This window comes from Anolis carolinensis, chromosome 4 (genome assembly GCF_035594765.1).
Source record: "Anolis carolinensis isolate JA03-04 chromosome 4, rAnoCar3.1.pri, whole genome shotgun sequence".
Classification (NCBI taxonomy): Eukaryota; Metazoa; Chordata; class Lepidosauria; order Squamata; family Dactyloidae; genus Anolis; species Anolis carolinensis.
In genome coordinates this window covers 91,608,102-91,680,190 of record NC_085844.1, presented here as the reverse complement: position 1 = coordinate 91,680,190, position 72,089 = coordinate 91,608,102, and the positions used below count along the sequence as shown (strand labels likewise).

The 72,089-nt window shown below is 39.5% G+C and overlaps 1 long non-coding RNA gene and 1 pseudogene across 1 annotated transcript; one reads left to right on the top strand and one right to left on the bottom strand.

The window, feature by feature from the left end:
• Positions 1-28,303: 28,303 nt before the first annotated feature.
• LOC134299008 (uncharacterized) lies at positions 28,304-46,127 on the top strand. Its single transcript, XR_010006169.1, has 3 exons — positions 28,304-28,444; positions 37,366-37,444; positions 45,350-46,127. It is a non-coding gene; the product is annotated as an uncharacterized LOC134299008 (long non-coding RNA).
• A 15,312-nt stretch (positions 46,128-61,439) lies between these two features.
• On the bottom strand, positions 61,440-71,766 carry LOC134298699 (apoptosis regulator BAX-like; annotated as a pseudogene).
• Between the last annotated feature and the right edge of the window lie 323 nt (positions 71,767-72,089).

Below are 72,089 nucleotides of genomic sequence, written 5' to 3'. Positions count from 1 at the left end.
GGGCCAAATTCGGAAATACCATCAGAAACGAAAAGCTGCCCCCCTCTAGTTTTGAAACGAGTTTAGAATCAAATTTTTCGTGGATCGATCAAGCCTATTAATTACATCATTATTGAGCTCCCTGTGACATACTTTGTGAGGCTGCCTGAGATTTTGTTGCTGAAATATCAAGGACAGTATGGTCCAGACAATCTTAATCCTCACCATTTGCATGCCAAATCTACCTTCAACCATGATTTGAGAGGTAAGACCTAAATTGAATTGCTTGCTAAATGTGCTCATTCTCTTATTTCCATTTTTAACTTTTATATTAATTGCATATTTTTGTTCTGAGTTCATAATCTGGGATTCCAAATCACAAATTATTGACTGCACCAATAATTTGAAATTTTGTGGGACAGAAAAGTTAGCCTACTAACTGTACAGTTTCCTGTATTTTCCCTGTGGAGCTGTGAGGTTTGTCAGAGTTTTCTTTCCAAGCAGAAGAAATCAGATGTGATGATGAGAAAATTAAGAAAGCAGTCAACCTTCAGAATTCTCAGGGAAATCAGAGGAAGTACAGGAAATAATATATATCAAGAAATCTCACAGAACTATGTTCTGTACCATGAAGTATAATTTGTCCACTGTTTTCTTTTTAAAAGTTGGTCTTTTCACATCTGTTTTTCAGATTGCACTTTATAAACATATAGTATGAATCTAGAATGCACAATATGTGGGCATCTAGTTATTTCTGAACTCCCATCAGCTTTAGCCTGTATAGTTATTGTAATTTCCTGTATCACAATACAGTAGAGTCTCACATATCCAACACTCGCTTATCCAACGTTCCGGATTATCCAACCCATTTTTGTAGTCAATGTTTTCAGTACATCATGATATTTTGGTGCTAAATTCATAAATACAGTAATTACTACATAGCATTACTGCATTACTTTTTCTGTCAAATTTGTTGTATAATATGATGTTTTGGTGCTTAATTTGTAAAATCATAACCTAATTTGATGTTTAATAGGCTTTTTCTTAATCCCTCCTTATTATCCAACATATTCGCTTATCCAACATTCTGCCAGCCCATTTATGTTGGATAATTGAGACTCTACTGTATATAGAAAATCATAGCTTAAAGGCTGGTGCCAGCTATCACAGGATATAGATCAGTGGTTCTCAACCTGAGGTCCCCAAATATTTTTGGTCTTCAACTCCCAGAAATCCTAACAGCTGGCAAACTGGCTGGGATTTCTGGAAATTGTAGGCCAAAAACATCTGGGAACCCCAGGTTGAGAATCTCTGACATGGTTATACTGCCTGTGAAAGCTGCATTCTATCACATGCACCCCCCCCCCCCCAATATGCCCTAGTAATACTTCTCTAAGTTTTGATACAATTGTTAGGACATTCAATCAATCGGTATTTGATTAGTTAGGACTTATGTATGTCTGAACAGCTAGAGTTAAATGTTATATTTAGGCTACAGTGTTACTGTTAGGAATTCTTCTTCTTCAGAAGAGGAAGGGGAACAGGAAAGTGTTAATGAGCCAGAGGGGCAGTTGGAATCTGAGGAGGAGATTTTGCAAGTACCCACATTTCAGAAAAGGCGAAAGGATACAGGGCAGAGACGTCGTTCAGCTAGAATAGCTGGCAGAAATGCAGCTGAGTAATTGGGAACCACCCTAGCAGTTGTGGAGGAATTCAGGGCTATAAATCAGAAGCAGGTGCAGTCAGTTTTTGTTGGTAACAAACTGACTCTAATGCCTAAGCCTTTGCTCCCCTTGTGCCTGCTTTGAGTCTGCATTTGGGAAACTGCTCCTAAGTATTTATTGCTGTTTCTTTGTTTGAAGTAAGACTGCTACTTGATTTGGGAATTTATCAGAGACTTAAGAACTGTGTTTGCCCTAAGACTTCCTTGTTTCATTTTGCATTATACCACTGAGTGTGCTGTTCTTTATGTTTTGCTGAAGTAAAGCAGTTTTCATTTTCTTACCACATTGTTTTAAGACTGTTCTTGAAAGACAAAACAGGACAGTTACTGACTTATTTACTACTATGAATAGCAGTTAATGAGCTCAGCAATGAATGTTCTTTATGCAAATATTATACATCCTGGTTTTAAAAAATGTAACAAAGGTGGATCCAAACATGCTATTACCTGGAACAAAGACCAAAATAGCAACCTTTCAGTGGTGTCTCTTGGTTTCATTATTAGTCAAATTTACCCATGGATTTTAGTGTGAATCTAAAAATAAAAGCTATTCAAGGTAATAAAACTGTTTTGAAGATAAATTTCAGTGTCTTAGATAGCTCTTTAAAATTTGGGCTACAACAAGGAGGGGCTTTATGACCACACTGGCAGCCACGAGGTTTCTCTGCCTTCTACATCAACATGCAGAAGCAACATGGAATATCAATTTAATTTTATTTCACTAATAGTGATGAGTTAAGATCTTCTACCCATCTGAGTTAACCGGCTATTTTTACAAATTGTAAGATAGTCACAGCTCTGTCTTGCCACAGAAAACCATTCTGTGGGGTTTAGCAGAATGGTCAGGGTTGTTATGGCCCAAGCATCTGGCCCTTAAGGCAGTTTTTCTTCATGTCTAATGGTCGATATATTTTTTCTAGATGTACATTTATTCTATTGTATTTGAAATCTGAAGAATGTACCACTACTACCACCAATTGATGTTGTCTACAATATGATTGTATACAAGACATCTCTTATGGTGCTCTATTGCTATAGCACTTTTTTATCTCTAGCTTTATATTAACTCTTCTTTCAGTCTTTCCATGGCCTTATTTTATGCATCCCTCACAGATACAGCTGAAAAATATATTATTGGAGACTATCATGTAATGAGAGAAGGGATAATACACAGAACTAATTTGGAGAAACTACCATGGTAACAAGGAGACTGGGTAAATAGCTTTACAGTTCACAGGTCGTCTCTCCAAGTTAAGCACATATTCTATTATTCTCACATACATTTCATTTGAAATGGAATGCAAGACGTCACCCCAAGGCAAAATGATTAAATGTTGCTTCAGACATTTCAGCATTTTTTGTTGGAGTTCAGCTCCACACAAGAAAATTCTACTATATTACTGACAGTGTAAAATGATTGTTTTTCATGCTGTTAGTAGATAGACTGGAGAGGATCACTGTGTACATTAGTAGCCCAATAGGTTTATGATGTGAACAGCACTTTTGTCACACCTACATGTTATTCTCAGTAGGAAAATTATTTCAGATAGGTCAATTATAGCATGGGAAATAAACTTGAAATACTAAGGAATGAATTGTTCTTACAACAAATACGCGTATACACACACATATAGAGAAAAAAAAGATATTTGACACTATCAGTGTCTGAAAGGTTTTTCCTATTTATAATGTGTTACGGCTGTAGTTCCAAGACATCAGAAGTCATTAATGAAAGTTCTATGTCCAGTTGTATAGAAACCTATCTTTACATTCTCATTTTTCAAAAATAATGTGCACAACTTAATATTAATAATAATAATAATAATAGTAATAATAACAACAATAATAATTCATTTCTAACCTGCCCTCTCTCCCTGAAGGGTCTCAGGGCAGCTTCCAATAGCAATGAGTACTATTTAAGTATAGAATCTAGTAATAAAATATAAGTGTAAAAGTGGTTCTATGAATGTGTAAACCCTTGGCAGGACATTGGTCGGGTGGAGGGGGGTTTCATTACTCATCAACCTCTCTATAAGTTATGGAACATAAATTAGTTTTTAGGTGTTTTTTAAAGGGGAGAGGGGGCTGTTCTAATGTTGATGGGGAGGGCATTGAAGAGAGATGGAGTGACCACGTAGAAGGCCCCTTCTCTCTTGCTCACCAGCCATGCTTGGGACAGGGGTTGGACTGAGAGGAGGTCCCCCTCCAATGACTGCAGTGGCCGAATGGGATTATAAACAGGGATGCAGGTTCTCAGATAGTCTCAGCCCACTGTTAAGGGCTTTGTAGGTGATATAACCAGCACTTTGTATTTAGCCCAGAAGCAGACCAGCAGCCAATGGAGCTGCTGTAACAGGGGAGTTGTCCGCTCCCTGAACAACGTTCCAGTTAGCAATCTGGCTGCTTGATAATTTTTAACAAAGAATAGTGACTAGGTGAATAATGGAATAGGAAGTTAATGTAGGGATATGCGGACCAATATTATTTGGAAACAATTCTTTCCCAAAACTTTTTTTGCACTTAGAATAAGCCACAACAATTGGCACAGTATAAAAATCCAGTTCATGCAATTTTTTAAAATAAAAAAACTAGGATATTCAGAAACAAGTATGAGTCAGGATCCTATTAACCGGGACAGTGATTGAAGGGAGGGATGGCAGAGACATGGCTGCAGTTGTCATGGGTGCTTTAACAGTAATATCCATGCCCATGAAAATCTAAAATTGTCTGATTGGTCCTGCTGATGCACCACTGGCCTGCCTCTCTTGCAGATCTTTCATTGCTTTGATGCTGCTTCATCACCAATCAAAGTGTCTGCTGGCTTTTCATTCCACTGCCATTGTTTCTGTCTCCTCTGATGTTGTTGTCATGAAGCTCTAAACTGAGGCAACTATGACACATTGAAGATCTGACTTCTATGGTGCCATGCCAAACTTGGGGGGAAAACGTCCTGCTTTTTCCCCAATCCCATCAATTAATCAACACCTCGATTCTCATTGGTTAGTGGTTCCCATTATTCCTAGAACCTGATCAAAGGTATCTGGATTTCCAGGGTGAAAATGAACTTGGTAACATCCAATCCACCATGTCCTCCCCAATTGCAAACTTCTCTCTGACTGATTTGGGAAGCACACTTCTGTTGTTTTCTTTACTTATTGGGCTTTGTTCTCACCCTTCATTTTCCATTCACTTTATCAAAAATAGATTATCAAGGAAGGGATATGTTTAGGTGGTTTTTCAGAAATCATTGTTTTACTCTAAGTTGAAACATGGAAATTGATGTGTTACATAAATCATCATGATCTCTTTCATTGTATCCTGTTGAGAAACTTTACATGTTCTCAGAGGAAATACATTCCATTTTAAACCAGTGACTAAATCTGTGCCCTTCTGTTCACCTCCAGCAGCTAAATACTGTTTTGATATATGTTTCTTCTTCTTCTTTAGCACTACAGTTTATTTTAACTTACATGGGGCCATGCTTTAGTTTATTTGTTTTATTAAAAGTTGAAACTAAAACTATCTTCAACAGCAGGCTTGCTGCTTGTCCAAATAATATTCCACAACTCCTCAGGAAAAGGGCTACAAAATGAATTCAGCAATAGAAGAGAACCCTGAAATAGTGAAACATCATGAAATGTGATTAATAACACCAAGGGAAATATAAAACAACACGTTTCCAAGGGAATGGGCTGTAAGTGCACAATGTCGGAACAATATTGTACATCTTCAGTTCTTTGCCCAGCCACCTAATAGCCAAATTGTGTGCCAATGTAAACACAGCTGCTAAATGTTTTCTACAACCGAAAAAAGGGAATTTATACTCTCCCAACCCAAATGAAGTCAGCTTCCACAGAGGCAAATTTATTCCCAATTGATAGGGAGAAAGAAAGGGGGAAATTTCAGTATTCAGCAGTTTTGTCTTATTAGCACATTTTCAAGTTAGAGTATTATGCAGTACATTCATTTTGGGGTTGGGTTCTGACTGTTATGGTTTGTGAAATCTGGAAAAGCTGCATTAAGAGAGTCAGTTCCCCTGCAACCCCAAAAGTGAAATTTCCAAACTCTGTTTCTGTATAATCTGCCTAGCAAGATAGTTGCAGTTATGTAATTGGGGTGGACCATAAGAGGAGTGTCTGTTGAAACAACTTTATTGCATTTTTTCACTCTTATAGTTTAATGTTATTTCATACCATTTTATAGATGTTGTAAGGCATACTAGCAATACACGGGCACTACATGGTTGGGATAAGAAATCCTTATTAAAATCAGCAGTAAAACAAATGTAGGCAGAAATGCCAAAAACCATGAAATAATACATTGAACAAAAAAGATAATTACCAAAATATAATTAAATGGTTTATAGCAATGTTTTGTATTCGTGTATTCAGGAGTAAGCATTCAATGAGATTTATCCCTAGCAGTTTAAGACGCAACTGGGCTCTGCTTCCTATCTCTCTGAAGGGAGTAGTATCCCAACCCCATGTGAGGACCCAAGGTCAAAAAAGACAGAAGAGAATAGCATAGCCAGTGGATAATTTTCAATATGAAATAGTCATACAGTAGAGTCTCACTTATCCAACACTCGCTTATCCAATGTTCTGGATTATCCAACGCATTTTTGTAGTCAATGTTTTCAATATATCATGATATTTTGATGCTAAATTCATAAATACAATAATTACTACATAGCATTACTGTGTATTGAACTACTTTTTCTGCCAAATTTGTTGTCTAACATGATGTTTTGGTGCTTCATTTGTAAAATCATAACCTAATTTGATGTTTAATAGGCTTTTCCTTAATGCCTCCTTATTATCCAACATATTCTCTTATCCAACATTCTGCCGGCCCGTTTATGTTGGATAAGTGAGACTCTACTGTATTTTCAAATTCACAGATAAGAAGCTGCCATCTTGAAGCTCAAACTGGGCCAGCCAGTTGGGATAGTTTGCTTGGTTTTGCTTTCTTGAAAATGTGCATACTGTTTTCATCTCATTTATGAAGAAATGTGCCTATTTAGTAGATTTTTCTCATTTATTTATTTTTACAAAAAAACATACTAAACAAACCATCTGCATCAGCCAAATTCAATAATTACAGACACTGCCAACTTGAAGGGCATCATGCACTACCTGCCTGCCATGTTGATTTTAAAGGTGAAGAGCCTGCCAGAGAAAAAGTTAGCAATCCAAACTCAACACTCCAAAAGTGATTAGATTCACAGGGATTCGGACACAGACTTTGAAAAGCAAGCACTCTAAACCCTTTGCCGGGGTGGAAAAATCTACCCATTTCACTTTTTCCTCATCAGCTTTGTTTTAAATTATACTTACTTCACCTTCTAATTATTAAGAAATATATGGGCAATACAGAAATTAACTAAGCAAAATTATTTCTCATCTCCCACAGACAAACAAATCAATGGTTTAAAAACTTCTCATTTGTCCTAAAAACACTAACCTGGTATTAAACACTGTTTATAAAGAAAGAAAAGATGGATATTTGACATTCTCTTCAGGTGTAACTTTTAGACTTCCACAGTTCACAGGGGTACATGAATTTGTAACAAATTTTACTCCCCATGGCACTAGTATTCTATAGTAGTGGGGCTGTGCGCTCCTATGAAGAAAGTGGCAATGCTGCTGGTGGCATTGCTTGCATGTCTGACAAGCTTTGGCTGAGGAGCCAGAAGAAATGTGCCAAACAGGTACTAGACAACAGAACTAGTGTGATATAGCACTGGTGGAAGATCTCTCAGAGACAATGACAGTGTGAGTGACACAATAGCTAAGACTTGTTAGTACTGAAGGAGGCACTGGTAAAACACTTCTGAAAGCCTTTCACCATGAAAATCTTATAATCAAACAATTCAAAATAAGAGATAGTACCAGAAGATTAGACTCCCAGGTCAGAAAACACTCAAGCAGTGGCCAAAAGAAAGGACAATCTGTATGTCATTGGACTCCAGACAAAAGAACTTTCAGCTGTTGATATGCTCAGATATGAAAAGAATGTCCTGAACTGCACAATGTACATTATAGGAACATTTCTTATAGAGAAGGGTAGGAAGAAACTAAAAGATTCTACACTGGAGTCCAGGATGAAATTGAATGCCTCGCACCCTCTCTTCTTCTCCCATCAGACAGGAGAAGGGTGGCATATCAGGTCAAGGTGCATTGGTGCCATCCCTTCCTTCATCGGGGGAAAGTGTGGCAAGGTGGATTGGCACATTGCCATTTTTCCCATCAGATAGCGGAAAAGTCTAAATACCGCAGGTAGCTCTGTCGGAGCTACACAAAAGATGGAATGCTCACTGTGGTTGGCAAGAAAGTTTCTTGCAATGTTTCCTCACAACTTCAGCCATTGATGGGGCAGGGGCACGACTTGCGTCATATGATGGCATTTCTCAGGATCTGTGGCCGAAAAGGAGCAAGGGGTCAACCCCCCCCCAGCCCGTGATGAGGATATAATCAAAGTGAAAGTATGTTTGTATCTGTGTATCTATCAATCTTTCTCTCTGTGTATACACTATGTATGTTTGTATGTTTTTTCCAAGATGGTTCCCACATCCAGAGAGCATTGTGAACTCTATCAGTGATGGATCTGGACCAAACCTGGAGCTGGATGGTTAACGACAGGAGGATGATAAAAGTTGTAGTTCACCCACATCCTGCAATCACTGTGAAGTCCACCTATGGTGGATCTAGACCAAATTTGGCACACATACCCAACATGACCAATTTTATAAGTACTGGTGCAGTTTGAGGGCAATGACAGATGATGGTGGGGGTTGTAATTTACCTATATTTTTATGCATTTTCTAATGGGACATTCATAAAATCAAAAAACAAACAATGAATATTTTCCTAATATTTATCATTCCAAAGAACTAAGCCAGGTATCATTGAGTACCTAAGCTTCTATATAATAAACAAGAGTAATTACCACAGATGATTTACATGCCAAAATGAATGATGAAAACATTGTGGTAGTTAAAAGGCTTTCTATACCTTGGTTCAGTCACCAATGCAATCAAGAAATCAGAAGAACAGCATTGGAATGGCAGTTATGAAGCAAACAATATAAGATAATATATGCAAATTATACCAAATTTAGGATCTTCCATGTTATTATATTTCCAATTTCTATTTATGGTTGTGAAAACTGGACAGTGGGGAAAGCTGTCAGGATGAGAATGAACTTATCTGAAATGTGGTGCTGGAGGAGAGTTCAGTGAGCTGCCAAAATGACCAATAAATTGGGTCTTGGAACAAATCAAGCCTGAACTCTCTGCAGAAGCCAAAATGATCAAACTGAGGAAAATGTACTTGATCTTTTAAAGCAGAAATAGCTTGCTTTCTGACCTCAAATCCCCTTCCTCAAATCCAAAGATATAATTTGCATATTGTACAAATCATTCCAATTATGGGAATTGCTCTAACTTGAATTCTAGTTATACAAATTCACTATATTAATTTTACCTTTTTTCCTGCACTATGACTAAACCTTCCCATAAAATTTTATAGTTATAAATATTTGGGAGAATCTATAGAGAGTAATGTCTAAAGTGTTGGACTCGAATAAAGACTGACCCAAGTTCAAATTTCTGTTCGATTATGAAATTTATCATGTGACCTTGCACCGTCACTACTTCACAGAAAACTAAATTTATAGGCTCCTTAATTTCTAAACTCTGTCACTCACCCCATTCATGTGGTCCTTTTTCTCCTGCTGCTTCCCTTGCTTCACCTTGTGTCCTCACAATACAACCCTTGTTTCCTTCTTGCACTCACATTGCTCACTTAGGCATGGGCGAATAAATCGGAGTTGTCACTAATCGTAATAAATTTGTTAATCATAATACATTTGAACGGGGTTCCAAGGTGGTTTGGTACTTCTGAATTAACCTTCCAATTCGAAGCGTTGGAGTCCATCCTCGGAATACCTTCGGAATACCTTTGGATATATGAGAAAGCATTTTCAACCAATCTCCTTCATCAGGCTTAATGGCCTCATAGAAGCCTGGAGTGTTTTTACTCCTGGACATAGCATCAAAAAAGAGGAGGAAGAGAATGGGCCTTTTTGCAAGAGTGTGCCAAAGTTACTATGCACAAAACATGGAGCGAAGAATGGGTGGAAGGAAAAGAGGGAGGAAAGAGTACTCTGTTTGCTACTGCTGCTCCAACCAACCTGGGGCCAACTACCTGCTCACTCTGCAGCCTCTCTGCCCGGGCTTCAGAGGTGTAGGCTTGCTCCTGAAGGCTCAGGGTCTTGCGGCGCACTGCCTCCAAGGATATCAGCCCCACTGCCATTGAGGAGGTAAGGAAGTAAGGAGGGAAGGAAGGAGGGAAGGAAGGAAGGAGGAGGAGGAGAAAAAGGAGAGGAAGGAAGCCACAGAAGTTTCCCTTGGCTTCCCTTTCTCTTTCCCTCTTTTGCACAAAGTTCTTCAAAGCATTGCAAAAAAACCCCTGCAGCTCCCAATCCGGATTCTCCTCCTCCTCCTCACTCCCGAAGCAGCTCGATCTAAATCAAACACCAGCTTTCCCTCATTCTCCTTTGCCTTCCTTGGTGGCTACGGCTCCCTCTTCCTCAGCCCCCATTTCACTCCTGGAACATTGAGGCATTAACCCCCATTTCACTCCTGGATATAGAATGGGGCATAAGAGCCCATTTCACTCCTGGAGCATTGGGGCATTAGCCCCCATTTCAGTCCTGGATATAGAATGGGGCATAAGAGCCCATTTCACTCCTGGAGCATTGGGTCATTAGCCCCCATTTCACTTCTGGAGCAACAGGGCATTAGCCCCCATTTCACTCCTGGACATACAATGGGGCATAAGAGCCCGTTTTGAGACAGCATGGTGTAATGTACTGGTTTGAAAGTTGGACTATGATTGTGGCTTTATTCCCTGCTCAGCCTGCAAGTCATGCACTCTCAGTCCCAGAAAACCCAAGGAAACAGGAAATAACACTTTCAAACCAGGAACAGATTTTTGTTATTATTTAAAAATGTTTTTTTAATAAAACCTTTAAAAATTTGCCAAAAATCTGAGGATAGGTCAAAAGTTCTTTGATTTGGTGAACTAACAGTGGTGTGTTCTACCACTGTAGCAAATTTCACTAGGATAACTCAAAAAATGAGGGAGAGAGAAACCCCTCAATTTTCCCCACTGATGTTAATGTTTTCCTTCATGCGCATGCGCATCCACCATTAACAAGGTACATATGAAGAATCGGAAGTTTCGGAAAGTTTTGAATTTTTTGCCTTCAAAATTCAGAAACAGACTTAGAAACGAAGCGCCAGCGCCTCCTACTTTCAAACCGAGTTTTGAACCATTTTTTTCATGGATCGCACATGCCTATGCTCACTCTCTCGTCTTTCTCTTTCTCTCATTTCACTACACAAACTCACTGCATCCTTTCTTTCACTCTTGTACTATGATACGTCTCACCCTCCTTTCTCTTCTTTACTCTCCTCCCAAGCCACACTTTCCTTTTCCTCCTGCCCCTTTTGTTGCCTCAATCTGTGCATTCTTCTTTCCCACTTTGCTTGGATTTCTTTCTTTCAGAACAATTTCATAGAGGAGTATCTCAATTTTTTTACTCATAGCTCGACAGCTGTGTAAGACTTACCTCTTGCAAAGAAGAATAAGGAGAAGACATGAGGGGAAGGCAACAAGCTAGTTTGGAATCCACTCCAGATGATACTCCAAACACTTATTAGGTGGCATATTCGAAAAAAGACAAACTGGAGACATGGCAACCCTGTTGAAATCCCTTTTGTTGTTGAGCTATGACACCCCGTCCCTATTTGTTTGTGGACAATTAAGGAGACTCCAGGCAAGATATATAATTTCCCCTATGTTTTCCAAACATTTTTCATTCTTTTGAAGTTTCACAATATCCAAACTACTGAAGACTCCAGAAGAGACCTAGCATCAACTGTACCCCAAGCTATATTAAACCAAAACCCTTTAATAAATGTATAAAAGGATATTTATTGTGTTACTTTTATTGATTTTGTGCTGTATCAATTCCTAAATGTATAACATTGTATCAAATATATTATGAAGGCATCCATGTTCCCCAGTGCCCCCTACTTACATAAGCTTCTGGGAACGGAGATGGCTAACCAGTTAAGGAGGCCTCTCCAGCAGTCTCACAGATCAGGTAAAATCAGTTCCTTTGTATATAGTTGTGTGACAGATAATCCCTTTATCACCAGGGCTGTGTCCACATTGTTAATCTGTTTAAATATGACTGGAGGCTCATAGCCCTCACAGAAGAAGCTAAACAAATATGAATACATTAGCTGTCTGAAAGGGCAGCCAAGCCTCTGATCACCTAGGATTACCACCTTTAGTTTTTCAGGTCTGGACACTCAAATGCATCAAGTAATCCTCTGCATACGCATGTCGCCTCCTCCTCCTCCTCCTCCTCCTCCTCCTCCTCCTCCTTCTTCTTCTTCTTCTTCTTCTTCTTCTTCTTCTTCTTCACTTTTGCACCCTCCACGGGAGCATCTCTGCAACAGACTGGACCTTTAAATTTAACAATAATCTGCGGTTCTTCTTCCCACCATGGGGATCCCCTCCTCCTGGATGTGATGTCAGAGAAACCTTTGGCCAATCCCTGACTGGATCCTAGTCAGCTCGTTTCTCAGCCAATCAGGAGGAGACATGGGAAGTCTAAATAGCTGTTAAAATGTCTTGTATTTTTCTTTGGAGTTATGCTCATACATTTTGAACATTGGCTGGTACTTGCATTCCTTTTGGCCAAATGTAATGAACCTCTGTACTTTGCCTTCAACAAAGAGTGCTTTGTTCTCTGTCCTAGCTGATCTGGTTTAGCGGAAGCTCACCAGGCACGGACCTTCTTATCCATGGTCCTAACTAAAATCACTTCGCTCTGACTCTTCTTAAGTTGTTTTAGATATTAGTTATAATTCCTTTCTGGGATCAGTTTAGAATGGGAGTGGAGAACTTTTAGGATTTTGTGTCTGAGATTCTATTAAGATAATTAGAAGTCACAGCCTCAGCTAAACTCAGTGTTGCTAGTGTAGGCATAGCATATATCCATGCCATTTCCTATTGGTTAGTTATACTCTCCTCCTGTGTCAGTTTGTGTGCAGTTAGTCTGTGTTTGTTCATCTTTCATTTTGCAAGCTGTGATTATCTTGTTTTCATCCACGCTGAAGGGCAAATGCTACGTAGCCTTTCACATGAAATATTCTGAAAATGTATTTATAGGTAAATATATTTTTATGTTTTTAAAAAGAAAAACCAGTCTGCCATATATGTGGATTGATGGTGTGGAACTAGTTTTTCACTTTTTTCTCGTATATAGTATTTACTCTGCTGGTAGGATACACTACTATCACTTACATTCAACAACAGAGATCAGGTGTAATGAAACTCCATAAAATCGTGCAGAAAATGAAACATTCAGACTGGTGAGTGGAGGAGGAACTGCATATTTTGGGTTGCACTGTGGACTATAGTTACAGTGGGTAAAAACTATAATGTTTATGCTAGTCAAGTCAGTAAAAAGTCCAACTCCTTGCATAACTGGTGTTTGTTCAAATACAATTTGCAAACAATATTCTAGCCTACATGTTCCAGATTACAGTATGGCAATGGTAAATGATTTTGTTAAAACAGATTGATGGATCTCCATTTATCTAGAGGTAACTGCTGGTCTATATTTCAAGACAGGGCTGTGCCATTATTCTTTAAGACATTCCTAGTTGGGGATTAATGTAACAAGGCTGCCATATTTAACTGTGCTTCTGCTGTTATGAACTAGCCTTCCACAGTTTAAGCATTGTAGTCTACTCCTGCATCAGCCTGCAGACAAAAATCTTTCCCAACTTGGGCTACAGGAAGCTCCAAGTAACAATTTTCATGTTATTCCAGCTACTTGCCAAAGCTTCACACAGCAATTTGATGTAATTTGTCATGTTACATTTACTGTCACAATTATTTCCCTCTCCTGCAAAAAAGAAAGCCAACAAACTCCCCCCAAGAATACATAGATAATGATAGGACTTTCAGTTATTCTTCTTGGGAGAGCATGGAGGGATGTGGAGACAGGCAAAAGCTCATAACATTTTGTAAGGATGTCAGTCTATTTATACACTTCCTGAAATCCTTTGGGCATTTCTAGTGTTGCAGTCAAGAGAAACCACTTTTGCTATGCAGACAGTTTCACTTGTTAGCTAAAGTCAACATCTTTTAATGGATCAATGGAAAAAGCAACAAATTATGGTGCCATCTTGGGAACTATATCCTGCAACTCTATTATTTTGTTAGGTTCAGTCTTACTCAGCTATATATAGGGTTGCTCATTTTTGTAGGTGAATCTACAACGTATCACAGATAGCTCAGAATGGTTTCCCGTGAATCCATTTTCCATTTCAAACAGTGAGTGACTCTTCTACACCAGGAGTTCACAGTCTTTGTCTTCTGAACTGTTTTGAATGTCAACTCACAATACTTCCAGACAATACAAAGAATAACCAAGGATTTGAGAAACGAGTCCAAAATAGCTGGAGGGCCAAAGATTAAGAACTTGTACTGGATATGTAATTTGGCAATATGTCTCAATGAACCCAATTTGGCTTACTTTTGAGAAGATGTGTAGAGGATTGTGCTTTGACCACTGATAGAAGAAAGAGACAACTAAATGTGATATACTCTTAGTATAATCATTAGCTTTCTGTCTAATTTTCTCAGGCCCTTCAAGTTCATTCCAACTATCTTCTTCCTAATTCCCCAATGATTAAAAAAGGCTGACTCATTCTCTGTGTGATGACAACGGTGCCCAGGATCTCTGATTTGTTAAGTTTGTTATACTTATTGTCTTTCTAATTTCTTTTGTATATTTGTTGGCTTTTTGTTCTGTCCCCATAAGTGCAATTCTCTGGGTGATGTAGTGTCCTAATAAATCAGAATAATTGAAAAACAAAAAATCAAACAAATCAATCAAACACAACAGTGAGAACACATCATTAACATTCTGGGGAAAAATAAAAAAATGACACCCTCAACAGAGAATCACAACATGGCCAAATCCATCAAAATATGTAGCTTAAGGTGCATTTGCATTGTACAGTTAATACCATTTGACACTACTTTAACTACTTTAATGCCATGGCTCATTGCTGTGGAATGCTGGGATTGGTAGTGTTGCAGGAATGCTAGTGTCTCATTGAACTACAAGTTCAAGATTCCATAGCATTGCGTTATGACAGTTTAATTGGTGTGAAATGGCATTAATTCTACAGTATAGGTGCACTCATAGTTGAAGTCCTATGGACTTAAGTATGCAACATGTGCTAGATTTGGCTACTTGTTGTGTTCATCTGCTAAAATAGTTGTCATTGAAAACAAAGCGTGGCATGGAGCTCTGGCACAAAACACACACCCTTTATACAATTAACTTATTAACGGAGATGGTTTTCTAAAAAACAAAAAATTGGAGGTAGTCTATTAAGTCTCACAGAAAGACAAATGTTACACATTATTTTACAGCAGTGTCTCCTTAATTCCTATGCATAGGATCTGAGGACAATTTTAACTCTTTTCTCCTTTCCCCAAAGGAGAGTGTTTAGAGAATTGTGAGCTTTAATCCTGGATGGAAAGCTTTAATCTTGATTGCTTCTGGGTGACAGTAACTTAATACAGTGAGTAACACTAATACGGGAGCAATTCACTTAAAAATATACATCATATTGTTTCCACATTCATTTCAACCTAGCTTCAGAAGTCAGAAAAGTCAGAGAGGCATTGCAGTTTGCCTGTAGTTTTGTTTTGTGACCTTTGGATATCTGCAGACGACATTGAATGGGTGCCTGAAAGACTGGGAAAAGAAGGTTGCAAAGAAAGTAAAGCACAAGAGAGAAACTGTGGCACAAGGCTGAGAGAGAGAGAGGGAGGGAGGGAGGGAGGGAGGGAGGGAGGGAGGGAGAGAGAGAGAGAGAGAGAGAGAGAGAGAGAGAGATACTGAGCAGGGGAGAGGGGAATGTGTTCGGGTTGTGTTAGCTATGGAAGCAGACAAAGACTCTGGAAATGGGGCAACAAGCCCCCCTGTTGCGGAACAGCTGGCTCCTGCCAGTCAGAAGACATGGCTCTGCAGGCTCAGCCTTCCCGGCATACAATCCCTTCCAATTCTATAATTCTTGGATTCAATGAATCCGCCCGCCCTCCCCTCTACATCCTGCTCTGAAGAGTTAAGCACCTCCATGTTCTTCCAGGCAGAAGTCCTATTACTGGGATTAAGTTCCAGAGCGCATCTCTACCCAGGAACAGCAATGTCAGCTTGCTATATTGCTTCTTTGTGGATTTCATCCTGTCTTCTGACAAGCAAAGGAAATAGTGAGATGGCTCATGGGTTAGACATTTTCGTGCAACCCGTTTACCACATATGAGTATTTTCAGGCGCTGCTGCTTTACTTCTTCCCTCGATGCTTTCCTATTTGCCTTGATCTCATCCGCAGTTCTTTTAATAAGCCTCCTAAGACTTCAAAGTGGCAAGTTGGAGTCTGGGCCATGATTCATAACAACAAATCTAACAGACAGTACTTTTTGTGAATTTAGGTCAATGCATCACTCTTAGAGCACATTATAAATTCATCACAATCACAGCCTGGAGAAATTTTTTATTCCCTGACAAGAGTGCTTCCTTAGACATGCTGCAAATATCTAGTGAAATTTGAACTCCAGATTAAGTATTGATTAAGTTTAATAAATTATAATGTGCTGCTGATGGGTAAGTGGGTTTTCAGTGATACGGATGAACTCTGTTTTCCCTAGCTTCCCTCTCTCTCTCTCTCTCTCTCTCTCTCTCTCTCTCTCCCTCCCTCCCTCCCTCCCTCCCTCCCTCCTTCCCTCTCTCTCCCTCTCCCTCTTTCTTTCGTTTCCTTTCCTTCCTCTCCCATCTCTTTTCTTTTGATCAAAGTGAACACATATGAATATACAAACGCTGCAGTCCTTATTACAAAGCAAATTTCATATGATCTGGTGGGACATTCTTGGTATAAATAAGTATTTGGATTCTGTCTATCCTATGGAATTTGTCGTTCCATGCTTAAAATCCACAGTTCTAAACTGGCCCCTTCCCTGATATTCTTTTGCCAGTAGGCAAAGGTATTTTTGTATAAGCATGTTGTTAACTGGGGCCATCTATACTAGGAGGTCTTGGGTCCTGCTCCTTACCAAACTATAAATCATAGGATTCCATAGGATGCGGTTGTGGCACATATAGAGGCATCAAACTGTGAATAACCTCTATGCCCCAGCTCTGAATACCTCAGTGGAATTCCATGAAAAAAATTAAAACAGGTTAGGATATGTCTCATTCCAAAGTGGCCCCACCTATTACATGAACAGATTAAATCATGAGTTTTAATCTCATCTTTCATTTCTCAACCAGTTCTCACTGAGGAAGTTTTTTGTCTTGCCTAGGATAAAACAGGTGCCTTCCAGTTGTGCGGTATTGTAACATTTTGTTTCGCCTGCACTATTATGGGGAAGATTAAACAGACTTGAGGACATTTGTCATGTTTCATTCCCCAACCTCCGAAGACTGTAAAAGAAAATTCCTTTCTAGTCATATCATGGTTTACAAATTGTTTTTCTCATATTTTACTATCACACAGTTCTGTCATACTTAGCATGTTGATTTGTGTTTAGCTTACTTGAAGACTTTTGTATTGTGAACTCTGTTATGGCCTGTGAGTAAAACAAATAAAGTGAATTGAACCAAACTATTTCCAGTAGTGTCCAAGCCAGATGGTTTCCAATCACAGCAAAAACACAGTGGCCTTCTGTTGTGGTTTGCCAGCAGTTACACTATTTTGGTATTTTAAAAAAACCTTTCTCTTTGCTGATTTCTTTCTTTTGGAACCCTCTTTCCAAGGAACATATTACTAATATGTTATATTTATAACCTAATACACTTGTCTGTCACAAACAGTAGCATTGCACAGCATCAACATTAAATATTGGTTGCTGAATAAGATTTCATGAAAAAGGGCCCATTTTTTCAAGTGAGCTCCACAAGACCCAAATGCTGCATTAATTCAGAAAGGTACCACAAGGTTATTTGTTTTTATTCCTCCTTACAGAAATTCCTTAAGTAACCTGGGCCTCTGAAGTCTGACAAAGTTAGACAAGAAGCCTCAATCTACAAAGTGTGTATGTCATGCACTGAGAAATCAAGAACAAGGTGACTCCAAACTCGTTCTGGATTTGTTTTCAATAGGAGCAGTGAACTTGGTTTAATAGCTTTTTTCTTTCTTTTTTCTTTGCTCAAAAGTTTGCTCTGTTAGCCCAGTGTTCTTCATTTCATCGCTTATATAAAGAGGATGCTTTTGTTGCTGCTGCTGAGAGTCAGGAATTCTTTCTGATTTATGGTAGATAGCCTGTCAAACACCCAATAAATCCATCTCAACTATATACATCCAACAGATAACTGGATCTTATTTGCAATATAGTGGAAGCAGCATCTTTCAAATTAGCTTAGGGCACAAAGCTAGCATCAGAGGGGGTAATAGAGCAAGCAATGGAGCACAATGCTCTTTGTCCTCCAGCATCTCATCACCTTTCTGAGCTCTTCAGCATCAGCTTCCTGAGAAAACCACCTCGCCCTGCCTATCAGAAGGTCAGCCTTGCTGAGAATATTTACAAGTACAAGAGGATTAGGTTTTTGCAGGCAGGGTGGCAGGAATGAACTAAGTTGTTTCTCATATTTTTCTGCATTCAGTGTATTCTTATCAGTATTAAAATGTTGTTTTGATTGTGTACTGGGGGAGCTTGTTATTTGGCTCACTATATGAATTTTGTGTGGCCTAAACATGATATGATAAAAGTATCAAAAATTACATCGGATTGTTCTATTTACCCATTGCTCCAAAATATCAAGATCTTGTGGAGGGTGATTATTAAATCTACAGCAGAGAGTTGGGAAAGTTAGGGCGTTGGAACATGACTAGAAGGCAATCTTCCTGCAATGAAAAACCATAGCTCCTGATTAGGCAACCTTATATGCTATCTACAGGAGCCCCGGTGGCAAAGTGTGTTAAAGCACTGAGCTGCTGAACTTGCAGACCGAAAGGTCTCAGGTTCAAACCCCGGGAGTGGTGTAAGCAGCCGCTGTTAGCTCCAGCTTCTGCCAACCTAACAGTTCGAAAACATGCCAATGTGAGTAGATCAATAGGTACCGCTCCGGCGGGAAGGTAACAGATCTCCATGCAGTCATGCTGGCCACATGACCTTGCAGGTGTCTACGGACAATGCCAGTTCTTCGGCTTAGAAATGGAGATGAGCACCAACCCCCAGAGTCAGACATGACTGGACTTAATGTCAAGGGAAACCTTTACCTTTACCTATATGCTATCTATTGCTTGATAATCCTAGCTCATTCGTTTGAAAGGACCAAGGACAAGCCAAAGAAGGTCTTCCTCTTTCTAGTATCAGGTAAGTTGAGAACATTATTTCCCAAACTCTCTCTCTACCTGGAACAATGACACTGCATAGTACATCTGCTCCATACAGGGACCATCAGAAAGATTTTGTGTGTAGTAGAAATAAAGTTTCATTCATGCATTAAGACAAAGATTATCCTTTTCCCATAGCACAGAGGAACTTCTGCTCAATACCTGAAAGTGCAGTTCCATTGGTCAGATTGTTTACCTTTTGGTTGCCTAACCATTTCCTTTCTCTCTATTCTATGGGGCTCAAATAAATTCCATTACTACCAAATAACAGCAGTTTAGATGAATTAAATAGTTAAATTGGTAAACTCTATCTTTTTTAGAGTTGCTTTTCTGTGTTGAAGCCCAACATCCACCAGCTATCAATGAAATGCATGGAGACATTAAGAATAGGGTATTTCATTTTTGGTTTGTTTTTCATAGGCATACTGAACTCTGCTCAATAGTGTTTTCATGGAGAAATCCACTCTCTATTAGCTCCAGCTTTATTCACTCTACCAGCATCATGTAGAATATTGTTTTCATGGAATCAGAGACACATAGAGTTGGAAGAGACCACAAGGGCCATCCAGTCCAACTGTCTGCCATGCAGGAATACACAATTAAAAGAATCCTAGGAGATGGCCTTTCAATCTCTATTTAAAAACCTCCAAAGAATGAGACTCTGCCACACTCTGAGCAGAGGCGGTCAAACCACCAGGAAATCTAGACATTTGCCTGTGGTGCTATTGTCCCAGGGGCACCATCGAGGCCCCCGGGAGGATGGCACCCCCCCTGTCTCCTTCACCTTTGGGGTGGGCTTTCCCGCCGCGGCCTGGGCCTTGCCGCCATGTGGCCCGCATGGTCTGCCCCCACCATGCGGCCTGTGCGGCACTGGCCATGCCCCTGGCCCACGTGGCCTGGCCACACCTCCCGCACGGTCTGGCCCCTCTCGCTGCGGTCTGACCCTTCCTGCCAAGGCCTGGCCCTTTCCGCCATGGCCTGGGTCTTGCTGCCACAGCCTGAGCCTTGCTACCATGCGGCCCGCGTGGCCTGGCCTTGCCATGCGCCCCGCACCGCATGGCCCCGCCCCCCGCGCTGTGTGGCCCCGCATCACATGGCCCCGCCCCCTACACCGCATGGCCCTGCCCCCTACACCGCATGGCCCCCCTGCACCACGTGACCCCCCGTGCTGTGCATCCTTGTGCCACACAGCCCCACCTCCCCGCGCTGTGGTGGGGCATAAAGATTATCTTTGCCTACTATATTAAAATACCTAAGGACGGCTCTGACTCTGAGGCAGTGTATTCCATTGTCAAACAGTTTTTAAAATCTGTAAGTCCTTCCAAATGTTTAGGTGGAATCTCTTTCCCTGTTTCATTCTTGATGGTGCTGTGAAACAATGAGGAATGAGGAACTCTTGCTGATTTTCTGCACATTTCCCACCAGTCAACCAGCAGAGCTCAGCTCTACCTTCTGTACAAAATAATTGACTCTCTCCTATCCATTTTCTTTTATGATGTGTACCACCAGCAGTTCTAACATTTACAAGATATACTGCAGTAAAACAATCAGATCTGTGTTTGAAATACATCAAAGGTTCATGGCTCTAAAAGAAAGGACAATTGGAAGAATATAAACGCTTTTTATGCAGAAATTTAATTTCTAATTAAAAGGATCAGATAACAGATGATGGTAAGGACCCCTGTTTTACTCCTGGATGGATCCCACCAATCTGGGTAGACCATGCTGGGCAAGTCTCCGTCTAAGCCACTTTCCAATATATAACCTTTGTTCAACCTTTCCTGCATCTCTCAGTCACACTTCCTAGTTCATGTTTTTGGATTACTGGAAGCCCACAAATCCATTCGTCAAACCTGGTAATTAACACCAAAGGAAAAAAAAATGCCACAGAATGCACACAAGACAGGAGCAGACCAAGGCAATCGAAGAAACCAAAGTGGTTTTTAAAAGTTTGGGCAAAAGTATGCACTGTGTTGCCAAAAGAGGACAAGAGGACACATGAGGACATATAGTTCCGGGTTTGACCTATTTTGCTTGATTTCATTTTCAGACTTCGTAAGCCAAGCTCCACTGAGTTCCTGAGGAAAATATTCTAACTGGCATTTTTGCTGTGAGTCAGTCCTTGCACAAAAAAGTGCTTTGTGCATCCAGATAACATTAGTAGCTGTCTAGCTGCACGTACCAGAGAACTGAGCGAGCAAAGTAAAATCAGACGGCAGAAGATTTGGTAATAACAACTGCGCACAGTACAGTTTGACAGCGTCTTCTGTCAGACAGCCCCCTGAAAGCCTATACAAAAGATCACACAGTGGAGATTATTTAGTCTAAGAAGAACTGCCACCACCCTAGTTCTGTGTTCTCAGTTGTTAACACAAATGAGAAAGAATCAGTCATAGCTGAAGAGATATGGAACCATAACTCGAAATAAAGTTGTTTCCATTAATTCAAAAATGTTTTAGAAATTCTGTCAGAAGTATTTGAAATTGAATAAGCACATTTGCAGAGTAGGAGATATCCATATGACAATGAATTTTGGATTGCAGATAGGTTTCTGATGTGTAGGTCAGAAATATTTTGGAATTCACCACATCAAGTGAAGAACAAAGATTGTTTAAATGTTTTCTGATACAAAATTGCATTAATATATATACATAATAGTTTTTAATGATGTACCCATGTTAATCTCTTACAAAAAGAAGAGAAGAGGAAAAAGAAATGTATCCACGTCTTTAAGACTGATTAGTTTTATTTCAATATGAGCTTTCATGGATATAAACCCACAACTTCAGATGCAGCACACAATGGTATTAGGCAAATATAGCAAATTTATACAGTTGTGGGAGTGGAACAGACGTTCATGCTACAATAAAACCACTTAGGACCTTATCGTTTTAGAAAACAGTTTCTGAGATTGTTTGAGAATGATTTTGAATGGGTCCCATAACATGATGTTTGCCTCATCCCGTCAGTATTCCATTGGAATTCATCTGCAAAGCATCACAGAAATAGATTATTTGCAGATGGAATTTTAATTGTGTTTTTTTAAAAAATACTACATATTCTTCTGTTTCTGAAGCGCTGTTTTTGTGTTTGATAGGATAATCTGTATACATCCCATCAGCAACTATACTTTTTAAAAGGTCATAGAGTGATGCAGGGTTTTTTTTAATGGATTGGGAGGAGGCAGCCTTCTGTGGTGTGATGAGCCAAAGCACAGTATTTTCAAATCAAAAGAATCGTAAGAATCAGGTGTAATGAGGAGGATATGCATTCCATCTCAATACAGTATGCACCGGGTCCTAAAAAAATATGGGATGCATAATATAAATGGCTTATATCCCTATATGATAAGGTCCTTAGTCTTAAATGTGCTTCCACATTCCTTTATTTCTCCTCTTCTTCCTTTCTACCTCTTAAAGTTACAACAGTTAATGGAAGACACAAGGATTGTCAAAAAGATAAAAATATAATATAACCCAAGTTTAAGATTTAGAAAGTTGATGTAATCATGAGTGTTACATATATTTAGAGTGCAATATTATGTATATTTACTTGAAAGTAGAGAGCCTTTACTCAAAAAAAATATTATAGGATTGCTATCTTAAAATGGCTGAGACTTTTCCACCCCAGATGTGGTTTTCCATCCTTAAAGAGGCTCATTCAGCTTCCTTCCTCTTGTTACAGACAATGTCCTAAGACGTTCTATTTCTAGTGTAAATTAAAGTCCTACCTTTTTTTAAAAATGCTCAATTGTTTTATGGCTGAGGATGTCCCCATAATCTATTCCATGCCTAGCATAACCCCTAGAGATCATTTTCCTCCATTTCTGAATGCCTTCAAATTTCTTTCTCGACTGCCATTTTAGTGTGAAAGTCTAGTGAAAGTGGGATTTTTACGCTGACACCACTAAATTACTTCCCTGAATCAGAAAGCTGACTATCTGATTAGCTTAAGCTTCTCTCCCTTTGAAATGCAATGAGGTTTTACATGCTTACCTTTGCCTAGATTGTGACCATAACCCAAGAAACCAATCCCACATAAAAATGAGAGCAAATTTATTTCCTGCAGACACAAGGCAATCGCAGCCTTGCTTCCCTGTTTTCAAATAGTACTACATCGGGATATTGAAGAGATTCATGACACCCGTAGGTTGTTAAAATGGCATAAATATATTGCTAGGTCTTCTTATATCAGAAATATGTTCAACATTTTATATCTTTGTCCTTTTTCAACATGTGTTATTTAGTGTGCCTTCAACAATTTTTAATATAAAACAGAAAAGCTAAGCAAATATAATAATAATAATAAAACATTCTCTGTGAAGGAGTAGGTTTTTTTCATCTGAAAAATTTCTAGCTACAGTTGAACTGAGGCAAAGTGTTAAAGCAACTTGACAGAAATCCCCTAAAGGAAAGGAGGTTGGGCGATGGGGAGGGAGGAAGCCATGAAACAAGGTCAGTGCACTAAAAGGTCTCTGAAAGAAACATTTTTAAAAAATTATAAAAGAAAATCAGAGGTAATTTTTCAAACGTAGTGTGTTTTAAGCCAAGAAATAAATATAGCATTAGAGTGTTTACGATTTGTTGTCAATGGCATCTGTCAATCCAAGAAATAAGTGGATTGTGTAAATATATCTCTTTCTCGCCCTGCTCTCTCTTTATCTCTCTCTCTTCCTATCTTATGTATGAGGGACCACATCTGGCATACTCCTGGCATGACGGCATATAAACATAGTCAGGCTGGAAGGAATGGGAAATGGCCATGCCAAGATGTGGCGTATTCAGTATATACATAGATCGTTAAAACACGGTGAAGACAAAATAGAAGACGGATAGCATTTGGGAATGAGAGAAGGAATGCCTAAGAGGACACAGTCAATCTTTTCATCTAAGCATAACAGGAGAGAGAATGAGCAATTCACTCACACATCTCCCTAGATGTGCTATAAATCACTTGATAGACTGACCTACAAAGTCCCTGTTATCTCCCCTGTGTGACCAAGCAGGTTTTTCGAGGCAACTAGCATTTACACCAGTGATGGAGAGGCTTTGTGTACAGATAACCAGGTACATAGGCTGTGCCTGGTTTGGAAAAGTGGCATTTTGAACTACAGCTCCTAGAATGTCCCAGCTTAGCTTCACCACTAGCCTTGCTAGTTGTGAGAGTTGAAGTCCAAAGAAAATGTTTTGGGCACTGTTTCAAATCCCTTTAGCTTGATGGTGTCAGGAGCATCCTGAGTTGCTTCTGGAGTGAGAGAATTGACTGTCTGCAAGGACGTTGCCCAGGGGATGCCCGGATGTTTTGATGTTTTTACCATCCTTGTGGGAGGCTTTTCTCATGTTCCCGCATGGAGCTGGAGCTGATAGAGGGAGCTCATCCTCATTCATCCGAACCTGGCAGCCTTCAAGTCAGCAGCCCAACCTTCAATCCTCCGATGGCCTAGGGGATAAAAGCCTCGTGACTTGAAGGTTGGGTTGCCGACCTGAAAGCTGCCAGGTTCGAATCCCATCCGGGGTGACCGTGGATGAGCTCCCTCTATCAGCTCCAGCTCCATGCGGGGACATGAGAGAAGCCTCCCACAAGGATGGTAAAACTTCAAAACATCTGCGCGTCCCCTGGGCAATGTCCTTGCAGATGGCCAATTCTCTCACCCCAAAAGCAACTCCGGTTGCTCCTGACACGAAAAAAAAAAACTTGATGGTTGTGTCTGTGAGCAAAACAATGGGTGCACTGTAGAATTAATGCACTTGAATTGCCATGGCTCAATGCTATGGAATCATGGGAATTATCGTTTTGGAAGGTTTTTAGCCAATAGTGCTGATTCTTCACCAAACTACAACTCCCATGATTTCATAGCATCGAAGCATGGCAGTTCAGGTGGTGTCAAACTTCATTCACTCTACAGTGAAGATGTGCCCCTAGACAGAGAAATGGGGGGAGGAGGAGGAAAATTCTCATTATCTTGACCAGGCAAGAAACAGAAACGAGAGCTTAGTTCTAAACAAAATTGAATTTATGGCACATTTGGGTATGCTCAGCAACCAGTACTTCAGATGAGATCCTGGAAACAGTATGCAGCATAAAAAAACCAGTAATGTAGAATTAGCTGCCTCTTCATAATACTACAATATAGGTTTCCCAGAATTAACTGGATAATTCATTAGACAAAAGCATGACAATAAAGCTTTGTCTTTCAACTTTCATATATAATGTTAGGGGCTTTCCATGATCCTTTTAGCTGCAAAATTCTGGAAACATATTGATGTTAAGTACCAGACCCTTGACAAATACATTATTTAGGTAAGATGGAGATAGAATGCCATCATACATATTGTGTAGTTTCAGCTTCACCAGCCTTTTGAACTTGGATGGTTGTCAAAGGTGAAATGGTGGACTGCAGTCCTGTCTATTTGCTGGAAGAGGTCCATGGAGTCTATATATCTGAGGAGTTGCCATTTACTATCTTTTTCTGTTCCAATCCAGATAGGTATCTTTATCTTAACTAGCAACTGTGGACACTGATCGTTTAATGCAGTATGAAACTAGCTATGAACTGTATTAAATGGTCAATGTAGATGGGCTTCTTCTGCTGCTGGAAGCTGCTCACAGACCCATCCTGGAGGACCTTGAGATTCCTAGTGAAGTGCAGATCTTTAATGCCCCATCTACACTGGTATAAAATGCAGTTTGAAATTGCATTGTATGGCAGTGTAGATGTGGGCTAAATCCTCAAAGGCAATTCTGTGGTCAGCCTATGCTAGAAGTAGACTATACATTGATCAAATATATAAATAAACAAATTCACCAAAGTTAAATCTGCAAATGTAGAGGGCAAAGTGTACTATGCATTATGGGAACAGACCTTTTAAAGTCAGTAGGATACGACTGGATAAAAAAATAGCATACTACAAACTACAAACTACAAACCCAGAGTCGGTCACGACTGGACTTAACGTCAGGGGAAATCTTTACCTTTTATCTACAAACTTTACTATTAGGACACAGCACGTCCCTGAACTAAAATAAGTAATATGTATATATCCATTAATTTTCTCTAAAAGACACTGTCCATAGAGAAAATTGACAGCAATATCTAATCCCATCAAAGTTTGCATGGGGAAGCCAGACAATACCTGCCAAATGTCTGCCTGTCACTGGCTAGTCTTTGAAGTAAAAAAAAAAAAGAAAAAGGAAAAAGACAAGAAATGCTTATTATCCTCTCCAGGCCAATACAAGGAAGAAGGCATCCTTAAAGTAACTTCTGCTACAATGCCAAGTTTCAGATGAAACCATCAAGCTGTTTTCTGAGGATAAGCAGTGGATACTAGATCATTTCTAATTATAACAGCGGAATGTGTTTCATCGAATGCCACTCTAACATACAGCCATGACTATGGCCCTGTAATATACAGTGTATTTCTAACATAACATTTATCTTTTAAATAGCTACTTAACCTTCAGCATAGGAAGTCAAGTTGCTTTACACTGAAAGGAATGAAGCCAGGAATGTTTATATGCTAAGCATACATTCCATCACTGGGCTGTGGTTCTTTTCCTCCCTATTCTATGTTGTTTTTATACAGTTTGTGGGAAACATGCAGAGAAATTCTCTGTCCTGAAAAATCTCACAATGAAGTTCATGTATCCAACATGAATGAAGTGTATCTTACTTGAAATCCTGAGGAATTATTTTCTGTTATCAATAGGGGGGAGGGCAGTTTGGGATCACCAGCAATTGAGACAGAAAATACAACCACTTCTACTCATGAATTCTGAGAATGTAGGCAACATTCCTCAAGGCTCTGATTCTGGTGCCATTCCACTCATATTAGTTCAACAGCCTTTGGTCTAAACTAAAGGTTATGCCTTCAAAGTAATGCTATAAAGTTCATAACTGCTCATCCATATTGCTCACATCAAGGCTTGTCTGTCCAAACTAACAGAACATATACATATACTCCGATATTGATGACTTAAGGGTATAGACTGCAGACAGATCGCCAATACTGGTTAGCAAGACTCTGCGGGAATATGAAATAAAGACTCCATATTGTGAGGAGTTCACTGGAAAGGGTTGCTATGGCAACAGCTGCTTGGCTGAGCCAGCCAGCATTCTGATTGGTTGCTGCCTCTGGCTTGGCAGAGGCAGACCAACGGGTTTTCTAACTGACATTATAATTCATATTTTTCCTCTTCTGGAGAGTGGAAGAAAGAAGTTGACAGGAATTTTTGGTCAGGAATGTAATGGTTGTCATGCTCTCCAAAGTTTGACTATTTAAAGAAGAGATGAGGCATATTTAAAAGGACTGTTACATATTGTTGCCCTATATACCCTGTTTCTCCTAAAATAAGACATCCCCAGAAAATAAGACCTAGTAGCGGTTTTGCTGAATTACTAAATATAAGACCTCCCCCGAAAGTAAAACCTAGCAAAGTTTTTATTTGGAAGCATGCCCGCTGAACAGAACACCAGAGCATGCAGGATCGGTAAATGTACGTACCATAGAGTGTTGTACATGGAAATAATGGTAGTAACAAGAAATTCTTGATGGGACTCACAGTTTTTCTGGTTATGCTGGTTTGTGATGACAACTACTGTACAGTATATAAAACATATTTATTTTTTTGTTCAACAATAAATGTGAATTCTTCTTCATGGAAAAATAACACATCCCCTGAAAATAAGACCTAGCGCATCTTTGGGAGAAAAAATTAATATAAGACACTGTCTTATTTTCGGGGAAACACGGTATGTGTTTGAACTCTTGAACCTGAATAAAGATACCGTTATTGTTTTATCCAAGCCTACGTGACAGCCTTATTACACAGCAGAGTTTATTTTGATTTAAAGAAGGTGATAAAGCTTCAATTTACCTATTTATTTTTATTTTACACAACCATGCAACAGACTTCATGCCACTCCCCACAAGACTCAAAACAGCCTAAGATGATCTGTTTTGGAATGCATAAGGCAATGTCCTCTGTTTGATATGCTTCACCTATGACTTTATCACACATACCCCCCCCCCCCCGATGCCGTTTCGCAAGCAAGCATGGCAAAATGGCAGGCATACAATGACACTTTCTCCATCACATAGGGAAGCATCACTCAACTGGGGCAGAAGTGTGCTGGCTCCAATGTTGAAGAGGAAGCATCCTAGGACACTTCCACACCAGTTGGGGGCAGAACCTCTACCAGAAGTTGAGTGTGCTGGGTTGCATGCCATATGATCTTCAACTGGCTGGTAAGTGTCCTAGAACTTTTAAATTGGTACATGTGATGAGGTCCCTAGATTATTTCTTAGTATTTAGCCATTTTGAGGTAACTTCACTTTGATGTGACTTTTGTAATTGCCCCTTCTGGAACAACTATTTGGAAGTACAGGTGCTCCTTATGAACAAACAAGTATGTATGAATTTTACATAGACAAAGTCCTCAACTATAAAAATTCTTAGTCAAAGATCTTTCTCATCAGGGCCTTGACACTCACAAAGCATTTTTGCAACAAATTTCCAAATATTTTTTCCAACTTTACTTTCTAGTACTGTCTCAGAAGTATAGCTAAGGTCAGAAGATGCAGGGAACCATGCAGTTGGAGAGAAAGGAAAAGGAAGAGGATTTTCTGACATAATCAGAAAGACTTGGGATTAGAGATGTGTCAAGCAGTTCTGAATGAGGTTACACTCTCCCTGAAAGACTTTGTTCCCAGCTTCGGAGTGCTACTGGATCTGTATCACCAATGTCAGCCCATATAGATATGACTGTCAGAATTGCTTATTACCAATTTCAGCTAATACACCAGCTGCAGTCTAGAATTGGAAGACCTAAAATTGTAGTACACACACTGGTCACTTAGGGGTTGGACTTCTGCAATGCTTTTTGCACTGGACTGCCTCTGAAATAACTTCAGTTACTTCAAAACATGGCATCCAGATTGGCCACAGATACATGTGGGCGTGAGCATATCATCTCTATACTAAAATAATTTCACTGGCTGATAATTAGTTTCCAGGAAAAGGCCAAAGTCTTGGTATGACCTTTAAAGCCTTACATGGTTTGGGTCCAAGCTACCTACAGAATCCACCTTAGGTCCTCTGCAGGATGGCTACTCCAACCAGTCAGAATCCGATTGAGAACTATCATTCAGCGGAACTTTTAAATTGCTTCCCCAAATCTGTGGAATGACCAGCTAGAAAAAATCTGACAGTTAAAGAAATGATCAAAATTTAAGATACAAATTTAAGACAAATCTCTGAGTGTTTTTAAATGGATAAAAACTTATTTGGATTTATAATAGTTAAACCTGAATTTGAAAAGTTGTTATATTCTGGGAGTTATCATTTGATTGCAGAAATACTAGACTCAAATACATAGGGTATTGGACAACATTGTTAAGATCAAAATCTGGATGAAACGAGAATTTGGATGTGGCAGATTACTACAATATATGCATCAGGAATCTGCCGCAAGAATCATCTATGTGCAGAGATGGAAAGAACCAGTCAAGTCAAGGTACTCTCCTGCAGCTGAGCGCCTCTCCTCTAGAGTAGATTCACGTAAGAAGCCTCCTTAAAGCATGCGAACCTGGCTGCAGCTGAGTGCCTCTCCTCTAGAGTAGAAACAAACATCTTAAATGCCTAAAATGACGAGAAGGGGAGCCTGGGATGCCCCCCATAATAGGCCAATAGAAAATTGATCTTTTGGCACTCCCAGAGCAAAAAAGGATATCTGCCCTCCTGTATTTGGGAGGCTCCTAAAAAATGGACCAAGCCCCCCCCCCCCCCCAAAAAATCTGGGACACTAAACAGTTCGCGGCTTAACTTGGATTGTACAGATCTAGTTTTTATGGTATTATTGATTTTTTTTGTTATATATTATTACTAGCTGTGCCCGGCCACGCGTTGCTGTGGCGAAGTCTGGTGGTATGGGAAATAAAGTCTTGAGTAATTGGTGGTAGTTAAGGTCAAGGGTAAAGGTTTTCCCCAGACATTAAGTCCAGTCGTGTCTTACTCTGGAGGTTTGTGCTCATCTCCATTTCTATGCCGAAGAGCCGGCGTTGTCCGTAGACTCCTCCAAGGTCATGTGGGATGACTACATGGAGCGGCGTTACCTTCCCGCCGGAGCAGTACCTATTGATGCACTCACATTTGCATGTTTTCGAACTTCTGGGTTGGCAGAAGCTGGAGCTAACAGTGGGGGCTCGCTCCACTCCCCCAATTCAAACCTGTGGCCTTTCGGTCCAGAAGTTCAGCAGCTCAGCGCTTTAACACGCTGCGCCATCAGGGGATATTATTTCCTAAAGGTTGTGAATATACAATATTTCTGATTGGGTTTTTTTGTTTGTTGGAGGCAAGTATGAATGCTGAAATTAGGAAAAATGATTAGGATGTAATGGCCTTGCAGCTTTAAAGCCTGGCTGTTTCCTCCCTGAGTGAATTTTTTGTTGGGAGGTGTTAGCTGGCCCTGATTGTTTCCTGTCTGGAATTCCCTTGTTTTCAGAGTGGTGTTGTTTGCGATATTTTATGTGCTTCTACTGTCTGTGGCCCTGAGAAAACAGAGGATTTTCCAGACTTTGATGATGGGAATATTTTGTTGGGAGGTGTTAGCTGGCCCTGATTGTTTCCTGTCTGGAATTCCCTTGTTTTCAGAGTGGTGTTGTTTGCGATATTTTATGTGCTTCTACTGTCTGTGGCCCTGAGAAAACAGAGGATTTTCCAGACCTTGATGATGGGAATATTTTGTTGGGAGGTGTTAGCTGGCCCTGATTGTTTCCTGTCTGGAATTCCCTTGTTTTCAGAGTGGTGTTGTTTGCGATATTTTATGTGCTTCTACTGTCTGTGGCCCTGAGAAAACATAGGATTTGCCAGACTTTGATGATGGGAATACTTGGTTGGGAGGTGTTAGCTGGCCCTGATTGTTTCCTGTCTGGAATTCCCCTGTTTATTTCCTGTCCTGGTTTTAGAGATTATATTGTTCTGCATTATTCTATCCCAGTAATTATTTCATATTAAAGTACAATCTCACTTATCCAACATTCGCTTATACAATGTTCTGGATTATCCAATGCAGCCTGCCTTTTCATAATCAATGTTTTTGTACTCAGTGTTTTAAATTCATTGTGATATTTTAGTGGTAAATTTGTAAATACAGTACAGTAGAGTCTCACTTATCCAACATAAACGGGCCGGCAGAACGTTGGATAAGCGAATATGTTGGATAATGAGGAATTAAGGATAACCCTATTAAACATCAAATTAAGTTATGATTTTACAAATTAAGCACCAAAACATCATGTTAGACAACAAATTTGACAGAAAAAGTAGTTCAGTACACAGTAATGTTATATAGTAATTACTGTATTTATGAATTTAGCACCAAAATATCACGATATATTGAAAGCATTGACTACAAAAATGCGTTGGATAATCCAGAACGTTGGATAATCGAGTGTTGGATAAGTGAGACTCTACTGTAAATACTACATAGCATTACTGTGCATGGAACTACTTTTTCTGTCAAATTTGTTGTATAATATGATGTTTTGGTGCTTAATTTGTATAACGATTACCTAATTTGATGTTTAATTGGCTTTTCCTGAATCCCTTCTTATTATCCAACATATTCACTTATCCTGCCGGCCTGTTTACATTGGATAAGTGAGACTCTACTGTATATTTCTAATCTTATATTATCTGCTCAGAACTGGATTATATGAGGCCCCTTCTTCACAGCTGTATAAAATGCACACTGAAGTGGATTATATGGCAGTGTGGAGTCAAGATAATCCAGTGCAAAGCAGATAATATAAGATTATAAATGGGTTATATAGCTGTGTTGAAGGGCCTTGAGTCTACACTGCCATATAATCCAGTGCAAATCTGATAATCTGTGGAAGAAGCCTAAGTGAGGCCTAAATCTGCCTGTCCCCTAACTGAAACCTGGCTGTCCCTTGGTTGCTAGGCAACCAAGTGGGCAGAGATTAGCCCTCTAAACTGGCAGCAATTGGATAAAAAAATTATTGCTCTCCCTCTAATTAGGACTTTATTTTTCTTTTCTTTTTGTTGTATCAACCTTGAGGCGTGGATGATGGGTTGTGTTGTCAAATTTTGAGGTTGGGGGGCCTGTACTTTTGTTGTTTTGTGAATTGCCGTGATGCCATCACTCTTTTATATATATAGATTGTGTTTATTATTATGTTTATGTTTATTTATACCCCATTTTTATCTTCTCATAGGAGACTCAGAGCGAGGTATATTATATGCAAATTGTGCAAATGATATTAAGTTGCATTAAGTTAAACTAGAATAATAAAGCTTTTTGAGAAAAGTAAGTATATGTTGGCATATAATCTTTGAGAATTACTTCATTCTTCAAATCAGGAGGACAAATTAGGTTAGAAGAGTGCTTTGTGCAAATGATGTCAAGTCCAGCTAGCCAAGTGAAGTCTGCCTCTCCTTTGCAGAAACAAAACAGCAATCATATTTAAAACCAGTCTATCACGTCTACAAGACATAACACTAAACCTTCTAAACATAGTGTCACAAAATCCCATTTGGATTTTTCAAGCCAAAGTTGTATTATAATGGAAAGGTTAACTATTATCAGTTTCAAATAAAGGCAGACAAAATTATCTATTTAGGTCAAGTTGGAACTTGCACAGGCACATACAATCACAACTTAATTATATTTTTGAGCAGTATTAAAGTCCATATATATCTATACGGGCTTTAATGCTGCTGAAAAAGAAATGTATATATATGTTGCAGCTTATAGTCTGACAAATTGACTTCATATCACAGCTGCCTATAGAATCTGTCAGCTGCCACTTCTGCCTTAGAAGTTTCTACCTCTTTACAAGGGATTATACTTTGAAAATGTAGTCAAGGAATCTCCAGGTTCTAATTCAGCTTTCAGAGGGAAAGAGAAAAAAAGAGAGTATATGCATTATTAATAGGTGGCTGATGCCTTCTGTTCTTTTGAATGACTGCATAATACATCCAAGATCATTAGTTTCCAAATAAAATCATTATGAATCAGCCCTGCATTTGTAGCGAAAGAAAATAAGGCCATTTTTTATCCTTGTGAATTGGCTGATATGTTGACAATTTGCACGGAATGAGGTTTTCTTTTTGTGCTTTGCAAAAAACAACAAGTCAAAAACAGAAACAAAATAGGCTTTCCTCAGAGTACTCAAACAATGAATAGGAAATGGGCATAATGTAAATGTAATGATCTGACATGCTCCCTCCCATACACAATTATGAATTACATGCCATGCATCAACAAGTAAAGCACCCAGATGTAAGCTGCCATAAACATGTGGGAGTCTAAGAGAAAGAGTGGTAGTTATAGTTAAGAGCACAATCTACTTCAAGGATGGAGAATGGATGTCCCCTCTAATCTTGTTTAACTACCATTCTCAGAGTGGCTCATCATTCATTGGTCAGGTTGACTAAGGATGATAAGAACTGTGATCCAGAAAGATTTCAAGGGCCACGTGTTCCCTATTCTGATCGATCAGACATTCCTCTGTAATAATCATTGTTGAAGTGAATGGGCACTGTAGAAAAGTGCTACTATGTTCTTACAAGTCTCGGTTCATTTCATTTGGGATCAGGCTATTGAAATTTTCTCCTACTGTGCCCTTGGAATACTAACTGCATTTGAAAATGAACTTTTCGCTTTATTGCTACACTGCTGGTTTATGTGCCTTTCATCCATTTGTTCAATAAAAATGAATCTAGGTGGGAAATATCATTAGGCTTGTAATTACAGAATATAAATTGACTGAAGGCTGTTGCAAGTGTAAACACAGTATATTATTGTTTTCTGCATTCAGTTAACTAAAAACAAATCAACAAGAAAGCCTTTCCATTTAACCTCTTGTATTAAGGGCTTGCAGTGTTCACCCAGGCTTCAAAATGCGAAAATATTGCAACAGTTAGAAGCAGGCTATGGGGCAATGGCTTTGCATCATATGTTATGGTTAGTTCCAGATTCAATGCTAGCTAGAACTGTATGGCAGCTAGCGGTAGTGTGGGAACCTAAGCCCCTAATATATCTCTTCATTGGACAAGACTCATGAATAGGATCTGAAACTATTATGAAATAGACTTGTGCGTGGATTCAGTTTGATCGGTTCTCTTTGGCCGTCCGGCTTGTTTGGCTGATTGTAACTGCCACATTTTTTTTTTGTCTGAAACATGCCACGTGGCAGCCACGTGCTGCTTGCATAGGGTTTCCCTGTGTGCACTGCCTGTTGGGTCAATCAGAATAGAATAATGCCATGACATGTCTTATGAAACTGTCAGTGCCTCCATTGCTCTCAGTTATATTCTGGCTCTAGAGAAGTGCTTCAGTCGGATTGCCTTGCCACTCGCTCTCAGCTTTATTATTATTATTATTATTATTATTATTATTATTATTATTATTATTATTATTATTATTTTGCTTGGCTTGGCCTCTCTCTAGCATTGAATCATTTTGATTTTTCGTTATTTTCCTTTATTTTCTTGATTTTTTTATTTTGTGGGACTGGGAATTGGGAAAGTGTGGGATGGGTGGGTGGGGTGCACACACGTATTTGGGGGCCTGCTCTGAACTGCTAAGACTTAAAATATAATGCTCCAAAACATATCCCCCCCAAAAATGGCTAGATTTCCCACAATACATTTTGAAAATGTTTTTCCCCCCAGTGGATCATACATGAGTGTTTTTTCTAATAAGGGGACAATGCTTGCTTGCTTGATGCTGCTTCTGCTGGCCTCATTCCAGTTTGTTTTGTGAGAACAAGAAATGCAAAAACTTTGGGGAAAGTTGTTGGGTTTGTTTTTTATTAATAATGTGTAATAGTGGGCACTGGGCTGTGTGATGTGGAAGTGCATCTTTGACATTTGGCAGGAAGGAATGGTGCCCTGCTGCTGCTCCTGGAGAAGTTACAGGGCAGGGCCAGCGGGGATACCTTTTCGGGAGTTTTTAAAATATTTTATTTCTAAAAAGAATAGAACTTCCTAAAAATAAGGGTCTGAAAATGCCAATTCAGCTACTCTCCCGTATTCAGGAGGCATGGAAAAACAGATCCGGGGGGTCTCCTGAAATTTGGCCAGTAGAAACAGATCAAGGTTCAGCCAAAATGCACGAGCCCATTATGAAAGTTAAGCTACCATTTTAAAATATAACTATCCATTTGATAATCAATATCATCCACTGAGTATTACAGGTTCAATATCCTGTCTCCTTATGGAGGAAAAAGTGGGATATAAATAAACATAATAATAAACATAATGATGATGATTATGATGATAATAATCCCTTATCCAGGATTCTGAAATATCCCAAACCCCAAACTGTTCACATGAGCAACATATAGTGACACTTGTTTTCTGATGACTTGGTATATACCAACTTTGTTTTCACATGTGTGAAAAGCATTGTGTATGAAATTACTTCCACATTATGCATATAAACTATAGATGAAACATAAATGAATGTTATGTTTTGTCTTCGGTGCCATTGCCAAGACAAACCAATTCTCCATCACGTGAGCCTTTTTCTCTATTTCAATTAAAATGGCTGCTCTATTCAAGAACATTTTAAAAAATCAAAGTAGAGAGAGAACACAGCCAGTTAATTCTTTTGTTGCCGTTAAGGGGCAGGACTTGCTCTTTTCAAATGTCTTGTGACATCAAGTTATGCACTTTATGTAATATCAAGCCAGTAAGAAAACAAAAAAAACCCTTAAAGCTTAAAGGCCGTGGTGTGTTATTTCTATGGATTTGTGAATCCAGACATACAAGATTTCAATGCCTCCCATTCTATTAGTCTGCCCCAAATCATCATTGAATGCTGTCCTATCCAACACTCTTTAGACATTTTGGGACACTAATTGTGGCAGTGTAATTTTAGCAATGCAGCATCTGGAAAGCTAATGGTATGAAAATGAAAATATAGGGGGAAAATAGATTTTCCAAAAATAAGCTGCCTATTTTGGACTCTCAACAGTATGATTTGGAGTATGCTTCGAGGGTGGATATACAGTGAAAATAATGATGGGCTCACTGGAATAAAGTGATGTGCTGAGGTCAGCAGCTCACTGTGAAAAGAACTGAAATTGAAGCTGCAATCTGAGTCTGCCCAACATAGATTGAACCTTCTCTAAGTTGTCTGGAAAGCTTAGTTCATTGTTGTGTCTGATAGGATTGGTCTTGGAAATTTTATATGTTTGGTGCATTTTATGAATTATTTAAAAAGGGTTAATTAATCGCTGGCAGCTGTTGCTAACTTGTTACAGACATGCACGCAAGGCTGAGTGAAGTGACTGGTGCTTGGTGGATTAAAGTTACAGTGCCCAAGGATAATTGTTCAAAGAACCCCAACAAAAGATGCCCTGTTCAGTGCTGACAGCCCCGATCATCCCTCTTGTAAGCTACTTCTGAAATGAAGCTTTGATTTGACAGTTCAAGGGGCAAGTGTCTCTGACATAGAGGGGTGTGTATGTTAGTGTTCCTGATGAAAATATTGGATGTTTACATCTTTTTTTGTTGCTCTCACGAGAGACTGTCACTGGATGTTAGTGGCTCTTCATAGGATGGTGGATATGTTCTAGGTTTCTCTCTAGATTTTAAAGGAGATATCTATAGTGCTGTAATCCATCCCAAAATAAATTCAGCACCTTGGAAAGCTCATTTAAATTTCAAACTAGTGCCCTGAGGGGATTCATCACCCCAGCTTTGTCTGAGTATCCAGCTACTACTGAGTCCTATGGGTTCAGCCATTGTATACTGTTAAGAGTGAAAGTAGATAACATGCAGCTGATGCATAAATGGCACTGAATTTTTTTCACGCTAAAATGCCTAGTAGAATTTGTCTTATGTGATATAGTGATATTTTTCATTTCCCTCTCCCGGTTCTACATCACTTAATGCTAATATTACAAGTAGCTGCATGAAGATATAGAATATTATGATCTCAGTACAGAAAGTAAAGTATAGTTAGCCTCACATACCCATGGATTTTGTATCCGTAGATGCAAACATATACAGTTTGAATTTTTTTTAAAAAAAAAATCTAAAAAGCAAATCTTGATCATTTTATTTTATATAAGGGACACTGTGTTACTATGCCATATCATGGAACTTAAGCAATCAAATGTTTTGGTATCCACAGGAGTCCTGGAAAGAAACTCCAGCAGATACCAAAGGCCCACTGCATACCAGGCATTTGGAAAGGAGGAGTTGAGCTAAATGTATGTTTGTCATTTCAAGAGACATCTATTCTTTTTCTACTTAAGTATGTCTTTAGACATAAGAAATTTGCTATAATGTCCATTTTCCTCTAAGTATTATGCTGCCTGAGCTTTACTCCATCTCCCCCTTTATGGAAAGCTGTGATAAAAAAATTCCTCTCTTTGAAAAGAAAAAAGTTGTTAAGCTGTGCAGCTGCACAGATAAATATCTAAGACAAAACAATGCCCTGAAAATGGAAAGATGGCAAGAATATGTGTATGGTAGGAATCTCATCACTTACATACTTTAGCAATATCACAGAGATGCCTGAATACTCTACTGCATCCACACATATTTATTTGTTATATAGAAGTCCTCTCGCAATTTCTAACTACAAGTATACATCAGTTAACAGAACAGATATGTTCCTGAATATTACTTCTTTAATAGAAAATGTAATAGCAGAGGTAGACTAATGTAGCAGGAATAGGGATCGGCTCCCATTGCACTAAAAATAAATAAATAGTAGGTCAATATATTTTAGCAAACTTTTTATCCAAAACTAACAATATGGGCTTATGAAATTAAATGACCAGGTCACATGAGGCTCATAAAACCAAAACACAACAAACGTTCTAGAGACCACTTCTTCCAAAATGAATGAATATAATTTTTCTTACAATTTTCACTTTTCAGCATTTGCTTCCTTGTTCAGCTAAAATAATAACCTGCATCATCTCCATCTATGATCTGAGCCATGGAAATTAAGCCCTGTTCATGTGTACTATTTGTGTGCACAGAATAAATCTTTTTTGGGTCACTTTTACCCTTTAATCATTTGTTACCTTGGCTTTCCAATGTCTTGTCTGGTTTGGGTTTTGCAGAATGACTCCCTGGCAGGATATGAGCACGTTAATCTAAATGTGACCTGACCAGTGTTATATAACTCAGACCAAAATTGCATTTTGGAGATGTTAACAGTAGAATGGAGTGGAAGAAGAGAGCTTGAAACTGACTGCAGAGGGTGAAATGTGACATCCTTCGGTTAAGCATAATAGGGTGAATTGGGGTTCACAAGAAAGGCAAATTTCTTGTCAGAGGACAAATGGACTCCTGCCATGCAGAATATTTGCCTGGTTAACTTATGGTCTTTCCTCTCATTCTCTATATTTATCCAATTATTTGAATGAATTTGTGGTGTTTTTATCTTGCTTAGAATTGGATAGGCATTTAAACATGTTTGTGGCATTGCAGAAAGTATTTTGACAGTCTAAAGCAAGGCCACGTGAAATGTGAAAGACTTGGTGTTTTTTTTAAGGACTTTGTTTTTTGTAGAAACAATAAAGCAGCAGCGACTGGCATCATTGCAAAGCTAGGAAGGGTTGAACACAGCTTCAGTTCTCAGTGCAAAGGAAGAACTGTAATAGTTTGTGACAGCACAGTGAAGTTTTTTGGCACTGCAAAATGCCTTTCCATGCTTCAATGACATTAATTTGATTATGATTATTATCTTGCTTTTTTCTTTAAAAACCCCAAATCCTCTTAGGATTTAGTGCCCCCCACCCAAAAAAAAACCCCTTCTCTACCATTAGATAGAGTGTGGCAGCAGTCTCAAGCAGTGGATGCTATGAGCTGGAGATCAACAATGAAGTGCTCTTTGTGCCTACTAGGCTTGTGCAATCTGGGTAAACCATGATCCATTTTGTTGTCCCGGATTTTGGTGGGGGCTCTGATCTGTTTTTCAGGAGCCTCTCAAATTTGGGAGGATATAAATCCATTTTCAATCCAGGAAGCTGAAAGATTCATTTTCAATCTGGCCCATTGGCGACAATGGGGGAGGGAGCTTCCCAGTTTAAGGCAAGGGCTTAAGAAACCCCTCTTCCTGTGATCCTTTCCCTTTTCTCTTTAGAGGAGACCCAAGTTTGTAGTAAGGGCTTAAGAAACTCCCCTTCCTATGATCCTTTCCCTTCTGTATTTAGAGGAGACCTGGTTGTAAGGAAAGGGCTGTGGCGCAGGCTGTTGAGCAGCTGCAATAAATCACTCTGACCATGATGTCATGAGTTCGAGGCCAGCCCGTGGCAGGGTGAGTACCCGTCAATTAAAAATTAAAAATAGCCCCTGCTCGTTGCTGACCTGGCAACCTGAAAGATAGTTGCATCTATCAAGTAGGAAATAAGGTACCACTTATATAAAAAAGTGGGGAGGCAAGTTTAACTAATTTACAACCTGGAATGAGGAAGTGCCGTCAGAGTGGATGATGAAGCAGCTGCTCCCCCCTGTGGCCAGAATCGAACATCACCTCAGGAGAAGGTTAAATTGCCTCTGCGTCTGTCTGTCTCGGTCTCTGTTTGATGTGTTTATGGGCATTGAATGTTTGCCCTATGTGTGTATAATGTGATCTGCCCTGAGTCCCCTTCGGGGTGAGAAGGGCGGAATATAAATACTGTAAATAAATAATTAAGAAACCCCCCTTCTTGTGATCCTTTCCCTTCTGTATTTAAAGGAGACCTTGGTTTAAGGCAAGGGTTTAAGAAAACACCCTTTCTGGCATCCTTTCCCTTCTAGTGGTTGCCTCCCTCCCCACAATCCACATGTAACTGAAAGAAACTGAAAGCAGACGTGTTTTGTCAGCCGTTATTCTGTTGCAGCTGAAACAAAAAATTATGGAGGAGCCCATGCTGTTACAGGAGTCCAAACCAACCTAACCAACCAAACCAGCAGAATACATTTTTTGAAAACGGATCCATGCACAACCATGGTGTCTACAACCTCACTCATTTGAAATGAAAGATAGTCTGCCACCCCCAATGACTGCTGTAGTCATTTGATTATTCTACTTTTTCTGGAGTAGTTTTCCAGTCATCTGTTTTTTTATTTAACATTCTATTTCTAATATTAGCTTTTTGACCTGTCATTTTTATCATGGTGCCTTACTGTTGATATCTCTTAATTGGTTACCCCTACCTTTCAGGATCAGAACAAAAACAATCTTCTGGTTTTAATGTTCAAAACCTTACATAACCTTTACTTGCCTTATTTTTCAGCCTTTATCTCTTTTTATGGATCTATTTTAAATTTATGTTGTAGGAAGGAACACTAGGCTTCTCACCCAGACAAAAAATTCCTCTTCCTTGGCCTGGCTTCATTCATTTTCATTCGCTGCTCCATACTCTTGAAGACTCCTGACCACTGAGATAATCTCTGGAAGCTCTTCTGTGGTGCCCTCCACCATCTAACAAATAGTCGGTAATAGTTACCAAAACGAGGTAAATCTCAATTATGATTCTGATCACAGAAAGAGAGGATCACCTTGTACTTGTCCTGGCATTATTTACTTCCTATACCTTTTAATTCAATTTTATTTGTTTACATCTTGGCTGGGTTTGCTAATCTTGTCCTCCTTCTAGAGATTTTGTGTTTGGGACATGGTTGTCTTTGTATGTGTTTCTGTCTGTCTACTATTAATGAGTCTTTTATGTCTTCTGAAATTCTGCAAGCTGCCTCAAGGAAGGTTTTGAAGGGTGGAATATAAATCCCTGCAGTGAAATAAATTCATAAATTCAATGAAGATATGTGATAAAGTTAATTGTCCCTGGCAAAGTCTGTTAGGAAAGAATCAAAGCTACTTCAGTAGATTTGTACTGAGGAGCAGCAGACCACCTCAGCTCAGAGATTTAATTTGTTCATTTTTCATACACAGAAACAGTTTTCTCTGGAGCTTGGGAAAGTTATCTGTCTGAACCATAAATCCCATTTTATTTATTTATATATTTGCTTTATTTATATCCAAACTTTCCCCCCATGGGGATTCAACTATACAATCTGGATATAGTTTAAAACAAAGCAAATACAAAAGAATTAAAAATACAAGTGGTACTGTGTGGATATAAAGTTAACATATAACTAAAATACAATAAAAATACAATAAATGCAATTAAAATTACAAAATACAAAATCCCACCCACAACCTTCCCACCAGCATGCCCCTTATCCTCTCCCAAATGTCTGCTAACACAACAATATCTTCAACTGCTTGCAGAAGGTAAGCAGGGATGAATCCATCCTGGTCTCTCTTGGGAGGGGGTTCCATGGTCTAGGAACAGCAGAGGGTTGGGCTAGATGATCCATGGTCTCTTCTAACTATTTGGATCTATGACCCCATCTAACAGGCTGAATCCCTATTTCCAGATCTGTCTTTTGACTGGCAAGAAGTACCTCTATCTTATCGAGATTAAGCTTCAATTTATTTGCCCTCATCTAGTCCATTACAGCAGCCATGCAGCAGTTTAGCACAGCAGCCACTTCCTTGCAATTAGGTGGGAAGGAGTAATAGAGTCACGTATCATCTGTGTATAGATGGCACCACACTCCAAAAACTCTGGATTACCTTTCCTAGCAGTTTCATGCATATCTTGAACAGCATAGGGAACAAAACAAAACACTTAGCCTTTGGCCAAGGAGTTTGTTTGTTTATTTATTTATTTACAGTATTTATATTCCATCCTTCTCACCCCGAAGGGGACTCAGGGCGGATCACATTATGTACAGTAGAGTCTCACTTATCCAACACTCGCTTATCCAACGTTCTGGATTATCCAACGCATTTTTGTAGTCAATGTATCTTGATATTTTGGTGCTAAATTCGTAAATACAGTAATTACTACATGGCATTACTGCGTTGTGAACTATTTTTTCTGTCAAGTTTGTTATATAACATGATGTTTTGGTGCTTAATTTGTAAAATCATAATCTAATTTGATTTTTAATAGGCTTTTCCTTAATCCCTCCTTATTATCCAACATATTCACTTATCCAACGTTCTGCTGGCCCGTTTATGTTGGATAAGTGAGACTCTACTGTACATATAGGGCAAACATTCAATGCCCATAAACACATCGAACCGAGACAGAGACAACAGACAGACAGACGCAGAGGCAATTTAACCTTCTCCTGAGGGGATGTTTGATTCTGGCCACAGGGAGGAGCAGCTACTTCATCATCCACTCTGATGGCACTTCCGCACTCCCTCATTGCAACTTTGTAAATTAGTTAAACTTGCCTCCCCACTTTTATAAGTGGTACCTTATTTCCTACTTGATAGATGCAACTATCTTTCGGGTTGCTAGGTCAGCAACGGCCCAGCCCGGCCCCTTGTTCAACATGGAGTTGAACATGAGTCTCCTAGCATCAACTTTTGAAACCATCCCTCCAGGAAGTAACAGAGCCACTGAACCACTGTACCTCAAAACCCCATCCCAGAAAGGTGACTCAGAAGGATACCATGGTCAATGGTATTGAAAGCCGTTGAAATGTCAAGGAGAACCAACAGAACACACTCCTGTCCATTTCTTTGCATAGGTCATCCACCAAAATGATCAAATCTGTCTCTGTCTCATAACTAGGCCTGAAACCAGACTGAAATAGATCTAGATAATCTGCTTCATCCAAGAACCCTTAGAGTTTAAGGGTTAGATGCTCCAATACCTTGCTCAGAGATAGGAGATAGGAGATAGATCTGTAGTTGTCAAGAACAGTGGGGGTTTAAGGAAGATTTCTTTGAATGAGATTTTATCACAGCCTCCTTGAGGCCTGAAGGGACCTAGCTCTTATGCAAGAAGCATTAATCATTTCTCTTACCCACCCCACCAGTCCCCTCTCTGGCCTGTTTAATGAGCCAGGAAGGGCAGAGGTCTAAAGCACATGTGGTGGCTCTCACATCTTCAAGAGTCCTGTCCATATCCTCAGGCTGCACAAACTGAAAAGTATTCATTAACATTGGACAAGCAGGAGACATGTGGTGTCGATATCAACTGTGGCATCTAAGTAAGGGGTTGGTTTAACTCCATGAGAAGGGACATTGCAGGGCAATCTTGTCTACCATCCTTGTCATTTCCTCATTCCAGAGATTGACCCGGGCTTCGACAGGATCACTTGCCTAGGTAATTCCACAAGAGTCATCAGGAATAGGTGTGTGCAACTCAGTAAAGCTGCATGCCATCTTTTGTTCTGGTTTTGGCTCTCCCACCCCCATCCCATTTACTGTGAAATTCCCAAAATTGGGAGGGATGTCCATGGTAGAGTATTCATTGGCCACGGGGAGCCCTCTCAACCCAGTAATAGCAAATTTCTACATGGAACACTTTGAAAAGCAGGCCCTAGAAACAGCACCAAAACAGCACCAAAAAAAGCCAACTACAGTAGAGTCTCACTTATCCAACATTCGCTTATCCAACGTTCTGGATTATCCAATGCATTTTTGTAGTCAATGTTTTCAATACATCATGATATTTTGGTGCTAAATTCATAAATACAGTAATTACTATGTAGCATTACTGCATATTGAACTACTTTTTCTGCCAAATTTGTTGTACAATATGATGTTTTGGTGCTAAATTTGTAAAATCATAACCTAATTTGATGTTTAATAGGCTTCTTCTTAATCTCTCCTTACTATCCAACATATTCGCTTATCCAATGTTCTGCCGGCCCGTTTATGTTCGATAAGTGAGACTCTACTGTATATGGTTCAGATATGTTGATGACACCACCATTTGGAGCCATGGAGAAGAACTCAGCAAGTTCCTGGACCACCTCAACAGCATCCACCCAAACATCCAATTCACCATGGAAAAAGAAAAGGAAGGGAAACTGCCATTTCTAGATGTTCTAGTCACCCGCAAAACCAATCAACAATTGGCCTGCACAGTATACAGAAAACCTACACACACTGATAGATACTCTAACCATCACCCAAGTCAAAAAAGAAGCACAATAAAAGCCCTGATAGACCATGCATAAAGAATCTGCGAACCTCTCCTCCTCCAAGGTGAACTAAACCACCTAAACTGGGCTCCAGGTCAATGGATACTCCACACAAACATCAGAAGAGCTGTAAGGCCAAGAACAAGCCATGAGAGTAAAGACAAAAATCCACCCAGAGGAAGTGTTCTTACCAGAACAGTAAATAAGGAACAACACTCTGAAAACTGAACAATTCCAGACATGAATTAATCAGAAGCAGCTAATGACTCTGAACAAAGTATTTCCCCAGGTCAGGATATGAAGCTTGGAAGGCCATTTAATGCTAATCTAGGTGATTAATTACAACATTCACACTGGCTTCCAACAGACAAGAGTTTTTTTCCCCACCTTGGACCTTCCACAGATATAGTTGTCTAGTTTCTCCATATAGCTCACAACCTATGAGAATGCCTGCCATGTGGGTGAAACGACAGGAGAGAATACTTCTGGAACATGGCCATACAGCCTAGAAAACACACAACCCCAGTTCTTGGGAATTTTCCCACTACCTGAGTGAGTGATTCTGTCAAAGCCCTGGTCGATCTCTGGAATGGGGAAATGAATTTAAAATCTAAGATTCCAGCAGGATTCTGGACTTGTAGGCAGAATAACAACAAGAAAGCCCCCAATAACATCTGTAAGGTCCAGTTTTCTCATACCGCATCAATATGCCCTGACATATTAATAGCAATGTGCTTTTCACAAAATGATCCCAGTGATCTATTAATTGTCATAAGTGTGTGTGTGTGTGTGTGTGTGTGTGTGTGTGTGTGTTGGGGGGTTAATTTTAGTAGTCAATATTACATAAAAATTGGTGTCACCATTAAATGCCATGGTTTCTAGAGAAATTGTGCCCCTTGAGATAATGGGGTTTTTTGCCAAGAGATCTCCACACTGGCTCTTCATTTTATTGGATTTTTCAGTATAATATCGCATGAATAGAGTGGAATAATGGCCAAATGCTAAAGCAGAACTTTCACTCAATTATATCACACCACAGTGGGAAAATTAAGAAATGTTAATCCCAGAACATCTGCCAGGATCCTTAACCCACAGGAAAGTGAAAACTGAAGTGGCATTAAATTGCTCTATAGCTCTCTCTTCTTTTTTTTTTTTTTGCACAGATACTTGCCTCAACCAAAGGAGTAAGAAATACAAGAACCTAACTCAGATACAGGCATTGGATGTGATTCTTCTCTTACTTTATCCTTACATCCAAGAACAAAGAATGCAAAAGATTTTCTCATGGGTGACATTATAAGAGCTTCTCCACTTGCAATAATTTTTGTTTTGCATTATTTCATTTTTTTATGCAAACAACATTATTTTAGACAAGGTCTCCACAGCAAACAATAACATTTCCACAAAAGACATTATGCAAGATAACTATGGATTTGTGTGGGTGTCCACACACATACAGATGCACACACTTTTTATTTATTTATTGTTTTAATTAATGTATTTTTATTAAGGATATATGGGTAGATAAAGGGGAAAGGGTTTTGGTAAAAAGGGGAAAGAGGGAATTTTTTTTACAAGTAATGTGGGAGAACAATATTGTGAAAAGTAGGAAATTTATGCAAGAATTGTGAGAGAGAAAAAGAAAAAAGAAAAAAGTCCTAGTAAGACTTCCTTCTAGACTTTTGTGATTTTGTCTTTGTCTCTCTATATAAAATCCATTTTGAGGGTAAAGAAAGAAATTCTTAAAAACCAAATACAGAGGTGGAACAACTGTTCATAATTCTTAATTTGAGAAAGGAAACTTGTCCATTTTAATGTTTCGTTCATTTTCCCTTTTTTTTCCCCGTAGTCCTCTATTTTGAACCAGTCTGTGTGCTTAATTGGATTTCCCGAGTTTTTCTTTAATAAAAATGTTAATTTGTCCATGTCTTTAATCTCTCTCAGTTTAATCTCTCTCAGTTCTCTGTCTCCATTCATCTATGTTTGGTGTTTTTTTTCTGCCTCCAATATTTCACATAACTGATTCTGGCATAACTGATTCTGGTCATGTATATAAGCAAGATATCACCGTTTAAATTTAACTGGATGTCCGAATCTGTAATGCCTAATAAATAGTATTCTGGCTTAATGTGGAATTTTAATTTAAGAATATGCTGGCATTCTACATGGATTTTCTCCCAGAACATTTTTGCTTCTTTACAAGTCCACCACATGTGGAAAAAAACTCCCTCTTGATCCTTGCATTCCCAACAGCTTTTTTTGTGTGAATTTTTATACATTAAACTTAATTTCTTCAGTGTGATGTACCAGCGGTGGAACATTTTTAGCCAGTTCACCTTCAAATCCATTGCATATGTATATTTTAATTTTTTTATTCCAAATTGTTTCCTATTCTGAGAGAGTTATTGTTCTTCTCAGATTTTCTGCCCATTTAATCATACAATCTTTTACTATTTCCCCTTCTGTTGGCCACTCAAGTAATTTATTGTAAACTTTTGTAATTGTCTTGTTTTCACTTTCTAAAATTTTATCCCAGAATTGTTCAGTCTGATTGAAACCAATTGTTGTATCTTTGTGGTAAAATTCTTTAATTTGCAAATAGTGAAGCCAAGAGATATTTGTAAATCTTTGTTTGATTTCCTCATGGGATTTCAAGGTGGTTGAGCCTTTTATTAATAAGTCTTTATAGGTTGGCCACTTAGACCAACCTAGTAACCTTCTTTGATTGGCCTCCATAGTGGATAGACATAGTGGCATCCTGGAGTAAAAATTATTTTTATATTTCTGCCATGTCCAGATGCACACATTTTTATAGGGCTTACAGCACAGCATTGTGGCTGTCCTATAGGCTATAACTCATACTTCTTGGTAATTGGATCGTCTCTTTGTATTGATGAGAAAAATCTGCCAATGAATACATTATCACTGTTGTTCCACCACACTTCATGCACGATTATTTCCTTCCCCGGCAGTCTCAATATTACGAAGCAGAGGAAGACCTCATGAGAATACCAAAACTATGCCAATGCGCAATTGTAGAAAAACTGAGTGGGGGGAAAATGTCAAAAAAACCCATAGTGCACATGCAGAGAGTAGGGCAAACACAGGTAGAAAGCAAAGTTGTGCAGAAGACTGATAATGGGAATTCATGTCAATAACGTCTCAGCAGTTTGCACAGAGGTGTGAAAAAGATTGTTCCAATAACTGTAAGTTTCCATTTTTATTCAACCATGTGACTACAATGAAAAAACAGACTGGCATGACAGTTTTCAGTTCCTCCCTAGTCTAACTCAAACTATTCTCAAATCTTTTTCTAACTGCACTCATCCGTAATCTTAATCTTACTGACCTCTTCACTCAAACTGATCATCAGCCTGTCACTCATCAATAGTTGTTCACAAACCTTATGCAATTTTTTCCACCAATCCACCAATCATCATTTACTACAAGATTCCACTCACTCACTCCTACTAAACATTCCTTATTTCAGATACTTTTATACGATCTATCAAGCAACAATTGCAAACATCACAACAGTGCCCTGTACTTCACTATTCCTATTTTGACAATACCTAGCAAAATAAATCTAACAAAGTGTACAAGAGAACTTCTTATGTATTTATTTTTGAGTTTCCAAATTCTCCACAATTTGTATGGTGCATGAAAAGTCCTTACAGAACTGGGCATCTTTTCACATATTTTTTTCTGAGTGCATGAGAGAGAATGAGAACGATGGCCAGCCAGAAAAGAAGCAGAATGAGAATGCTATTGTTAGAGATTTCTTTTGGAGAGAGGATTTACCTTTTTGAAACAGAAGCTCCAAAAATATAATAAAATGTTTTTTCAAAGCTAAATCTTACAAGGGCCTATCCACTGAGAAAAACAGAAAGTAAACATCTATTATTTTTTTAAAACCCAATTTTTCTCTCCCACTCTCTGAGATTACTCTCCATTTAAGAAACAAAACAGTATACTAAAAAGAAAACAAATCTAGTATAAATCCTTTCTGTGGTGTTAATTGCTTAATTCAGTGCAAGTACGTAGTTGAGATTAAGGGGATCTGTTGCTGAAAGAACTACTGCACCCTGAAGCCAAGACATTTTGCTAAGCCTGTCTTTTGGGATTAGCCATCATATGCTTCAGATGTCATTTTGTGCAGCCTTAATGCAAATTATCTACCCCCGTCTCTTGCCTCCCCACTTATATTGATATTTATAGGAAACATTATTTCTTTCTTTCTCCTTCTTTCTTACTTCCTCCATGATAATTTTTATATAAAAAGCTTGTGTAGCTTCTCAATAGTCATTTGCTCTGACATGTGAAAATGGTTGCTTTGGTATAGGATTTGCAGAATGCAATGCAGAAAACCAAACCTATAACTGGTGATTTTTATAATCCTAATAAACTGCATTCAGAGGATGTTTAATGGCCTGATTTACAAGTAATCAAGGAAAGGATGATAATTTCCCCACTTCTGTTCATCCTCTTTCATGCAGATTTCACGTGCCACATCTGGAGCATGAGATTTAGCAGGGGTTTAAAGATGTCTGCAATCTTTCTAGCGAATGTTGATGCAAAGAGGGAAAAAATGTAGGTTTCAAACATGACTACTGTTGGGTATTCTTCAGTCCTATCCAGCCTAGAATCACAATATGAATATTTAGATTTGAAGGTTGCCAAAAATCAGGGCTCAAAAGTTGTTTCTCTGTGTTCTGGCTCTAGAATCCAGCAGTGAGCATGACAAGGGCTTTGAGATTCCAGCCCAAACCAAAGTAGAGCAAACTTCTTGTGTCCATTGTTTAGGTCCATTGTATTTGTTTTCAAGTTGTTTCTGGCTTATGATGACCCTAAGATCCTATCATGGGGTTTTCTTGACAAGATTTGTATGGGGTGGGTGTTCATCTAAAGCTCTGGGAGTATGACTTGTCCAAAGTCACCCAGTAGGTTGCCATGGCTGAATGGAGATTTGGGTCCTAATCTACTACAGCCTTACTCCAACACTCAAACTATTACACTCATCTTAGGTCCCTAACAACCCATATTTATAGAACAAGAGCCATATTTAAATTTCCATCAAACTGACCCATATTACCCAGCAATATTCTCTGACTTTGGAGGAAGAAAGAGGAATAAGGTAAAGGTAAAGGTTTGCCCTGACGTTAAGTCCAATCATGTCTGACTCTGGGGGTTGGTGCTCATCCCCATTTCTAAGCTGAAGAGCCAGCGTTGTCCGTAGACACCTCCAAGGTCATGTGGCCGGCATGACTGCATGGAGCACCGTTACCTTCCCGCCAGAACGGTACCTATTGATCTACTCACATTTGCATGTTTTTGAACTGCTAGGTTGGCAGAAGCTTGAGCAACAGCGGGCGCTCACTCCGCTCCCGGGATTTGAACCTGGGACTTTCGGTCTGCAAGTTCAGCAGCTCAGCGCTTTAACACACTTCGCCACCGGGCCTCCAGAAAGAGGAATAGTACCAGTCAAATATAATTTCTGTCATGACCAAATAATAAAATGCCATTCCCTCCAATTTTATGTACAAGACCCAAATGGAGTGGCAGGATTTTTTTTTCTAAGGGTGATGCAATTCTGAAATTAGCTGATTAGCTCATGGGCAAAAGAGGAAAGTTGCACAGATCTCATTTCTTGACTCCCCTATCTGCTACCGGAGGCAGTCTCCACCTTAGACCTAAAGACAAAATTGGTCCTTAAGTGGATAGATTATTTTTATTTTCTAAAAGTGAAACCTGGTGTTTTATGTGTTGGTGACAAGGAATAACAACACAATAAGGTCATGAACATCATGCTATTGGTTTTCCATGACTTGGATTACTTCAGTACCCCAAGCTACAGCAGTAACTTTTCCTGAAATTAATAAAGTAGGAGGATAGATTTCATAAAATTAAATAAACTAGAATTGACAGTGACATAAGAAAGCAATTATGTGGGAAACACTAACTCAAGCATTCCCAGATGATATATTAAAATTAGGGAGGAATTGTCAAGGGAGCCCGGTGGATGTTTCATAAACTTCCTTCATTATTTAATATATACTCCTTCAATTTCAAGGTGCACATATATTTGTGGATTTAGGAATATAGGTACTGTTCCATTATCCAGACAGGCCATAATGCTGTGCTAGAGAGAGAAGGATAGTCCATTTTATGGGAGGGGGGAGTTGAAGGAGGAAACCATTTCCCGATTTCATAAAGAAAGAGTTGTTTCCATGATAAGGACATGGGTGGGGGGAATAACAGGAAAACAGGAAATAGTTTTCCTCCTTCAACCTATTCTCTGCCCCCATAAAATTGACTATCCTTCTCTTTCTAGTGCCCCTTTGTGGCCTCCACTTGGATAATGGAACAGCACTTAAAATATAATTTTAACATACTGTATATACTTGAGTATAAGCTGACCCGAATGTAAGCCGAGACACCTTATTTTACCACAAAAAACTGGGAAAACTTACTGACTCGAGTATAAGCCGCGGGTGGGAAATGCAGCAGTTACTGGTAAATTTAAAAAATAATTTTAAAAAATACATTAATAATTTACATTAATTGAGGCATCAGTAGGTTAAATTTTTTAAATATTTACATAAATTTACATATTTACATAATCAGACTGTCCAATTCTGATTAAATAATTATTCTAATCATGTGAATTTCTTTAATATAGTAGTTGAATGTACAAAATACCCCTTCCAAAAATATAGGCATTAGATTGACACTGCGTTTTAATTAACAAAACACACATACCAATCTTCCCAAAAGATACCTTGGTAACAGAAAGGTTACAATGTAGTAAAATACACAGAACTGAGAGTTATCTGGAGACCTTCCTCAATATGCTCACTGCAGCTGCCGCTGTTACTGGGGTGACTTCTTGGAAGCAATTAGTTCATTTTTTTTAACTGACATTTAATCTACAAAACAATGTTTATGAGACTAGATCCCAGACTAGTTTGCATAGAGTTGCTTCCTTTCTTCTCTCATGGCCGTTATTTTCTATTTCTAATCCTAATAATAACTGAGGAGAGCTACCAATTTCCAAGGCGAACTAAAGCATCTAAACTGGGCTCTACAGGCCAATGAATACTCCACCACAGACATCAGAAGAGCTGCAAGGCCAAGAACAAGTCATGAGAGTCAAGACAAAGATCCACCCAGAGGAAAGGTGTTCTTACCATACACGAAGGGAACCACTGACCACATAGGCAAATTGATGAAGAAACACAACCTACAAACTATCTACAGATCCACAAAGAAAATCCAACAAATGCTACGTTCAGCAAAGGACAAGAGGGATCCTCTCACCTCTGCAGGAGTCTACTGTATACCATGCAGCTGAGGACAAATCTACATAGGGACCACTAAACGCAGCGCCCAAACACGAGTCATGAAAGAAACTGCAGACTAACTCAACCAGAGAAATCAGCCATAGCAGAGCACTTGATGAACCAGCCTGGACACAGTATATTATTTGAGAATACAAAAATGCTTGACCACTCCAACAACTATCATGTCAGACTACACAGAGAAGCCATTGAAATCCACAAGCATGTGAACACAACTTCAACAGAAAGGAGGAAACCATGAAAATGAACAAAATCTGGCTACCAGTATTAAAAAACTCAAAAATCAGAACAGTAAATAAGAAGCAACACTCTGAAAACAGAGGAGTTCCAGACATGAATCAACCAGGGGCAGCTAATGACTCTGAACAAAGGATGCCCCCAGGCAGGAAGAAGCCCAGAGATGAAGCTATTCAATGCTAATTGAGGTGATTCACTACATCATTCACACTGGCCTCCAACTGACAAGAGTTCTTCTCTCACCCTGGACTTTCCACAGAGATATATAAACCTTCCTTGCTTAGTTTCTCCACACCTCATAACCTCTGAAGATGCCTGCCATAGATGTGGGCAAAACGTCAGGAGAGAATACTTCTGGAACATGGCCATACAGCCTGGAAAACATACAACAACCCAAACTCATGAAAACTATGGCCAGAATGTGAAGATCCCATGAAACTAGTTTGATTAGTTCAAAGCAGCTTGTGACTTGTTTTTCTCTAGCATTATTCAAAACACCAACATACTGTACAAATGATCTTGGAAAATGACTATTTTGAACAGCAGCTTATGGTTTGGCATGAGGGCCAGGTCATCCTCCATAATAGTTGAGAATGCAAGTGTGGCTATGAAAAGAAATTGAATACTTGTGAAGCCGCCTTGAGTCTCCTTCAGGGTTGAAAAAGGCGGAGTAAAAGTACCATGAATAAATGAATCAATAAATAATATTTCTGTATTTGTAAAAAGGACCAGGCTGCTCCTTCAGTTCAGCAGAATAAGATCAGCCTCAGGCAGCAGATATAACATGTCATGAAAGGGGAACAAATTGTTAGTCATTTACTTCGTTATTAATAGTGGTTTTTTGTTTTTGTTTTTTACTGCTAGAGCTAGAGACAGGTACTTTTGCGGGTTTTCTCATGTGTCAAAATAATTTAGCTGGCTTTGGGTATTATTCACCTTGCCTTGGAGACTGGAGAGGTGCCATTTGCAACTTCACCCCAGGCAGCAACTTGCCTTGGGCCAGACCTATGCAAATTGTCATACAGCTAGACATTTTGGCCAGGGGAAGCAATCTGTACTATTTTAACAGCAAAAGCAGAACAACTCTCAGCTTGTTTTCTCTCCCTTGCTCTCTGCCATTGGGTAAATGCCTGACAGGACCCACACACAGAGTTATAATGTGGTTCTGGCTCCTAGGTGATTCAGTTGGTATTTCTTGGCCACTGTTTCAGAGATGTCGGCACAGTTTTATTACTGGGGCCAAGATGGGAGCGCATGATGTTGGCTTCAAAATTCAGTATCATGAAGTTCTGACTAAGGGAAATATCCACTGCGCTAAGCACTAGTTGGGAAATATAAAGTTGAGCTGTCTGTTTTGGTGTCTTGTGACCCAGTAAGGGTGTTCCAGAAACAGTGTGGAAGCAGTCACAAGTGGTTAGAAAACCCAGAAAAGGGTGGAGGTGGAAGCGAAATAGCATCTGAAGCAGAATTTGATATCAATATGAACTTCTAAGCTTAGAGTAAAAATAATTACTATCACTGGATCATGTGCTTTTGTAGATTTCAGTATATGTAAATACACCAGAGAAAATATTATAAAGTCTTACTTAAAACATTTTACAATCCAAATATTTACTTTAAAAGATTCCAGAGATGGCTGGTAGTTTATTTCAAAATATGTGTGAGGAACTATCACACATATTATTTATTTATTATTTATTTGCGACATTTATATCCCGCCCTTCTCACCCCGAAGGGGACTCAGGGCAGTTTACAAGTATATATACATACAATCAGGCCTGTAGCTGGGGGGGGGGGGGGGGTAGGGGTTTCCCCCCCCAAACCCCCCCCAAATTTTTCAGATTAAAAAAAACCCGGTTTACTCATGAATTTTAACTGGTTAACCAAATCCCCATGCTAAGTCTATGAGACACAAAAAATTAAGAGTCCCTCCAGGCACTATCTCAAGCAGATATTGACAGGTCTGAACTCAGGGGGCAGGTGAGTCAGAGGTTAAACCCCCCCCCCCAAATTTTCAAAACCCCTCCCGAATTTTTTTTCTGGCTACGGCCCTGCATACAGTATATTATATTATACAAATATATTGCAATATTATTAGTAATATTTCATGTAATATAAATATACAATTATAATAGTGAATAATTATTATTATTACATTATATTACATCATAATATTATTATTAATATTACATGTATATACAATATATTATAATATTAGTATAGTATAATATTATTAGATATTATATCATTAAATTGATACAGGAGACATGGCGGAAATATGTCTTCCTGGCCCCACCTTCTTCATTCTGGTCCAGAATGGCAGTTAGACCTGGGGGGGGGGGGGAGTTAATATGGGGAACAAGACTAAATAGATAAATATGACCTAATCATGTCTCTGGTCCTCTTTCTTCACAAAAGAGCTACAGCATGGTAATGTGTGTATTGGTGTGCGTGAGCAATGACAGAGCTGTGGAAAGATATTCTACATTTATGAAAATACAAACAAGGACATTTTTTTCAAGCACATGGATTTACTTAATATAGGCCAAGTCTTCATCAAACATTATCAGAAGAAATGCAGCCTGATTGGTATCCACTTCAATAAAGGGGGTTTTGTAAGTCAGACTCTGATCTAGTGAAGAAGGATTGTTGAAAATACTGAAAGATCTAACTTCATTCTGGGATGTCGCTCCTGGATGTCCATACAACATTTAAGAATCCAAATGTGAAGCAAAACTAGTTATCCTGATTTTATTCTATGTTAACAGAAGTCGTGGTTGGTGTGAACAGCTGGTGGACAGTGAAAGGAACAGATAACTGGATAGATGAATGGATGGATGGATGTCAAAGTATTTGTACCAGACATGAGCTCAGTACATAAAAATGTTAGCAGTTACTGTACCATGAGTCTTTATTCTTCTATGTACCAAAAGAGCAACCTTCTACAAGCTGGTGGAGAAAGGTAACTTAGTTAACAACAAGTAGATCCAAGCTTGAACAGGTATGGTATGACTCGTTTAGTGGCACTCCAAAGATATTTGCCCCTGGAAATATTTGTGGGCCTTCTTAGATCACCTAGTGCTATTCTATGGCAAGCTTGCAACCCAAGTTAGTCAAAATATAGAGTTGGCTATTATCTGCAGTTTCATGAATCCATGGATTAAGAAATGCATCCCCAGCAGATACAGTGGTTGTACTATCCCATGTAGCCCTAGAGGAAAGCTCCTGTCAGATGTAATTGTTTTCCTCCTCAATGTTAAGTTATCTTTGACTTGGCTCAAGCTATTCACTTGGTGAATTAATATGTCTTCAAGCATTTTTCAAACATTTCTTTTTCTTGGTTGCGCGGTATACTCCTCAAATGTGCAGTGTTCCTTTCAATAAGTTATTTCAGCTTAAATATATACCTGTTTTGGGTTTGGGTACATTGATGCATGGGAAACTGCTTTATATGAGAATAGCTTATTTATCAGTTTACCCCAAAAATATATATTCAGTGTGCTGGTACGGCTGTACCAGAAGCTCCAACTTTATTTTCTTGCTGCTAATGTTTGCAGTCATAGGGCAGGCTGCCTGTCCATCGTCATTAAGGTTGGTTCCGCCCCTTGTTCAGGGCTCTGGGAGGGAAGGAGCCACTTTTAAGTCAGTCTCGCTTAAGGAAGCTAAGCTATAGGACGTAGACCAGCTCATCCCGTAGAAAAGCTTCATATCTCAAGAACATCCAGGGATATAGAACATCCAAGAAAACAGAAACAGAAATTCCAGGGGAAAAGTCCCAAAAGCTCTGGCTGAGAGCTCACAGCCTCTCAGCCTCACAGCTCCTGAGGGAAACAGCCCTAAAGTTTCCAAAGAAACCTCGGAGAGAGAACAGCATCACAGATCCATGGAACCCCAGCTGAAACATCTACAAGCCTTGGTTGGTAGATCTACTCGATGCCCAGACACATTTGGAATCAGTAGTAGGTTCCACATCAGCTAGGCCTGTATGATAGACAGCCTGGGAGAGGTTATATGGGGGTTTTCTTTTTACATAGAAAGTACAGTTAACCAAAGCCGATTGCCCGTCCCCTGGGGACAAGATTGAAAAGCCAACAGTTTATTAAGGAAACCTTGAAGTGTTATTTGACTCCTTGAAGATTTATTATTTTTCAACAATAAAGACTTTGTTATTTCATTAAAGACTCAAAAGACCATCCCTTTCAGGAAAATCATCAAGAACCTCTCTTTGAGCTGCCCTGGCTTCCTGCTGGGCATAAAGTATACGTCCTATACAAAAGACAATAGTTACAGCCCCAGCGCGTGACAGAACATTCAGATGGACTCCAACTTCTTAGGGCATTTTAATGACACTTTTTAGTGTAATGTGTTTTATTTTGTTTTTGTTTTGGCTAAGCAATATGGGGATAATTTTACCTCATCTCGATTTCCCTGGGATACGTATTTTTAAAGGACGTAAATGATAAGTTAACACCTCTTTTAAAAACAAGGTCTCTCCTGTGCCTAAATCAGGACAAAAGAATAAAAGTACAGTGAAATTGTTTGGGTAGCAAGAGGCTGACACTCTTACTACAGCCTCTTGGCTATAGTAGCTATGGTATGCAGAGCCGGCCCTAGGTATTTTTCAAGTGTAGGCAAACAGAATTTTGCCCCCCCCCCCCAAACCAATCACTGAAAAATAAAAGCGTTGGATAAGCGAAAATGTTTGATAATAAGGAGGGATTAAGGAAAAGCCTATTAAACATCAAATTACATTAAGATTTTTACAAATTAAGCACTAAAACATCATGTTTTACAACAAATCAGCAGAAAAAGCAGTTCAGTACCTTGCGTAGGCAGGCCGCAGGAGACAGGAGTTGCCTCGATGGCGCCCCCAACAAGATGGCGCCACAGGCAAATGCCTAGTTGGCCTGGTGGTTGAACCGCCTCTGATGGTATGGTAGCTAAGCTAGCTTGCCAAGCCCTAGCCATTCCATTTCACGGTCTAAGCAAGATCGTTCACTTTATCTGCTGCTTACGGTTATCAAGTATGAACTCAGGATCTTCTATATACAAAGCATGTGTATGACTGAGCTATGGTTTATTTCTATCTAAAAGCCTAACAACAACAAAAATTGTCCAAGCTTTTGCACATAACACTATGAAAAATATAGGCAAAAATATACTCCATTTTTGGATCTAAATACTTCCTTATCAGAATATCTGGACATTAATTTTATTAATCGTAGCAATTGGCAGCTGGTGAGTTACATTTCAGTGAAGTGGTGAATACATTGCAGATTTTAGCCTGCATCATAAAGAAATAATTCAATGTACTGAACCAGGGGTCCCCAAACTAAGGCCCGGGGGCCGGATGCGGCCCTCCGAGGTCATTTACCTGGCCCCCGCCCTCAGTTTTATAATATAATATATTGTATATACATATAATATTTATAATAATATTATAATGTAATACAATATAACACTAATAATATTACCATATAATAATATTAATTATATATTCTATATTACATACAGTAGAGTCTCACTTATCCAACATAAACGGGCCAGCAGAATGTTGGATAAGCGAATATGTTGGATAATAAGGAGGCATTAAGCAAAAGCCTATTAAACATCAAATTAGGTTATGATTTTACAAATGAAGCACCAAAACATCATGTTAGACAACAAATTTGGCAGAAAAAGTAGTTCAATACGCAGTAATGCTATGTAGTAATTACTGTATTTATGAATTTAGCACCAAAATATCACGATATATTGAAAACATTGACTACAAAAATGCGTTGGATAATCCAGAATGTTGGATAAGCGAGTGTTGGATAAGTGAGACTCTACTGTATAATATTACTAATAATATTACAGTATAGTGGTATAGTTCAATAATGTAATATATAATGCTAATATTGTGCTATGCTAATAATATAATATATTGTATGTACATATAATTTGTAAGCCACTCTGAGTCCCCTTTGGGGTGAGAAGGGTGTGATACAAATGTAGTAAATAAATGCAGTAAATAAATAAATAATAAATAAATACATTTTAGACTTAGGCTCGGCCAAAGTTTGAAATGACTTGAAGACACACAACAACAACAACAACAACAATGACAACAACAATCCTAATTAACTTGACTATCTCATTGGCCAGAAGCAGGAGCACACTTCCCATTGAAATCCTGATAAATGTATGTTGGTTAAAATTGTTTTTATTTTTAAATATTGTATTGTTCTTTCATTGTTCTTCTTGTTGTTGTTGTTGCACTACAAATAAGACATATGCAGTGTGCATCGGAATTTGTTTGTATTTTTTTTTCAAATGATAATCCGGCCCCTCAACAGTCTGAAGGATTGTGGACCGGCCCTCGGATTAAAAAGTTTGAGGACCCCTGTACTGAACCCTATAGGAAAAATAAGTTTAATATCTCAAATAGCAGCCTTGCAACTTGAACTAAAACCCAGAGTCGGATTTTGGGTTGTGACTGCAAATGTAGCAACCATTAATGTTATATTTTGGAATATTCCACTAACAAGTCACAGATAATTGCTGACTGTTGCCATGCTAAAACCCAGAGTCAATTTACCATGTTACTGAAATCTAAAAAACAGATACCACTGATTTTGAGCAAGTGGTTATTTAAAAAGTTGACTTGTATTTTTGCATCTGGAAATAACTATTTATGCTGATAGATATATAGGTGTCATCCAACTTATACTTCACAATCTGTAAATGAACTATCCCAGTACATATATAGGCTTAAACCAAAATACTTAACTTGTTTTGTAGATCAAGCCACAAAGTATCATTGGCACTGCAAAACCTGGAGCTATCACAATACTATCAACATTTTTTCCAGCATAACTGCCAATGAAATAGCAAAAAAGAGGTAGAAAGCACCAGATCAGACAAAACAAGTAATGTAAAAGCAGCATAGAGAGTTGTAGTCTGTGCTAAAAGAAAAATGAAACCCTAGTGAATAGAGGAGAATGAATTTGTCAGCCATTCATAGTAATTACTGGTTCCCATATGGGCCATAACAGGAAAGTTCCACATGGTTTTTGGCAGTAGTGCAATTCATAACAAGAAGAGCTTGTTGAATTATTTAACCATTAAAGACTTTTGTACAACCTGAGCAGAGATCGGTACTATGTACTATGGTCTATAATTATAAAGGAGATTGCTGACCTAGAAAGCTATAGGTCTAATATATTTTGGCACAAAAAGTCACTAGAGAGGAAATTAAAGAACAGTGGGAACATGCTCAAGGTTAAGACATTTCCTTGACAGAGATTTCCTTTCAAGCATAGAAATTTACCACACTATGATTTGAGTAGTTGGAAGAACAAGTTCAAAGACAATGAGATGCAGAAGATTCATTGGTACCCTAGAACAGCTATGTAAGTTTGAACCCAACTTTCATCATTTAATGATACCATTTGCATAGGTTTAAGTGTAAATTTTCCTGGTGTCTAACAGGTAGACAAGAGAAGGTCAGGGGAAGAAAGTGGTCAGTTTGGAAAGTGGTCAGTTCATAAGTAGCTGTGGATAGAAGTTCTGTTAATTCCGTTTTGTCTCTCATGCATTACAGTGGTACAAGCTAGTTTTTTGCAGATGCACTTTGTCTTTCAGAACCCATACACATCTAGACATAAGAATATAGATCATTGCATCCATTGACCATAGTGTCCTTCTAGAATGGCTGGAGGGACTGGGAATGAGAGACACTGTGCTGCACTGGTTGTGGTTGTACCTCTCAGGCAGGTTCCAGATGGTGGTGCTTGGGAATAGCTGCTCCTTAAAAAAAAAGTTGTTATATGGTATCCGACAAGGTGCCATTCTATTCCCAATGCTTTTTAATATTTACATGAAACTGCTGGGAGAACTCATTTGTAGTCATGGGGCAGGGTATTATCAGTTTGGGAGTGCTTCTGGGTCCATCTCTCCAAATGTCAGCCCAGGTAGATGTGACAGTCAGGAGTGCTTATTATCAGCTTTGGTAGATACGCCAGCTGACCCTCTCCTAGATTTGGAGGACTTTAAAATGGTAGTGAACATGCTGGTAACCTCAAGGTTGGACATCTGCTGTGCATTTGGGCTACCTTTGTACCAAGTTTAGAAACCCTCGTTGGTTCAAAATACAGCAGCCTGATTGGTTACAGGAACATCCAGTAGTGAGCATTTTACATCTATCCCAAAGTCTCTCCACTGGCTGTCAATTGGTTAGGAGGAAAAGTACAAAGTGTTGATTTTGACCTTTAAAGGCCTACATGGTTTGGCTCCAGGTTACCTAAAGGATCGTCTTCTCAGCATACAATCCGCCCCACACACTTAGGTCTTCTGGGATGCACCTGTTTCAGCCTTCCAGAACCTGACTGGTGACCGTCACCCAGAGGACCTTTTATCGGCCACCTCAAGACCGTAGAATGACCTGCTGGAAGAGCTCTGGCAACTAAATCAGCTGTCAGAATTTAAAACACATTTGAAGGCCTATATCTTTTGGCAGGTCTATCCAGCAAGTTTTGATTAATTTTAAACTTGTGTCTTATGTTTAAACTTTTTGTGTGTATTTTAATATGTATTTCATAGAAATATGTTTTAATATGTGTATTTAACAGAATGTTTTTAGATGATGCATGTTTTAGCAATGTCGTAACCTGCCTTGAGCCATGAGGAGAGATGGGTAAGAAATAATAATAATAATAATAATAATAATAATAATAATAATAATAACCTGCTTTGATTGAAGTCAAAAATCAGAAACTCCTCAAAGCACAGCAGACAAAAAACCAGTACAAGAAAACCACACTACAAACCAGAGCTGACAGCCAGCACAACAAAACATTGCATGGAAAGTTCCTTGACAAAATTGAAGGAAAGGCTGATAAGGAGAAGACCTGGCTATGGCTCACGAATGGGACACTGAAGAAGGAGACAGAAGGCCTGATCCTTGCAGCCCAGGAGCAAGCCATCAAAACAAATGCAATTAAGGCCAAGATTGAAAAATCAGCTGAAGACCCAAAATGCAGACTGTGCAAGAAAACCGACGAAACCATTGATCATATCCTCAGCTGCTGTAAGAAAATCGCACAGACAGACTACAAACAGAGGCACAACTATGTGGCCCAAATGATTCATTGGAACGTATGCCTCAAGTACCACCTGCCAGCAGTAAAGAACTGGTGGGATCACAAACCTGCAAAGGTTGTGGAAAATGAACAAGCAAAGATACTGTGGGACTTCTGAATCCAGACTGACAAAGTTCTGGAACACAACACACCAGACATCACAGTTGTGGAAAAGAAAAAGGTTTGGATCATTGATGTTGCCATCCCAGGTGACAATCGCATTGACGAAAAACAACAGGAAAAACTCAGCCGCTATCAGGACCTCAAGATTGAACTTCAAAGACTCTGGCAGAAACCAGTGCAGGTGGTCCCGGTGGTGATGGGCACACTGGGTGCCGTGCCAAAAGATCTCAGCCGGCATTTGGAAACAACAGACATTGACAAAATTATGATTGCCAACTGCAATGTGATGAAGTCCTAAGTGAAATTGCTTAACATGAACTCGTATATTAATCCTTGAATTGGAAAACCAGGGGAACCTGTCCTCATTTGTTCCCACAGAACCAAAATGCACCCCCACTGAAGGGGGCTAAAGATTAAAACATTTTCCAGAAGGTCAGTGAGGTGGTCAAGATGCCAGCCACAAATACAGCAATGGTTTACTAAGCTGGGGTGCCAAAGTAGGACAGGAGGCCTTCCCGTCATCTCTGGGCTTGAATCTAGGTCAGGATATGATTTTTGATATACTCCATTGTCTGGCTAATGATGGTCTTTATGAGCTCTGGTACTTTTGTGAAAAATTGCCTTCAAGACCAACTTGCACACAAAGTAGAACAAAACTACTACTCATTCCTAGTTGAAAGTCCTATCAGAGAACATCTGGCAGTGACTTTGAAAAAAGCCTCCTTTGGTAGATACTAGAGGTGTGCATTCATTTTTTGTAGTTTCATTCGTATCATCTCATTTTCGTATTTGTGTCCCACTAACGAAAATGGGCTGCCTATATGACATGAATTTTCATCTGGCTTATGAAAAATTAAAATTTTCGGACCATTGGCTGCAATGGGAGGGCTTCCGAGGCTCTTTCCTGGAACCAGACTCAGTTTAGGGGGCCGAAATAACTGCTGTTCTTAATATTAATATAAATATGATAATCAAGATCCAATTGATCCCTATTGGATGTAATTGGCAGGCATTGCTCTTCTGGACCCAGACTTAGTTTATGGGGCCAGAATAACTCCTGTTCTAAATATTAAATATGGTCATCAAGACCCATTTATCCACATCGGATGTAATTGGCAGGTGCTGCTCTCCTGGACCCAGACTCAGTTTAGGGTACCAGAGTAACTATCGTTATTTATATTAATATTATTACTAGCACCCATTGATACACATCAGCGGTAATGTGAAAGCAGCCCTCTGTCAGTACCTGTTTATTGTTATGGGGCTTAAACGAAAGGAAATGAAAGCAAGCATGATGATTGTGTGGCTTTTATTTTCGTGTTGCCTCTCGTTTCCTACTAAAATGTCATCATTCGTTTTGTGTAGACGAATGGACCAAATGAAACAACAAAATGAAGGAAATGAAGGAAAGTTTTTTAGTGGACACACCTGAACTTGTTCCCAGGGCCGTAGCCAGAAAAAATTTTTAGGAGGATTTTTGAAAATTTCAGAGGGGGGGATTGAACCCCTGACCTACCTGCCCCCCCCCCCCCCGGGTTCAGACCTGTCAAGATCTGCTTGAGATAGTGCCTGGAGGGACTCTTAATTTTTTGTGTCTCATAGACTTAGCATAGGGATTTGGTTAACCAGTTAAAATTCATGAGTAAACCAGGTTTTTTTTTAACTTGAAAAATTTCGGCGGGGGGGGGGTTGAACCCCTAACCCCCCCCCCCCCGGGGCTACAGGCCTGCTTGTTCCATCATACTCTGCAACCCCATGTTTCTGTCCAGTTCATCTCTGATCTGGCACAGACACTTACTCAACAGCTTGGTGTTAGGGTTACAGACCCAAGACTCTGAGTCCTTGAGCTCCGCCAACTTTGCCTGGATGCATTCAGCATCTCCACAGCTCTGCACTCCATTCCAGATAAACCCTTTCAGAAGTACAATTAATGTCTGAAGGATCTGATCTGAACTAGTGCTCACTTTCTGAAAAGGGGTTTCAGGTTCCCACTATCTCCCAGGATTTGCTGCTGCTGCCACTATCTCACCTTCAATGCAATGCAAGGCAAAGCAGTGCAATGTGCTCTACCTGCTCTACCTTTTTCTTTTAGCCAGCAAGCCCAGTTACATCATGAACTCATATAATTAATGGGCCTACTATACCATATTGGCACATGCACAAGGGTAATTTCCCCTAATGTAAGCACCTTGCAATGCACACTTTTTAAGAAAATAAAACAACAAAACAACAACTAAAACAACAACAACAACAAAATGGTTGGGTCAAAAATGCCACAAATCTCTACATTATTGACAGCAGTACAACTTTTTCCCCCCAGCCAATATAATTTGTTGGATCAAAACAGATAGAAGAAATGCAGTCTAATTGTCAATAGATCAGACGCCACCGATTTGTCTGCTAAAGAAAATCAAGATTTCTTCTATTAGAGAACACTGGAATTCATTGGGAACAAGAAAGATCCACAATACATGAAGTGCATTTTATTTTATCTCATTATATTTTATTTTACCTTAGCTTATTTTATCCCACCTTATGTTTTTTAGCTATGGGTGTTTAGTAGGCTTGTCCGATCGATGGAAAAAATGTTTCAATTCTCGTTTCTAAAGTAGGGGGTGCCGGCTCTTCGATGTAGAAATTATTTCTAAATGTTTCACCCAAAATTTTTGGATATTTCCAAAAATTCGTAATGTTTCTAAAATGGCGGACGCGCATGCGCAATCGCCAAAAAACAGGAAACCGGGGGGGGACTTTTCTGGGGGTCTCCCGCTCTCATTTCTTGAGCTATTCTCATCAAATTTGGTACAGTGGGAGAACACATTACACACTCTTTGCTCAACACATTGCAGAATGTTTCCTGTCTCCTATGATTTTTGGCGAATTTTCATAACTTTTTATAATACACTATTTTTCAATATTTGAAGAAACCTGTTCCTGGTTTGAAAGTCTTATTTCCTGTTCAATTGGGTTCTTATCACTGTAAAAGTCCCTCTTCTACTTGTGTAGACTTTGGATTAGAAATGCAGCACACGCCAAGCAATGCCTTGACAGGATTGGCAACGTCCTTTGGAAACTATAAATTGCCTTTGAACCTTTTGATCAATGGTGCCACTGGCTGACCTTGTGATTGCAAAAATGAAACTCTGGCTAAGGACTTTGGATTAGAAATGCAGCACACGCCAAGCAATGCCTTGACAGGATTGGCAATGTCCTTTAGAAACTATAAATTGCTGTGTCTGATTTGACTATAAATCAATGTCTGACTTTGTGATTGCAGAAATAAAACTCAGCCCAAGGCTTGGGAATAGAAATGGAGTGTGAGGGAAGCAATGCCTTGGCAGTGCCCATGTCCTTTGGAAACTATAAATTGCTGTGGACCCTCTACTGAATCAAATCAATGTCTGACTTTGTGATTGCAGAAATAAAACTCAGCCCAAGGCTTGGGAATAGAAATGGAGTGTGAGGGAAGCAATGCTAATATATAATAATATATAATTTTCAAGCTCCCTCCTTTTAAGGCTTGGAAAGAAAGGCTTATGGGGTGATTGCTTTATTCCAAAAAAGGAAAAATAGAAAGGCAAAAGGTCTACCTCAGGAGAAGGAACCAACCCAAAGCTCAGCACTAGCAGGGAGGGACGCAGACTCCTTTGGAAAAAAAAATTCCCAACATCCACAGCAAGGACTCTGCCCCAAGCCCCAAGCCAATTTCCCCCCAACACAATATCTAAGCACTGCAGCAACCCTCTACTCCCAGTCACTTTGCCCTCTCAGCTTCACGGCGCGCGGGAACCACCCACTCTCCTTGGTATCCCAACCCAGAATGGCTTGGCTCCGTGCAGAGGCGATTTTTATAGCGATTCTAAACGTGGACACGGAGGACGCTAGCCCCCACCTTTTTTAGCCATCGTGGAAGACTCTGATTGGCAGGGAGCGGGAGCCATGTTAGGCTGCGCTAGGCTCCCGTTCATGTTAGGTTAGAGAAACAATAATAATAATAATAATAATAATAATAATAATAATAATAATAATAATAATAATAAAAATATTTAAAAAATGTTTTTGGAGGAAAAAAATTAACGAAAATTTTAAGACACAATTACAGAATGGGCCAACGATGGATCGTATTGCATTGCCAGTAGCACCCAGGGAAAACGTTTCAATACTTGTTTCAAAAAATGGGAACAATACGAAATAATTACGGTAGGGGAATTTTTACGACAATATGGACAACCCTAGTGTTTAGGTATAGCACATTTGATTCTGCACCCATAAACTTTCATTTAGACATTGGGTCTTACTTTTTGTATAGTTAAAATATATAGAAACTGTGATTAGGAAAATGCTGGGTCATTGCTGTCTTTTAATGAGAGTGCAGCACTCAAAACCTCTGTCAACCAATGGTTCAAATTACAGGAAAGGAGATTCCACCTGAACATTAGGAGGAACTTCCTGACTGTAAGAGCTGTGCAACAGTGAAACTCTCTCCCTTGGAGTGTTGTGGAAATTCCTTCTTTGGAGGCTTTTAAATAGAGGCTGAATTACCATCTGTCAGGCATACTTTCTGCTTTTCCTGCATGGCAGGGTGTAGTGAACCTTACCTATTAGGCCGGGAATGAAGCCTTGGTAACAGTGAGTGAGGCAGGCATACATTTTGTTGAGGAATGCCAGGCAGCCATCTTGAGTGTGGTTAGAAAGGGGGAGGAGCTTAGAGAGAGACTCCTAGGATTGGCCAACCAGAGCAGATGGGAGGAGCCAAGTCTTAGAGTACAGAGAAAAAAAAAGAGCTCCAGGCAGTTCTGTTTGGAGAGTTAGAAGAAGGGAGTTCTGTTGTAGGGTTTGAAGAGAGCAGTTCAGTTTTGGAGTGGTGTGTGTGTGAGTGAGAGAGAACTAAAAGCTGTGGATATTGACAGGCTAGGTCAGGCACTTTGGATCTCTGGAGGGGAAGATAATTCAAGGGATTGACTCTCACTACTGGACTGGTTAATAGAAGGACACTAGGTTAGAGTTAATTAACAACCCAGGGGAACTCATGACTATTCTCAGCAAATAGAGTGAGGGTTTTTGTGACCAATAGTTAGATTGATTGGTTGGAACTGTTCGAAACTAAGTGAAGTAACCTGGAACATACAACTAAGTTAAGCTGAAGAACGTCTGTAACCGTTTAGGCTAATGTACCTCTCTGAAGTAATCATTTACCTGTTTTTAAGAAAATAATTTTTTATTCTATTTTCACCTTTCAAGAGCCTCCACAGTGTATATTTTCCATCAAGAAGACTTTATAAAAGTTCCAGCAATACAACAATAAAATACCACATAAAAGCCTCATAGTGAACATCAGTTTGGGAGTCAGAAGTGGGAAACCGTGTGGGCAGGAAATGGGAGAAGTTTGCCTCAGACACATTTGACAACAAAAATCCTAAAGACATTTTAGGTTGGTGGCAGCTACCATTTAAAAAGAAAATTTGTTATAATTAGCCTCCCCGCTTTGCTCATTCCTTTATACAGGGGTTGTACCAGATGGCCATTGTGGTCTCTTCTAACTCTATGATTTTATTATTCCCCACTAACATTTTTATGAATTAAAACTATTCAACGCTCTTTTAATTCATAAGGCACTTTATGAAAAAATAGTGCAAACCCAGAAATTGATTATATAAACTTCTTAATATGCAGAAGAAACTGCAAAGAAGCTATGGAGGAGTAAGGCAATAAACTTTAAGAACATCTATGAGATTAATACAACTCTTGGTGAAAAGCTCAAAATAAATACTTTTAGCCTGTCACAAAAAACTAAAAATCTCATACAAATATTTGGGAGATAGAAACATGAAGACTGAGAAGTAACATGATAGATGTATCATGTATGTACTTTGAAATAAGCTGTCAACTCATGGTGACCCCATGAATTACATAGCTTTTTCCCAGGCAAGTAATACTCAGAGGTGGTTTTGCAAGCTCTTTCCTCTGAAATATAGCCTTTGTACCTGGTACTCATTAACATTCACCCATACAAATAACAACCATCACCAACCTTGGTTATATCCCAAAATTAGATAGGATCTGGTACTTTTAGTGTATTGTGCCACTTAGGACATGATCACTGTTTGTCATTAATTTTCTGAAGGCATGTTATGCAGGAGACTGGGTCAGTATGTTTTCTGCTAGTTGAAAAGGCTTCTCTACATGGGCCTAATAAACTGTGCAGTCAATCCTGGCTGTCCCCAGGATGTTCTTCCACTTCTGGAGGTTATTGCAGGTTCAACCCAATTAATCCAGTTTAGCCTCACATTAGCACAGGGAAAAGGGGACAGACAGGTTCTGTGTTGTCCCTGTCATCACTGCAAAAGAGCCACAAAGCTCTTTGAGAGCTCCTGACCATCATGGCTCTGGGTAGTAAACTATTTTTCTGTAAATAGATGTTGGATGGCCATTCACAAGAATCCTTTGCTTATTTTTGCAGAGCAGTGGGTTGGACTATTTGGCCCTGTTGGTGAAAACAGCCAGTATGAGAGTGTAGCTGCACTTGAAGATTCTAAAGATTAGACTCTTTGCAAGAAACCATGTTCATTTCAGAAGTATACAGATATAACCTTGGGATTTGGGAGGATCTTACCCATGCCTACTAACTAACTGCCACTTCATCAGCTTGTTTTTTCATGTTAAGAGTGTATAAATATTGATAAGGCCCACATATACTAAAAACTTTGATAACCAATTCATTTGTTAGCTTATTGCTTCCAAAGAATCTTTGCTTCTTAGTGGGACCAGTATGCTCATTTAAGTTTGGTCTGAACACCTGATGAAAGTTCATGTTCTCTCAAAAACTAGTCTAGAACACTGTTTCTCAAACTGTGGTTTCCTGCCCCAAATGGGGCCCCCTTAACTCAATATTGGGGTCCTGAAAAAATAGGCAGCAGTAAAAGGTTTCTGGACATACCTAAGACCTCAGCAAACATGCCACTGGAATCACCATGGATCATGGAAATTCCAAATGTGCCTATTTGGGGGTGTGGGGAACCTGTCGCCACACAACCTACATTATATGACTCACCCGAGTCCGCATCCCACAGAAGCATCCATTGCCCAGCTTTCCCCGTTGATCCAAGGCAAAATGTGTTGCTGCTGTGGTGGCATGCACCAGTTCGTCTTCTCCTTTATGATGGAGCCCTGTGGGAAGTTGCAGTGCATTGTGAGATGGCTTTGTCATAAAAGGATATGCAAACCATTGAATGCTGCCAATTTTTCCCCCATCCAGTGTGGTCACAAGTGGCTGTTTGAGACATTTATACAATACTGTTGTGCAGTGTTTATAGTGGATTCTGCAGAAGATGCTTCTGTTGAACTTCATCAAAAGGAAAATCAATCTGGTCTCTACAGGCCAATGGATACTCCACCACATACATCAGAAGAGCTGCAAGACCAAGAACAAGCCATAAGAGTAAAGACAAAGATCCACCCAGAGGAAAAGTGTTCTTACCATACATCAAGGGAACTACTGACCGCTTAGGGAAGCTGATGAAGAAACACAACTGACAAACTATCTACAGACCCACAAAGAAAATCCAATACATTCAGCGAAGTACAAGAGGGAGCCCCTCACCTCTGCAGAAGTCTACTGTATACCATGCAGCTGTGGACAAGTCTACATAGGGACCATCAAATGCAGCATTGCCCAAACACAAGTCAAGGAACATGAAAGGCAGTGCAGACTAACTCAACCAGACAAGTCAGCCATAGCAGAACACTTGATGAACCAACCTGGACACAGTATATTATTTGAGAACACAGAAATGATGGACCACGCTAACAACCACCATGTCAGACTACACAAAGAAGCCACTGAAGTCCACAAGCATGTGGACAATTTCAACAAAATAAGTAAACCATGTAAATGAACAAATTCTGGCTATCAGTATTTAAAAAAACCTCTAAAACCCCACTTGCCTAGTTTTCAACATACCTCACAAACTTTAAGGATGCCTGCCATAGATGTGGGTGAAATGTCAGAAGAGAATACTTCTGGAACATGGTCATATAGCCCGGAAAACTCACAGCAACCCACAAAATCAATCTATTTGTCAGATTGCAGATGTTGATGTGTTATCAATACATCTTGGATTTTTATACCTATTTTGTATACCTATACTCCCAGGGTCATGTAAACCTTTCTTGGGCTAAAATGGGTCACAAGTGGAAAAGTTTAAGAAGCCCTGGTCTAGAACGTCATCAGATAGGGTTTTAAAGTCAAGTATTCAGTGATTTTAATAAAGAATTTTTCTTTTGTTTCTGAAAGTTCATTGGGGGGGGGAGGGTCTTCTTTACTACAATAGCTGTACTAAACACTTGGCAAAACAATCAATTCCACCAACAAAATACAAAAAGAAAAGGAAAGCTGAAGTTCAAAATTTGTTGTCTTAAGCAAAATCACCATTTTAATGCTGAGGCTCCAGGATATAAATCTAAAACTGGACACAAACCGGTCACGTTCTACTGACCAAGAAACACATGAATGAAATGTTATTTTTAGAAACTTTTAAATAGATTGGCTTATGAGTTGTCAGAAGTGTGACAGTTCACACAGACTTATTCCTGTGCTCACTAAACATAGGAGGTGGGAAAATAGCAAATCAGTAGGCAGCCAAAAAAGATAGTTATGAAAACATGGAAACTGGGAGAGAGGGGAAAAGAGAAAGAGAGAGGAGAAAATAAATTCTTCCAGTCATGGGGATGAGAAGATTTCTTTCCGTGGGCTATCATATCCTGGGAATTCTGAGTCAAAACCTCCAATAGAAATCTCACCCAGCAATAAGTCAGTAATGAACACTGTAAACAGCCACCCACTGTACTGAAAACTGTTCTCTCAGCAGCAAAAGTTGGTAGGAGTGGGAAACATCAATCCAAGAAACAGCCACTAGGAATGTTTTGAATTAGTTCTGTCTTCTGAGCTATTATATCCACAGTTGCTACTTCACATACACACACAATGCACTTTTTCCTCAAACCATGATGACTATTTCATACAGCGTGGGAGAAGAGAAACATTGAATGAGCAGGGGAAAGCAAGGGCATGAGAAAAGAGATCTGGGAGAAGCTTTGCAAGGCTGCTTCCGGTATTCAAAAATGCTCTTTATTTAAAAAGATAACAGAAGCAAATTCTCTCTGGGCTGACAGGCATGCTTACTAGCCAGGCCTTTGAGAATGGATGGAAAAGCATTTTGCTGAATATGAAGGCTTTGGCAAAAGTAGCACCGTGTTGTCGAAGGCTTTCATGGCTGGGATCACAGGGTTGTTGTATGTTTTCCGAGCTGTATGGCCATGTTTGAGAAGTATTCTCTCCTGACGTTTCGCCCGCATCTATGGCAGGCATCCTCAGGGGTTGTGAAGTATGGAGAAACTTAGCAAGGAAGGTTTACATATATCTGTGGAAACTCCAGGGTGAGAGAAGAACTCTTTGTCAGTTGGAGGCCAGTGTGAATGTTGTAGTTAATCACCTTGATTAGCATTGAATAGCTTCATCTCCTGGCTTCTTCCTGCCTGGGGGCATCCTTTGTTCAGAGTCGTTAGCTGACGCTGGTTCCCATGTCTGGAACTCCTCTGTTTTCAGAGTGTTACTTCTTATTTACTGTTCTGATTTTTGAGTTTTTTAATACTGGTAGCTAGATTTTGTTCATTTTCATGGTTTCCTTCTTTCTGTTGAAGTTGTCCACATATTTGTGAATTTCAGTGGTTTCTCTATGTAGTCTGACATGATAGTTGTCGGAGTGGTTGAGCATTTCTGTGTTCTCAAATAATATACTGTGTCCAGATTGGTTCATCAAGTGCTCTGCTATGGCTGACTTCTCTGGTTGAGTTAGTCTGCAGTGCCTCTCATGTTCTTTGACTCATGTTTGGGCGCTGGGTTTAGTGGTCCCTATGTAGACTTGTCCACAGCTGCATGGTATACGGTAGACTCCTGCAGAGGTGAGAGGATCCCTCTTGTCCTTCGCTGACCATAGCAATTGTTGGATTTTCTTTGAGGGTCTGTAGATAGTTTGTCGGTTGTGCTTCTTTATCAGTTTGCCTATGTGGTCAGTGGTTCCCTTGATGTATGGTAAGAACACCTTTCCTCTGGGTGGATCTTTGTCTTTACTCTCCTGGCTTGCTCTTGGCCTTACAGCTCTTCTGATGTCCATGGTGGAATATCCATTGGTCTGTAGAGCCCAGTTTAGGTGGTTTAGTTCACCTTGGAGGAGGTGAGGTTCGCACAGGTATATATAAACCTTCCTTGCTTAGTTTCTCCATACCTCGCAACCTCTGAGAATGCCTGCCATAGATGTGGGGGAAACGTCAGGAGAGAATACTTCTAGAACATGGCCATATAGCCCGGAAAACATACAACAACCCAAAAGTAGCAACTTTTACACCTCTTAAGATTTGTTTTAAGAAGAAACAAACCTTGTCACAATAATTCATACTTTTGTGAGGATTATGCTTCAGAGAAATTAAATGCAACCATAATTTTAAAATGTGAAAGTCTCATGCACATATAATGGTGTCAGGGAAGCACAAACACATTTTAGTTAATCGGATGGGATACATACATTAGGTAAAACATTAATAAAAAACTTCTCCCTTCGGCAGCCGTTTGGTCCAGCCATTGTGCGGGTGAAGGGGGAGGGCTGCAAAAGCCCTCCCTGTTCACCCGCCCGCCCGTGCCTTGGCTCCGTCACGCTGGGGGCCGGCAGCACCGGCGCCCGGCATGGTGAAGGAGCCAGCCGTGCATGTTGCTAGGTAGATAGCAAGCTACCTAGCAACACGCATGGGGCGCTCGCCCCTTGGGAGCAAGGTAGCTTGCTATCTACCTAGCAACACGCAGGGGACACCTCCCAAGGGGGGAGTGCCCCGTGCGTGTTGCTAGGTAGCTTGATACCTAGCAACATGCACACCTAGCCTGCCAGCAAGCAGGTGAACGGGGAGGGCCTTTGCGGCCCTCCCCATTCACTCGCTCTGATTGCCCTGAGGCTCGGATGAGCAGGGCTTGGACAAGCGGGGTTTTACTGTAATAATAATTATTATTATTGTAT